A 72089-nucleotide genomic window follows, 5' to 3' on the forward strand; every position below is an offset into this window, starting at 1 on the left:
AGCTGGTGAATTGGTGTAACTGGTGGAGACTGACAGTCCAGAGGCGATCATGATGTCGATGGTCTAGGCTGAAGTTGTGGTGATAATGACATCTGAGGTGGTTGTGACTGCTCAGGCCAAGATGATTGTGATGGTTTTGGCTGTGCTGTAGATGTAAGCTCCATCCTGATGCTTTCAACATTCCTGTGGAAAAAACGAAACATAGATATTGTGTGTGAAGATTTCAAGGGAAAAACAAACCTGATAGATAGGATAAGCATAAATAGTTTTTGGTGCTTGCATAGGCAACCGTCTGCATCAGTGTCAATCCATACAGATTTCATGTCTACATCATCAGGCACATTTCCCAATAATTAAATCATACCTTCATCACCATCAACCTCTAGCTGAGCAGTACCATAGGTTATGTTGTTATACAACAGACCTACTAACTAGAAAAATATCTGATAAACATTGTATGCAAGTGTAGGTTATAATATTTTGGAAAGACTTTTCATAAATTATCACTTACATAGATGTTAATCCACAATTGTTGTCCAGCTCTGTGTTATAACGGCTGAGAATGACATCTATAATGTATCACCAAATACCTGTGTACATGAAGGCTTACTTCAAGGTCATCATAGGGGACCTGGCTAGCCCTCATATCATGTCATGTGCCAATTACATACCGAGAGAACCATGTTACTTACATATGTCGCCATCAGCAGGAGTTGGATTGGTCTCATCTGAGATTGTCACAGTGCTATAATGCACATCTATCAGAATAACAACGTTCAAAAACCCTGGGAAAACAATAAAAGATCAGATAACCATTGTGTGGAAAAGTAAATTATTTTTCAACATATGAATACCGAGTGCTACTTACAAGTACTTACAAATGCAGTCATCATTGATTAGTGGAGGTGGTTCTCTATAGCAAACCACCACCTACCTCCACAACACGTATTATCTCCACCAGGAGGATTAGCATAACATCACCCATCAGTGGTGAAGTTATGCTGTCAACTGTAACATCAAAAAAATTCCTTACATCATACCTATAAATGAACAAACACACTGACACACATGCATATAATGGTTAGATACATAGCTGCAATTCATCATTCAGACAAGGATGCCCACAGTCTATCCATCATCTCCAGAGCGGTCTTCAGACATATGTTTCTTGGCGGATAGTCAGACTGATATGGCTACGAGAGAAGGATATGCTCGCATCTACCTTGTGTTGGCAGAGCTACATCCTTGTGCATCCATCCAACAGCTTAATAACCCACGTTTTTCCAGTCATTAGAAGAAGAGACCTAGAGAAGTGGGGGAGAATGATGTTCCTTGCACTCTATACGTACACGATGTTTGCTAGACAATTCAAATTTCACCGATGTCTAGTATGTATTATTCAATGTATCTTCCAGCGCTTGAGAGATAACATTGGCTTGTACCATTCGGTTGTTGCTTTACAATTGTGAGTCCATGCCTATTCCTGCATCACGGCTTCAGCTAACACAGTGGTAAGTTGCATTGTGATACATCTAAGTGAGCAGCAGTAATATAAAATAAATACTGCGCTAGGTGAATAAATACGATCTGTGCAAGGAAATGACACAGATTACGAGCTAGAACCACAGTCGCACAATGAGGCAGTTTTCTGCGAAAATATTTAGTGGTTGAAGAAGCAGTTGGCTGGGATCTGATGCAGCTGAGCTGTTTAATGCTTCGAGTGGGTTATTATTGTGAGGTAACACTTGTACATGTCAAAAGAGTGATATAATGAAAATTTATTTTATTGTTGTTTAATCAAACTGTGCAGCAGCTCATAAAGTCTAAGTTTTTTATTGTTATTTGACGAAACTAAGATTAAACTGTAATTTGGTCATGCATGTTTACCTAGGTAACATAAAGAGAATTATTCTTTATACATGTACGGACTGTGTCACATACCCACTTGTGTTATAAAAATGGCATGCCTGCTGGATGCTTAATGTGTTAGAGGTGTGGAATGCATCCACTGTCTGGAGGCTGGACAGACACATTACAGTGTCTATTTATTTAGGTGGTCAACAGGGCTGCGCCACATTTTTGTGAAGTTCCCTTAATGTGGTGGAGATATAACATACAGCCATGTCTGAAGGTTACACAGACACATTATAGAGCCTACCTATTCTTGTGGACAAGTCTGCACCCAACTGTATGTGTGTGTGTATGTGTGTGTGTGAGAGAGAGAGAGAGAGAGGGAGAGAGAGAGACAGAGTGAGAGAGAGAGAGTATGTATAATAATATGACCTATTTATCATAATGTAAATACATGTATAAAAATATGTGTTTGCTTGTACTCCATACTGTGTATGTGTCCAAGTTGATTGCAGACTATGTGTGTATACTGTCCTGTTTCATTAGTTATTTTTTCCTGTAGCTATAGTTTAGTGACATAAATGCACTTTGTTTCACATGCAGAAAATCTCTTGCAAGAGCTGTATTAAAAAAAAACGAATCAGAACTCTAAAATTCTAACAATGTATCCTTTAAAAGCTTCCATTGGGAACATATTGTACAAAATATATTATACTGAACTGTTATATACTACTGTTATAAACTGTGTGTGTGTGTGTGTGTGTATGTGTGTGTGTGTGTGTGTGTGTGTGTGTACATATTAAGTTGCCTCTGGTAAGCATAAAAAGAGCAGTATATTTATAAGAAACAGAAATCCCTTAGTATAAAAAAGGGTCTGACATAAATTTGCTGGGAGAGGGGGATGGGAACAGTATGGGGTGACCTTGAAAATGACAGGTTGGGGACAGAGGTCATTCATTATTGCACTTGAACTGATAAAGCTGACGTACACTTGTGACCTGCTCGTGTCAAGCAAACCATTTAGTTGTAATAAAGAAGGCGCCCTGAATTTACACTTTCGTCGCAGGCCTCCTGTGCGACTTTATATTGCAGCTTTTGTTAAAACAAAAACGTGATGCTGGTTACCGCTGATTATCAATGATCAGTTTTAGAAGCTACGAGGGATGTTCACCAGATATTCATAGGAGCTTCCATAAAGTCTACAGGGACCTGGCAGTGAACACAAAATCACGGTGAGACGCTGGATGAGGCGTCTGTCATCACCGCAACAAGGCCGCATAGACCTCTCCGATCTCCCAAGTGCCGGCCAGTTGCACAAAGCTGTGACTCCTGCAATGTTGGAACGTGCGAACACTCTAATTCGATGTGGCTTACGAATAACAATCAAACACTTCTCTGCACAACTGGACATCTCCGTTGGTAGTGCTGCCACACTCCTTCACCAGTTGTGGTACTCAACGGTGTGTGGCCACTGGGTCTCGTCGCCTAATAGAAAATCATTAAGGGCAACAAAGGACCATCTGTGAGGAATTGCTTGCGCATTACGAGGCTGATCGTGACAGTTTGTTGTCGAACATCGTCGCGGGCGATGAAACGTGGGTTCATCAGTTTGAACCAAAAACAAAACGGCAATCCATGGAATGGCTGCACACTACCTCTCCTCCAAAGAAAAAGTTGAAAGCCGATAAGGTCATAGCGACGGTGTACGCGAACTCTGAAGGTGTTATTCCGTCTGGTGTCCTCCCTCATGGCGTAGCGATCAACTCGGAAGTGTATTGTGCTTCCCCCAGGAAACTGAAGAAACGACTTCAGCGTGTTCGTTGCCATAAAGGTGCAAACGAACTTCTGCTTTTCCTTGACAACGCAAGGCCTCATGCAAGTCTGTGAACCCTAGAGGAGCTCACGAAATTTCATTGGACTGTCCTTCCTCATCCACTCTGCTCCCTGGATCTCGCATATTTCGACTTTATATGTTGGCCCAATGGAGGACGAACACCGCTAGAAGCAGTACTTGGATTATGGGAAGATTATTGCTGCAGCAAGTCGCTATAGAGTGGTACTATACGCGCGTACAGGCCCTCCCAGTAAGGTGGCGTAAAAAGAAGGTCGTCCAATAGAACGGGGATTATGTTGAAAACTAGGGTTCTGTAGTCAAAAAAGTGGGGAATCATACAGTGTGAATAAAACCAACCTGCTTTCAAAAAAAAAGTTTTACATTACTTATTGAAAGCCCTCGTGTTATTCCAATCTGTTGGCGACTAGAGAAATACGATCAACTGTGTATTTCTTCTCGTGATTTTTATCAGTATACTTTCATTTTCTGTCAACCCAGAGCGAGATTTCTGAAGGGAACCATTCCAGACGAAATTATTTTATTTTATAATCGGCTGTAAGTGTATTGGAAGCTCCTGGCGAAAGGGCTAGACAAAGATATATGCAGGAAACCGTAAGAGGATATATTATAAATGTACAAATGTAGAATCCCTGCGTTGAAGATATTGTTGGAAACAACAGAAGAATATTTGAGGGCAGTCCCAAGGAAGAACTGTAATTCACTCTAAGACAAATAAAGGCGCACCGTGAAGGAATTATCTGAAAGGCGTGGAAATCGGTAAATGTGACCTACATGTCCAGACAAAAAAGTTTACAATTTCAAAAAAATTTGGTGATTTCTTTACGAAAAAAGGCTTCAGAAACAGAGAAAGGCAATAACGCGTTGGTCCACGTCTGGCCATTATGTAAGGCGTTATCCAGCTAGGCATTGATTGACAGAGGTGTTGAATGTCCTTCTGAGGGATACCGTGCCAAACTCTGTCCAATTGGAGCGTTAGATCGTAAAAATCCAGTGCTGATTGGAGGGCACTGCTGTTATGTTTCAAACGTTCTCAATAGGGGAGAGATCTGGTGGCCTTACTGAAGAAGGTAGGGTTGGTAAGCACGAAGACAAGCAGCAGAAACTCTCGTCGTGCGCACACGGTCATTATCTTCTGAAATGTAGGCCCAGGATGGTTTGCCATGAAGGGCAATAAAACGTAGCATATAATATCGTCGAGGTGCCGCTGAGCTGTAAGGATACCGCCGATGACAACCAAAGGGTTCAAAAATGGCTCTAAGCTATATGGGACTTAACATCTGACGTCATAAGTCCCCTAGACTTAGAACTACTTAAACCTAACTAACCTAAGGACATCACACACACCCACGCCCGAGGCAGGATTCGAACCTGCGACCGCAGCAGAGCGCGGTTCCGGACTGAGGCGCCTAGAGCCTCTCGGTCACAGCGGCCGCCCAACCAAAGGGATCCTCCTATGAAAAGAAGTGCCACCCCAAACTCCTGGTATGGCGGTGACAATCAGACTGGTATCCCATCAATATCTGGGACGTTTCCAGACACGTCTTCGGTCTGGAATCTCTTTGATCGGAGTAGAATTGTCTTCAGTGATGAGTCTGGTTTCGAACTAAGCCCCTGTGACCAGCAAAGACGTGTGTGGAGACGTCTCAGACAGTGGTGGCATACCAACATGAATATCGCCTCTGTACGGCCCGATACCCAGAAGTGATGGTCTGGGGTGTCATTTCTTTTCATAGTAGGACTTCTTTAGTTGTCAACTGCAGCACCTTATAGCACAGCAGTACGTCGATAATTTTATACACACCAGTTGGACAGAATTTATCACGATAGCCCTCGGGAGGATATCCCACGCCTCTATCAACCAAGGCAAAGCCCAATAAGTGCTTGCATAAGGGTCAGAGGTAGACCGACGCATTATTGACTTCCTGTATTTGTGAATTTGCTTGACCTGTCAGGGTAGCCGAGAGCGGTAACGTGCTGCTTCCTGGACTCGTGTAGGCTCGCCGGCCCCGTATCGAATCCGCCCGGCGGATTAACGACAAGGGCTAGTGTGCTGGCCAGCTTGGATGTGGTTTTTAAGCGGTTTTCCACATCCCGCTAGGTGAATACCGGGCTGGTCTCACGTTACGCCTCAGTTACACGTGTCGCAGGCATTTGCAACACGTTCGCACTATTTCACGATTTACACTAGATGCAGACAGGTAGGGTACACTGATTTCCTCCCTGGGGGTACGGGGTGGCGGCAGGAAGTACATCCGGCTACCCCTAACACTAAAGCCAGCCGAAGTGGCCGTGCGATTAATGGCGCTGCAGTCTGGAACCGCAAGACCGCTACGGTCGCAGGTTCGAATCCTGCCTCGGGCATGGATGTTTGTGATGTCCTTAGGTTAGTTAGGTTTAACTAGTTCTAAGTTCTAGGGGACTAATGACCTCAGCAGTTGAGTCCCATAGTGCTCAGAGCCATTTGAACCATTTGAACCCTAACACTAACCTTGCCAAATCCGTTGTAACCACGCCGACCCTGCGATGGCTGCGGGGCTATGGCGTAAGCGAAAGAAAGAAAGAAATTTGTGAATCCGCTTCTCTTGAATAAACATTCCATGTTTTCTGAAATTGTAATCATTTGTTTGCCAGCATATAATGGTCACATCTACCGATTTCCGTTCCATTTGGATAATTCCTTCGTGGTGCATCACCTTTTTGTTCTTTTTTTTCACATGGCTAAAGGAGAGCTTGAAGTATTGCGCCGATGAAACCGACCCTTGATTTACGTTATGTGTAGTTGTGTATAAAAAGTACCAATGTAAGAAAAGCAACGTTTCACAGATATAAACTCCATCTCTTCCCGAGGGCAGAAGCTTCGCAGTTTGCCCTCGTGTGCTGCCGTAGCATGTGCGTGTCCCAGAGTCACCAACGAGGTTTCAGTGACCTTGAAAGCGCGACCGAGGAAAGAAAGGTATAAGTTAGCGAGTAAGAAATCAGCGAAGAGATGCAAGGAGCCGGGCAGTAAATCTGGGAGACAGGAGAGAAGTGAATGCGAGTTGTGCCGCAGTGCGGCGTGGCGTGCGCTCCTTGAAGACGAACGAGGCGCCCGCCGCCAGGTCGATATGTAAAACTATTGCCATTACCGCGGACAGCGGACGACACACGCGCCGCCATCGATATTTCACCAGCCTACTTGCCGTTATTACAGCTCCCGTGTAATCGAACCGCAACTCTCTTTGCAGGCCGCTTCTGGGAAACATGAATCATGCAGCCAAATAATAGACACCGTGTTCCCCGGCGAGCAGTTCAAACGCAGCGCTGCTACGAGACGCTTGCGTAACGGACTGTCCCTTCCGCTATGTAAACAATGGACAAGCCATTGGCGGCTTCAATCTGGCACACGCGGGCCAAACAGCTGCCGTGTTTCGTGCCGCGAGGACTGCATGTAACTTTAATGAAACCTTGCCGCATGTGAGAGTCGCATGACAGCTAACACTGTGTTCTCTGCTCCTTCTTTGTCCCTCAATAAGAACTTTGCTAGACAGCTCATTTTCATGATCATTAACCTCCGTTACAATCCAAGGGTCTTTTTTTCTAAGAAATGATCCAAATGCTTTCTCGCATATTCCTTGGTTTTGTATTTGTAATGTAAATGATAATGAGCAAAGAATAAAATATGTACTGAGTGCACACACACACACACACAATGACAAATGCCTCTGTTGAACAATGTACAAAAGTTCGTAGTTTTCATTAATTTTCCATATACTTGCTTCCATAGTTGACCCACTTATCGAATGTGGAATAAGCTTCTGTGAATCCTTATTGCCTAAATTCGGTGCTCGTCTTGATGCTCATGGTATGGTACGAGCCTTCTGACTATATCTGTTAGATGTAATTGATAGTGATGAGTTCTACTGACGAGTTTCTGTTGTTGATGATCGTGGAACAGAAGATCAAACCGGATATCCCACACGCTGACTGCTTCACAGTACTAGAACCGTGCAAGCTGCCATCTGATTGGCGGATCACTGTGAAGATCCGTCATATGCTTCCACGTCACGAAAAACTGCAGAGAAGACTGGAATTTAATACCAGATCCTGATACGTAGTGTGGTGTTCAGCATCTCTACTTCTCCTGATGGCCGAAAATCGATAATGTACATTACATTCAACACCTCCAACTGGAATGTAACCGCCGACCCCTGTGACCGAGCGGTTCTAGGCGCTTCAGTCTGGAACCGCGCTGCTGCTACTGTCACAGGTTCGAATCCTGCCTCGGGCATGGATGTGTGTGATGTCCTTAGGTTAGCTAGGTTTATGTAGTTCTGAGTCTAGGGGACTGATGACCTCAGATGTTAAGTCCAATAGTGCTTTGAGCCATTTGGAATGTCACCGCTGGAGTTCTGTGATGAAGGTGATAATGATATTGAATTCACAGTTTCATCCTGAAGCAACTGTAGTTTCTACTCTTTCTAATCGCCATATCAACCCTCTCCATTAATTTCTTAGTTGTTCCTCTTGAATATTCTGACATTCTGAAGGGATCTTTCGAATAGGAATCAGGATCTTTCCGCCTCGGTAGCTGCAGGGTCAACGCAGCAGATAGTTGACCGAAGGGGCCCGGGTTCGATTCCCGGAAGAGTTACTCCTCTCGGGGACTGGATGTTGCTTTGTTCTTAGGTTCGTATTGTCGTAACAGACAAAAACCTCGAATGCAATACACTGTCGTACCGTATTTCCATTACTGAGATGGCTGAATGGGCACGAACCGAAAGCCAATAAATTAAAATAAATAAAAAACACGCGTTGGCTTAACGATGTCTTCATGATTACTATTAGGAGCTGTCAAATTTCACACATTCAAATAACAAATCATTAAGCACATCTCACTGGCAGGGACTGCTTCATTTCCGTTCATCTCAACGACAAAAATGTCACCTCTCAGACAAATGGTTCAAATGGCTCTGAGCACTATGGGACTTAACTTCTGAGGTCATCAGTCCCCTAGAACTTAGAACTACTTAAACCTAACTAACCTAAGGACATCACACACATCCATGCCCGAGGCAGGCTTCGAACCTCCGACCGTAGTAGTCGTGCGGTTCCAGACTGTAGCGCCTAGAACCGCTCGTCCACCCCGGCCGGCTACCTCGCAGACATTTCGTAATCAAATACATACGTCACACAAACACAAGCCTTTTGGTGATCCTCATCTGCAGTGATGCCAGAATTATTCCACGAATCTCACTTCTCTTATGACTTGTCATGTGTAATTTTCAAATCTAAACACGATTCGCATGATTTTAACCTGACATATTCCGCGGTAGTGTTCCTGTAGATAATGCGTCTTTTAAACTACTTTTATAACTAAGTCTCATGAACACTTTGCGCGGTGTGCAGGGCATTGCCTCACTTTGGGAGACTCTCGTTTTGTTATTATATTTACCGTTAAATCTACCCTTTCTCCGAAAACCAGGACAGTCTTCTTTTCATAGCACTAGAAGCGACTATATCTTGTGCTTTAATTTGATGACTTGCAATAAGTCAATCCGCTTATTTTTTTTGTGGTGCTTTGGCTGCTGGAGATAGATTGTCAACAGTCTAGGGACCGATAAGAGCATCTCGGTCTCAAAGTTCTTTCAAAGCTCACTGGTGTTTTAGAGTTTCTTTGTACTTTATTTGTTGCGTAGTTCATCATTTAGGTAGGTCTGGTTAGCAGCAATGTTTTAATTGTGTCTCCACAATCCATATGTAATCCTGTATTTACGTTTAACGTTTTACGGTATGAAGAATTCCTTATAAGGACCAGGATGAAGAAAGAAATCAGCAGGGGTCCTGCTTTAGGAAACATCCACCAGTTACCTTAACAGATTTTACACACTCTACCTACTGGATCGAATACACTCTCTCCCTAATATTGCGATTTAACAAGACATTCTGCACTAAACTGACATGCGTCCAACGATATCTGAACCACATTTTTAAGAATGAAAGAAAAAATACATAGTCAAACATGTTTCCATTGCAAAAGCGTGTGCCGCGTCTAATTTTGGAAAGTAATGCGGATCTACTGCAAAAAGTAGTGAGGTGTAATTACAGAGAGTTTGCAGCCCTGAGAGCGAACTCCGACGTCACTGGATCTCGCTCACTAACATGTGAACCAAATGCTGAAACCATATGATGGTTGGTTGCTAGGCTACGCTCACAGTCCGAACATAATGCTTTTCGATTAAAAAAATTCTGTAATCCCTACTTGAAAGAAAACAGAGGTGCAATGCTCTCAGCTATACATAACCTTTCCATGTAAATTACAAATAACAACCACGTTAATATTATACGGACACCGACCAGCTTCTGGACAAGTGGTAGGGTCTTATTAGGCAGTGGTGGAACTGTAACAGCTAACAGTTACAGAGCAGTTATCGTCAACATAATGAAAACTTTTTTGTTTGCGACGAATGCTAAGGCGGAATCCATTACAATACGTATAGTTGTGTGTTCGTGAATCATTAATGACAGCAACTCAAACCAAGTTTAACTTAATGATCAGCCATCAGACACTGTCATTTTGTTAGATTTCCCGAATGTAATAGCACATTGTTGCGATGCATGTCTTCCATCTGATGGCTAGAGGCCGCTGGCGGGCAACACGCCTCTCACTTATTCTCAGAAGTTGCCATTTATTTTCTCCGCCCAGCCAGAGATATGATCAATTTACTTACGGAGTATGCTGTGAGCTCTGATACCTCTCTTTTCCTCTTGTATCACTTCATCCATTTTGTTATGGCACGCACCAACAGGGATGAAATACACACACACACACACACACACACACACACACACACACACAAACACACACACGCACACACACACACTCATGTCGCGCCCAAACACAAGGGGTTTGTTCTCGCAATAATTTAACAAACGTCCCCAATATCCACAGCTTCGTACATGTTCAGTCATAAAATAGCTACAATGCATGAATTTCAGCAGCTTCAACTTCAAGATTCCCTTCCGGTTTATTACTTTCGTGCGAGATTGGAATAAATAAGCAAATATGAAATGTGAGATTACTCGCTGACCTGTCTCGTAATCAAATTTACTGCGGTGCTGGACGCTAGAGACTGCTAAAATGAAATAAAATGACGGTTGCAATTAAGGCAAAAATCTATTGTCTGACTTCCAAGAACATGGTATCTCAGAGAAATTAACAATTCATGTTTGTGAGACAGTACTTATATAGCAAAAAAGTCCTATAGATTAAACAGAAGGAAGTTAGCGGAGAGGTAATTGTTGTTGCTGTTGTAGTTATCAGCTCCCGAGAGCGGTCTACTTTATGTAACCATACCTGCTTAACTATTGAACCCTACAACCATTTGAATCTGCTTCTTCTATTCAACCATTGGTCTCCCTCTATAATTTTTACTCACCCCTCTACACTTCTTTCTATTACCAAATTATCAGTTTCTTGATGTCCCACGATGCCTGCAGTCATTCTAATCTTTCTGTAGCAGAGATGTTCCACAAGGTACTCGTCTCCCCAGTTCGATTAATTACCTCTTCATTAGTTACACGATCTAACAATGTAATCTTCTGTTTTCTTTGTAGGACCACATTTCAAAAGCTTCTGTTGTCTTTTGGCGGTATCGTTTATCGGCAACACATCATTTCCACTACGCTCCAAGCAGATACTTTTAGAAAAGCGTTCTTTACATTTAAATTTATGTTAGATGTAAATGTTTTTCTCTTTTTCAGATATGCTTTTGTTGCTGTTACCAGTTTGTGCTCTGTATGCTCCTTACTTCTGCCATCGTCCGGTATTTTGCTGCCCAAACAGCATAATGAATGCTGGTGAACAATATGCTTCAAATATTTTCTTGAGGTTGAAGCTCACTCTTGCGTCCGTGTTTGCTTGCAAACAAATTTGCTGTTTCTCACTGAAGTTACAACACGATCAGAGGTTTTTTTTATCTTCTTTCTTGTTGCCAAATGCTGTAGTTTTCGTGGGACTGTGAAAGAAAAATAGCTATGACACAAAGTTCAGAAAAACACAAAAACGACAGCATGCGCCAACAACAAATAAAATTATAAAAAACAGTGATGGCGCTATAACCTTAGCGAAGCATGTTGCCTAAAAAGAAGAAAACGTTGTGTCTGCTCAAGGCGAAATTCATTCAAAAACGTATTTAAATGCATCAAATATATTATTATAAAGCTTGTAGAGTAAGCTTTATGTAAACCTTGCGGTTTAGAATGTCACTAACTGGATGGTTAATTTAATCCATTTTGGAACATGGTGACTGTTAGTTTATAGAAATGCAGAAAGAAATAAAATTCACAACTTCTTTATTTACTGCGCATTACAGAGTTTGAGCCGTATACGTACGTCTTTAAACGGCTGAGCTATTTTCACGTTAGCTGGGATTGTTGCCGTTGTGGTATTCAGTCTGAACACTGGTTTAATGCTCTTATCCACGCTAGTCTATCCTGTGCACGCCTCTTCATCTCCGAATAACTACTCCAACGTACATGCATTTGAACGTAGTGGTCTCTTAGTGTCTCTCCACAATTTTTACGTCCATTTCCACACCCACTACTCTCAAACCTGCCTTTACCACTACGTTCATGGTTCCTTGATGTCTCAGATTGTTACATGAATTGATAGCTTCTTTTAGCCAAGCTGCGCCTCCAATTTCTTTTCTCTCCAGTTCTGTCCAGTACCTGCTCATTAGGTACACCAACTGCCAATCACATTTTATATGCAGCTGTTACATGTATTTCAAAGTGATTTTCTAATAGTGCAAGACAAAAACTAGGAAATGGCAAAACTGACATATTTATGGGAAGTTGGCGGTGACCGCATGTTGTCTGAATTTTACATCATTATCAAAAATGGCTCTGAGCATTTAACATTTTTTAAATGTTCGGATAATATATTGCCGTCTCTTTGGCCTGATCTTTGAGTTCCTTGGTCTTCGCCTCTATCCGCTGCTCTAATTCGGAAAAACTGGCTTGTAACTGCTGCTTAATCTCAGTCTGGACTAATTTCATCTCTTCTTGAGTTTGAGTGACTGTCACTAATTGTGCTTTAATATCGGTTTTCAGATTTTCCTGACCTTCAGTAACTGAGGCTAATTTCGCGTTAATGTCGGTTTTCAGATTTTCCTGCCCTTCAGTAACTGAGGCTAATTTCGTATTCAGATCATTTTGCCCTTCAGTAACTGAGGCAAATTTCGCGTTAATGTCGGTTTCCAAAGTATTCATGCTCTCGGTTATCATCTGCATCTGTCTCATGATAATTACCACTGGATCTAATCCCTGATGCGTACTTGCTGTTACACCTCCAGCCGTGTCTACAGGGCGTTCTATTGCGCTATCTGTAGCCATCGGTCCTACAACACTTCTTACTGCTTCATTATTATCAGTGCTAACAGCTGAAGGCTGATGCGTGCTGCTTTGCTCTGCTTGACTCATCCTAAACATTGCCCTAGTTAAAACAATATAAATGTTCTACTGTCACTGTATATATAAATAACTCCCTTCTACTGTCACTATATGTAACTCCGTTCACACAAGAGTACTTACGTGTCTACTTACTTAATGTACATATACAGACAAATGCCACTGGGACAGGTCAATCAAAACACTTCCTATATCTAACATGAACACAATTAATCAATGTTCAAATATCAGATAACACTAAACACAAAAGCATATACTTCAACTGTTCTAGCAAGCTTTAATAATAAAAATATAAATCTGGCCTTTTAACTGCGCCCAGTGTGCTGTCTTTCGGCTTTATTTGTAGATCCAATTATATCACCTGCGAGTCTTTCCTCTCTTTTTCCAAGCGTCAGTTGCTCGTAGTAGTTGACATGAAACAGAGAACAAAATTATTTTAGCAAGGTCCAAAAACGTGTCCTTCACGGATTGGCCATTTTAACATTTTTAAATGTTCGGTAATAAGTTGCCGTCTCTTTATCTAAGAACAGATGATGAATGCAGCTAGCCGCTATCTTTGTGTAATGTCTAGTCTGTACAGACGTGTACCTGTTGCCTTTAAGATCCCTTCACCTTCACACATAAATCTATACAGTAAAGTAAGGCCCTCCTCGTTCTTGGCTGATCCGTGATAAGACAGGCGAAAGATTAGACTAATGGAGGATTATTAGTATTATCTCTATTTTCATTCGCTCCCTCTCTTTCTCTCCTTTATCTATGTACAGTTTTTAATATAATATTTCATAACGTGAAATCAGCCAAATAGGATCTTTGGTGGAGTCCTTCGTCTTGGTAATCAGCGGCTGGCTTGCTGTAAGAGATCTTTACATTTATTATTACTGTTAAACACTGCAGTCAGTCGGGAGAATCAATCGTTTGGACAATTTGTTCCTTTTACGGAAGATTGCGAATTCCAGACGTGCCCGAAGCCTTTTTGGACGATTTAACACAGACTCAGTGATTGCAGGCTCTCTTCGAACAGCTGAAACTTCCCCACTAATTACAGGGCCAACATGATCATCAAATGATTCAGAAAAAAACTCATTCGTTCATTCACTCCAGAACAAAAAAGTCACAAACCTTATTTATGGAGGAAATTGTGTATTAAATCCATCTCCATTACATATCCAGATCTCCGGTGATTCCACGCCTTAATTATTTTCCTTTTACAGTCTCTTTCTCCTCAAACAAACCGCTAGCGGCACAAATGTTAATTGGCTCGCTTTAGCGAGAAGAAAAGCAGAATATGCATCTCTCAGAAACACGTCAATCCCTCAACAGATACTCCAGAAGCTGTCCTCCTTACCACTCTTAACAACCATGGAGAATGCATATATGCATCCCTGTATTTCAAAGAATAAACGCACTAGAAAATACTTTGGCGTCGTCGAGCTGTCGCCGCATATATTACGAGAAAATCAGATCAGATAACTTTTCCAAAGTGAATGAATGTGGATGGTTTGATTGAAAATGATTAATTGGTGCGTGGTAGAGGTTATTTTCTGTGGGGACATTAAAGCACTATGGGACTTAACATCTGAGGTCATCAGTCCCCTAGAACGTAGAACTACTTAAACCTAACTAACCTAAGGACATCACACACACACCCATGTCCGAGGCAGGATTCGAACCTGCGACCGTAAGCAGTCTCGCGGTTCCGAACTGAAGCGCCTAGAGCCGCACGGCCACCGCCGCTGGCCCATCATTATCAAACAACGTCATTTTCCGACGAAAAAATAATGGAGTTTGCAAGATAAAAAAACTGGCAATTTCTCACTCCCTGTGTTCTGTAGAAAAAGCCTGAAGTGGAAAAACTCCAAACAGCCAAAATCGCTAGTAAAGTATTAATTTAGGGGATCAATTTCGGTAAGACTATCTTACCATCTCCGAATACACAAGACTAGAGCCAGATTGACAGGGTAATAATTTTACAAAAGGTGTAAGCGAATACATTTGGCATGTCCATACTCATTGGAAAGATACGTACCTTCAACTTTACGGTCCCTACAATCTCCACCGTCTGCGTTTTGTAGTGTGTCATATCACAAACGTATGTGTAAGGACTGTGAAACATACTGCACGTCCGTATGTCATAATTATACTAACTGCACATACAAAACATGATATTAAGGCGCCGACTGCCAGTGTCCATGCTCACACCACAGATGAATACAGACTACGACGTTAAGTAATGGGTCCACAAGATATTTCACTTGAATGATCCTATTAACTTATTACAATTTTCACTGTGTCCATGAAGTTAATGAAAATAGTAAACGCCGTTTTCAGTGTCTAGCCCAAGATAAAAATTAACTTAGACGTCGAGTAACACAGTATAGTAACCCGCCCTGCTAGTCGCGCGGTCAAACGCGCTGCTTCCCCAGCGGGAAGGCGTGCCGGTAACCGGTACGAATCCGCTCAGCGGATCAGTGTCGAGGTCCGGTATGCCGGCCAGCCTGTGGATGGTTTTTAAGGTGGTTTTCCATCTGCCTCGGCGAATGCGGGCTGGTTCTCCTCATTCCGCCTCAGTCTCCACGTACGCGTACACCATAATTACTCTACCCGCAAACATTTGGGGTTACGTTCCCGGAGGGGAGGAGGGGGGGGGGGGTTGGTTTCAGTGTGGGGTGGCGGTGGGGTGGGTGGACTGCTCTGGTCTGTTGTGGGATTGTGAATCACTGAGGGCTACGGCTGGCCGAAGCCTCTCCGTTGTTTCTAGATCAGCGGTTCAATATACAATACAATACAACACAGTATAGTGTATTCAGATACCAGATTTTAATGATAATTGTATAGCAAAATACTTCACAAGTATATAATGCTATCAACAATTGAATTTGTGTAATTAATAAACTTATGTGTGGATGTTCAGTTGCATATAGAACCTTGCAATTAAGGCAGTGTATTTCTAGGCTTGTCACAGAGCTTACAAATGATTACTTGACTGCTTACTATATTGCATCACAGGACAGTTGGATATTCTAGTTGTGTATCATTAAGACTGAAAAATGGAATGATCATATGAAACTGAGGGCCGGGAGTCCCCACCTGGGTATGTTCGACTGCCGAGTTGCAAGTCTTTTCAGTTGACGCCACATTGGGCGACTTGCGTGACGATGATGATGAAATGATGATGACGAACACACAATAAGCAGTCCACAAGCAGAGAATATCTCCGACCCGATCGGGAATCGAACCTCGATGCATAGGAATCAGAAGCGCTGACCACTCAGCTAAGGGGGCGTAGTGTTTTAAGAGTATCCTTTAATATAAGACTAATTTTATACAATTATCTGGTCAATACCACTAAAGATCCTGATCGGATTCGGCGTCGAAAAAGAATGACGACTATGTTGAAAACATTTTTATTGTTATTTTAACCAATTCTTGTTATTGTATAGTCTTTTAATTACTTCGGAAACATTTTTAGTACCATATAATTGTTCCTTGCCTTACGTTATTTTAATTATGACATGCTGACATCCAGCGTGTTCGACGATCCTAACACATATATTTGTGATGCGACACGATACATAAGCGGAGATGTAGAATATTATAGGAATTGTAACATAACTGTCCGTATGTACGGACATAGCAACTGTATTCGGTTACACCTTTTGTAAAATTATTACCCTGTCAATCTGGTTCTTCCCTTGCATTTCTGGAGATGGTAACATTGTCCTACCGAAACTGGGCACCTAAATAAATACTTTATCATCTTCTTGTCTGTTTGGAGTTTTTCCGGAGTTCATTATGTTACAGATCGCCCCGCCGGCCGTTGTGGCCGAGCGGTTCTAGGCACTTCAGCCCAGAACCGCGCTGCTGCTACTGTCGCAGGTTCGAATCCTGCCTCGGACATGGATGTGTGTGATTTTCTTAGGTCAGTTAGGTTCAAATGGTTCAAATGGCACTGAGCACTATGCGACTTCTGAGGTCATCAGTCGCCTAGAACTTAGAACTAATTAAACCTAACTAACCTACGGACATCACACACATCCATGCCCGAGGCAGGATTCGAACCTGCGACCGTAGCGGTCACGCGGTTCCAGACTGAAGCGCCTTTAACCACACGGCCACAACGGCCGGCAGGTCAGTTAGGTTTAAGTAGTTCTAAGTCTAGGGGACTGATGACCTCAGATGTTAAGTCACATAGTGTTTAGAGCCATTTGAACCATTTTTGGACAGATCGCTCCGAATCTGCAAATGTCATGAACATATATGACAACATGGTACTAAGAATTATTTGCTAAGTACAGGGTTATTACAAATGATTGAAGCGATTTCAGAGCTCTACAATAACTTTATTATTTGAGATATTTTCACAATGCTTTGCACACACATACAAAAACTCAAAAAGTTTTTTTAGGCATTCACAAATGTTCGATATGCGCCCCTTTAGTGATTCGGCAGACATCAAGCCGATAATCAAGTTCCTCCCACAGTCGGCGCAGCATGTCCCCATCAATGAGTTCGAAAGCATCGTTGATGCGAGCTCACAGTTCCGGCACGTTTCTTGGTAGAGGAGGTTTAAACACTGAATCTTTCACATAGCCCCACAGAAAGAAATCGCATGGGGTTAAGTCGGGAGAGCGTGGAGGCCATGACATGAATTGCTGATCATGATCTCCACCACGACCGATCCATCGGTTTTCCAATCTCCTGTTTAAGAAATGCCGCACATCATGATGGAAGTGCGGTGGAGCACCATCCTGTTGAAAGATGAAGTCGGCGCTGTCGGTCTCCAGTTGTGGCATGAGCCAATTTTCCAGCATGTCCAGATACACGTGTCCTGTAACGTTTTTTTCGCAGAAGAAAAAGGGGCCGTAAACTTTAAACCGTGAGATTGCACAAAACACGTTAACTTTTGGTGAACTGCGAATTTGCTGCACGAATGTGTGAGGATTCTCTACCGCCCAGATTCGCACATTGTGTCTGTTCACTTCACCATTAAGAAAAAATGTTGCTTCATCACTGAAAACAAGTTTCGCACTGAACGCATCCTCTTCCATGAGCTGTTGCAACCGCGCCGAAAATTCAAAGCGTTTGACTTTGTCATCGGGTGTCAGGGCTTGTAGCAATTGTAAACGGTAAGGATTCTGCTTTAGCCTTTTCCGTAAGATTTTCCAAACCGTCGGCTGTGGTACGTTTAGCTCCCTGCTTGCTTTATGCGTCGACTTCCGCGGGCTACGCGTGAAATTTGCCCGCACGCGTTCAACCGTTCCTTCGCTCACTGCAGTCCGACCCGTTGATTTCCCCTTACAGAGGCATCCAGAAGCTTTAAACTGCGCATACCATCGCCGTATGGAGTTAGCAGTTGGTGGATCTGTGTTGAACTTCGTCCTGAACTGTCGTTGCACCGTTATGACTGACTGATGTGAGTGCATTTCAAGCACGACATACGCTTTCTCGGCTCCTGTCGCCATTTTGTCTCACTGCGCTCTCGAGCGCTCTGGCGGCAGAAACCTGAAGTGCGGCTTCAGCCGAACAAAACTTTATGAGTTTTTCTACGTATCTGTAGTGTGTCGTGACCATATGTCAATGAATGAAGCTACAGTGAATTTATGAAATCGCTTCAATCATTTGTAATAGCCCTGTATAGATGTAAACTGTGAGCTTATCCGCTTCTCCCACTACATTATTAATTTCAGATTTCCACAGGTCCTCCGTGATACTCATATACAGAGTGAATAAATTATTCCCATGAACTTCTTTCTTTAAAAAATAATGTGGATAAATGAGAGCAAGATTTTAGTTTACCGTCCCGCCCATATCGCGCTGCTTGGGAAGAAAAATGTTGTAACGAAGACAAGAAACAAAATTCCCTTCGACAACAAAGTAATCTGAGACGAAACTCACGCTCTTGTTGGGGGGAAGGACAGGGAGGGAATTTGACCGTGCCTTTTGTAAGAACCATCTTAGAATCCGCCCTAGATGATTTATGCAAATCGTGGCAAACTTGTATTCGTGTTGGGACGGAAATTTGAACTGACGTTCTCACGGATACGAGTTCAGTGACATAACGCTACATTACCTCGCACGGAGAAGGTCGCTGGAAATGGGACACTATCTCGTACAGCACAAGCATGGCGGTTGGACCCAACCAGTTATTCGCTTTAAGCTAACAAAGGAAACTACTTAAAATGTAAATCCCTTGGTTAGGTGACGGGCCGGCCGGGGTGGCCAAGCGGTTCTAGGCGCTACAGTCCGGAACCACGCGACCGCTACGGTTGCAGGTTCGAATCCTGCCTCAGGCATGGATGTGGGTGATGTCCTTAGGTTAGTTAGCTTTAAGTAGTTCTAAGTTCTAGGAGACTGATGACCTCAGAAGTTAAGTCCCATAGTGCTCAGAGCCATTTGAACCATTTTTTTAGGTGACGATTACAAACCCTCTACTTCCGATTACAAGTCTACTACCGATTTCGATTAAATAAGTCACCACTGTATGGGTACTAGTCAGTATCACGTACCGAAAAAAACCTAGGGAAGATCTAAGACGATCTCATTACAGTTCTCATCACACCTCGTCTACCCTTTCCTGCCTGTCGAAGGCGTACCTATTGTCCGTTGTAAATTTCCTAGCGGTGCTCTACATCAGTAGTAAGCTATCTACACGACGCCTCCTCTCTGCCTCTCTGCATACTCTGACACTTCACAAGCTTCTGCAGTCACAAAACTTGCGACGTAGCCAACCACAGCTTCAATGGTGTCACTTATTTGCGATTTATTGTATCTAATCTGGCGTTGAACGATGTTTGCTTCATTATCTCGGCCTTCATTTAGTAATATGTTAAGCAAGCTTCATGCAGTTACACTGTTATAGAATTATGATGCAACAAAATGGCTCTAAGCACTATGGGACTTAACATCTGAGGTCATCAGTCCTCTAGACTTGTTGTTGTTGTTGTGGTCATCAGTCCTGAGACTCGTTTGATGCAGCTCTCCATGCTGCTCTATCCTGTGCAAGCTGCTTCATCTCCCAGTACCTACTGCAACCTACATCCTTCTGAATCTAACCTAAGGACACCACACACATCCATGCCTGAGGCAGGATTCGAACCTGGGACCGTAGCAGCAGCGCGGTTCCTGACTGAAGCACCTAGAATCGCTCTGCCACAGCCGCCGGCTATGATGCAACACATTCGAATACCAAACAACAATGTGTTTACAACTAAAACATAATTACGCCCTGCTCCCGCCCTCCCCTCAATGCTTTTCATGTAGTGAGATGAGTAACTAAGTGTTTCATACATTGTTGGTGATCCGATAACAGTCAGGGTGCCATCAGCAGTTGCGCACCACTTCAACAATGACACTGACTTGGTATAACAACGGGAATAAAAATATAACCCTTGATTTTCTAAAGTATTAGCCAACAAATGAGGAGCGAAGCTACAAGAAGTGTCACGGACATAAATTTATACTGATATGCAAATTTTCGATTTAATTTTAAAAGTAATAACGGATTTTTAAAAATGCTTTGTATTATGGGTAATATTGCAGAAGCCTTATTTCCACTGCAATTGCCTTCAATATTTTGCGTAGCCTCGTGAATGTGCCCAGCTGCAGACAAAAATAAAGTTTTTATACAAAAGAATACAAAATTCTTCAAAGCAGCAAGACTGTAAAAAAACTTCTCTAAAATACGTTTTTATTTCACCAGCATTTCTACTTTAGATATTTCGCTACCACTAAAATAGATCACTCGGCCCATTCAACAGTGACATTTCGCCAGATCCCTCAAATAACACCAGAACTGCGGATCAAAGGTGCGGTCAGCGGACTTATTCCTGGCCACACCTTTTCAACAACACTTAATTTAGTCTTCTGCGTGGCCACGCCAGCGTTGCCATTCCGTCCTTAGTGGACATCCACTTTCAAAACGTAGTCTCCCGACTAAGGAGAACTCTCGGTTTACTACATTCTTGCAGCTACTTTTCCCGGATCGTTGTTGAGCAACGCCAACTTTGCGTTTTGTGGTAACCTTCTTGGCTTATGCGTATCCACTTGCATATTCTGGTCTGGAACGTGGTGCTCAGCCAGTATGTTTATTACTCAACCAATTGTTTTGGGAAGTCGTGACTTCCAGTAATTTCAACTGTTTATTTGATTCGTTAGCCGCCTCATCGTATAGCTTGATGAAGTATTGCAACAGAGGCATCTTGAGTCACAATATTTCATTTCCTCTTTAGTCGACCTACAATCCCATTTTCAAAGACTTTGGTAGTTATATCTGCATAAGATTATCACCTAGCAGCAAGTGAACGGCATAGTTATTATTTTGAAGCGAATGAATATATCAGGCGAAATTAACTACACAAATAAAGTGATTTTATTAACGACTAGCTTCATTTTGGCACGAAATGTCCTTCTTCTTCACGAGTGAGTAACTCCTATATTTGTGCTTTCTCTTCAATTGACGTTGTATTTTTACGACTATTCCACATCATTCAAATGACACACTTTAATTGGTGATCTAGGAAGTATCAAACACGCAAAGGTAATATCATTATCGTTTAGTAACAGATGAAATAAAATAAAATGACTGCACTGTTTTGAATAATTTTATTTCAGATATGAGCGGCACGCCATGAATTAGACGGAATGAAGTACTGAGAAGCACTTGCATGGTACTTAACGATCTGAATGTGAAGTCTAGAATCGCTACTTTGGCAGCTGGTATACGGAGCTACCGCTAAGAAATGGCGTGCAAAGTTGCAACTGCAGTTGGCGTTTTATTTATTTTCCTTAGTCACGAGACAGAGACAATGGACAGCTGAAGCTTAAGAATAGCGATGGGGCTCTCTTCTAGACATAGCCACTGAATACGAACGCCCCAATGGAACATGAGGGTCGCATGAAGAACTACTAATAAATGCTAGTCATCGCAGGAAATGGTGTCTCTGTCAGAAGGAAATTGTTAAGACAGCAGGAAAACACGCTTGTCTTCGTTTTAAATGGTTCAAATGGCTCTGAGCACTATGGGACTTAACTTCTGAGGTCATCAGTCCCCTAGAACTTAGAACTACTTAAACGTAACTAACCTAAGGACATCACACACATCCATGCCCGAGGCAGGATTCGAACCTGCGACCGTAGCGGTCTCGCGGTTCCAGACTGTAGCGCCTAAAACCGTTCGGCCATTCCGGCCGGCATTTCATTACCGTACGTTAATTGTTTTGTGGTGCTGCAACTTTTTTCCATGAGGATAGATGCTACAGTACCCACATGTGGAAGGACAAACTGTTCTCTACGAAACATTAATTTAACATTACGCCAGTGCTTATCAGAACCTGACAGTAGACACGTAAAATAAAAATATATTTTTAGATATTTTACAAAAACTTACTTACTCGGTGATTATAATTAAACTGATGGTGTTCCGAGTGCTGCAGTGTGGGCTATGTACATTGTGGGTGTGTTCATTAATCGATTAGCTCACGAAGTATGTTGAAAATAGTATTAGTTCCACTTTCTGTCACCAGCTGAAAATGTGATGCTACAAGCAGTCAGAATGCAAAATGTTTCACGTTTCGACTTTCTTATGCTGTTTGTCGCTTCGTGCCGCGTTTTGATTACCTTTGTGGAGTGACTGTCGGCGTAAACGGTTAAGAAAGTCCAAGTTTTCCATGCGAAACGCAATGGCCATTGCAGGTAAAGTTGTTTTATCAGTACGGCAGAAATAGTTGCTCTACGTTGAGAGAACATCGCCGACAGAAACAGCTGCGAATAGGTCCCATGTCGATATATGGTCTACAGATTATGATCAAGAAGTTTGAAGAAACACATGAATTAGGTGGAGCAGCACGCAGATGAAGGCGGCCCATTCCCAAGGCACTTGTTGATGAAGTTGCTGTAGCTACAGTATAGCCGACCGTATTGCATGCAGCACATGCCTCAAGTTCTGCAACCAAGGCTTGAACTGTGCTACAGGTGCTGTGTCTCCCCTCGTGAACAGTTAAAAATATTTTGCGGCACATTTTACACTGACATCTGCAGAAGATTCAGAATGTGCACCAAATAACATGGCCATCACATGTCGCTTGTCAGTGTTGCAGATGTAGCATGTTGCTGAGATGTAAGGCCATATTGAACACATATTGTAACTTGTGATCATGTAGTAATAAACGTGCTAGAATCACGGTTATCACTCCTCCTCTTTTCCTGCATACCACATTCTGACTGATTACAGCGCCGTATTTTCACCTGGTGGTCGAAAGTTGAACTATTAGTTTTTTCAGCATATTCCGCGAGCACACCGATTAATGAACATACCTACAATGTTTCAGCGTACTGCGATGTATACAGCCCGCGCTGCAGCACTAGAACACCTACAGTTTAATTGTAACCACCTCGTATAGAAGTTTCAAAGAAGAACATTATTTGGCACCAGTTTGTTAAGTTAGTATGGGTTGTTGTTGTTGTTGTTGTGGTCTTCAGTCCTGAGACTGGTTTGATGCAGCTCTCCATGCTACTCTATCCTGTGCAAGCTTCTTCATCTCCCAATACCTACTGCAACCTTCATCCTTCTGAATCTGCTTAGTGTATTCATCTCTTGGTCTCCCCCTACGATTTTTACCCTCCACGCTGCCCTCCAGTACTAAATTGGTGATCCCTTGATGCCTCAGAACATGTCCTATCAACCGATCCCTTCTTCTGGTCAAGTTGGGCCACAAACTTCTCTTCTCCCCAATCCTATACAATACACCCTCATTAGTTATGTGATCCACCCATCTAATCTTCAGCATTCTTCTGTAGCACCACATTTCGAAAGCTTCTATTCTCTTCTTGTCCAAACTATTTACCGTCCATGTTTCACTTCCATACATGGCTACACTCCATACAAATACTTTCAGAACTGACTTCCTGACACTTAAATCTATACTCGATGTTAACAAATTTCTCTTCTTCAAAAACGCTTTCCTTGCCATTACCAGTCTACATTTTATATCCTCTCTACTTCGACCATCATCAGTTATTTTGCTCCCCAAATAGCAAAATTCCTTTACTACTTTAAGTGTCTCATTTCCTAATCTAATACCCTCAACATCACCCGACTTAATTCGACTACATTCCATTATCCTCGTTTTGCTTTTGTTGATGTTCATCTTATATCCTCCCTTCAAGACACCATCCATTCCGTTCAACTGCTCTTCCAAGTCCTTTGCTGTCTCTGACAGAATTACAATGTCATCGGCGAACCTCAAAGTTTTTATTTCTTCTCCATGGATTTTAATACCTATTCCGAATTTTTCTTTTGTTTCCTTTACTGCTTGCTCAATATACAGATTGAATATCATCGGGGAGAGGCTACAACCCTGTCTTACTCCCTTCCCAACCGCTGCTTCCCTTTCATGTCCCTCGACTCTTATAACTGCCATCTGGTTTCTGTACAAATTGTAAATAGCCTTTCGCTCCCTGTATTTTACCCCTGCCACCTTTAGAATTTGAAAGAAAGTATTCCAGTCAACATTGTCAAAAGCTTTCTCTAAGTCTACAAATGCTAGAAACGTAGGTTTGCCTTTCCTTAATCTTTCTTCTAAGATAAGTCGTAAGGTCAGTATTGCCTCACGTGTTCCAGTATTTCTACGGAATCCAAACTGATTTTCGCCGAGGTCGGCTTTCCATTCATCTGTAAAGAATTCGTGTTATTATTTTGCAGCCGTGGCTTATTAAACTGATTGTTCGATAATTTTCACATCTGTCAACACCTGCTTTCTTTGGGATTGGAATGATTATATTCTTCTTGAAGTCTGAGGGTATTTCGCCTGTTTCATACATCTTGCTCACCATATGGTAGAGTTTTGTCAGGACTGGCTCTCCCAAGGCCGTCAGTAGTTCTAATGGAATGTTGTCTACTCCGGGGGCCTTGTTTCGACTCAGGTCTTTCAGTACTCTGTCAAACTCTTCACGCAGTATCGTATCTCCCATTTCATCTTCATCTACATCCTCTTCCATTTCCACAATATTGTCCTCAAGTACATCGCCCTTGTATATACCCTCTATATACTCCTTCTTTGCTTAGAACTGGGTTTCCATCTGAGCTCTTGATGTTCATACAAGTGGTTCTCTTATCTCCAAAGGTCTCTTTAATTTTCCTGTAGGCAGTATCTATCTTACCTCTAGTGAGATAAGCCTCTACATCCTTACATTTGTCCTCTAGCCATCCCTGCTTAGCCATTTTGCACTCCCTGTCGATCTCATTTTTGAGACGTTTGTATTCCTTTTTGCCTGCTTCATTTACTGAATTTTTATATTTTCTCCTTTCATCAATTAAATTCAATATTTCTTCTGTTACCCAAGGATTTCTACTAGCCCTCATCTTTTTACCTACTTGATCCTCTGCTGCCTTCACTACTTCATCCCTCAAAGCTACCCATTCTTCTTCTACTGTATTTCTTTGCCACATTCCTGTCAATTGTTCCCTTATGCTCTCCCTGAAACTCTGTACAACCTCTGGTTCTTTCAGTTTATCCAGGTCCAATCTCCTTAAATTCCCACCTTTTTGCAGTTTCTTCAGTTTTAATCTACAGGTCATAACCAATAGATTGTGGTCAGAGTCCACATCTGCCCCTGGAAGTGTCTTACAATTTAAAACCTGGTTCCTAACTCTCTGTCTTACCATTATATAATCTACTGTATCTGATACCTATTAGTATCTCCAGGGTTCTTCCATGTATACAACCTTCTATTATGATTCTTAAACCAAGTGTTAGCTATGATTAAGTTGGGCTCTGTGCAAAATTCTACCAGACGTCTTCCTCTTTCATTTCTTAGCCCCAATCCATATTCACCTACTACGTTTCCTTCTCTCCCTTTTCCTACACTCGAATTTCAGTCACCCATGACTATTAAATTTTGGTCTCTCTTCACTATCTGAATAATTTCTTTTATTTCATCATACATTTCTTCAATTTCTTCGTCATCTGCAGAGCTAGTTGGCATACAAACTTGTACTACTGTAGCAGGTGTGGGCTTCGTATCTATCTTGGCCGCAATAATGCGTTCACTATGCTGTTTGTAGTAGCTTACCCGCATTCCTATTTTCCTATTCATTATTAAACCTACTCCTGTATTACCCCTATTTGACTTTGTATTTATAACTCTGTATTCGCCTGACCAAAAGTCTTGTTCCTCCTGCCACCGAACTTCACTAATTCCCACTATATCTAACTTTAACCTATCCATTTACCTTTTTAAATTTTCTAACCTACCTGCCCGATTAAGTGATCTGACATTCCACGCTCCGATCCGTAGAACGCCAGTTTTCTTTCTCCTGATAACGACATCCTCTTGAGTAGTCCCCGCCCGGAGATCCGAATAGGGGACTATTTTACCTCCGGAATATTTTACGCAAGAGGACGCCATCATCATTTAATCATACAGTAAAGCTGCATGCCCTCGGGAAAAATTACGGCCGTAGTTTCCCCTTGCTTTCAGCCGTTCGCAGTACCAGCACAGCAAGGCCGTTTTGGTTATTGTTACAAGGCCAGATCAGTCAATCATCCAGACTGTTGCCCTTGCAACTACTGAAAAGGCTGCTGCCCCTCTTCAGGAACTACACGTTTGTCTGGCCTCTCAACAGATACCCCTCCGTTGTGGTTGCACCTACGGTACAGCTATCTGTATCGCTGAGGCACACAAGCCTCCCCACCAACGGCAAGGTCCATGGTTCATGGGGGGGGGGGGGGGGGGGGAGGTTAGTATGGGTAATACGTGTATATTTCTACTGTCTATTGTCAAACCACAATTTATGAAAGATGTTTATATTTTATTAATAGGATTAAGTAGGAATAATTAATATTTGTCATGTTGGAAATAAATGTGATAGCAGGGAATGTCTGCACCAAAGTATTGTTGGCAAAAGAGACCGCACATTTATATAATTTTAAAAACGGCGGGAGAGACAGCGTATGGATACATTTTAAGAAAAGAGCGGGAAAGACCGCGCATTCATACATTTTGTAATGGTAGCAGGGGTTGTCTGCACCAGAAAGCATTGTTGGCAGGAGAGACCGCACTTTAGCGTTCGTAGGAAAGCAGTAGTAAGAGAGATGTGAAGCGAGTTGGTAGCAGGTCTGAAGCGAGAGGTTGAGAGGAGCGGTGTGCCTGCCAGCCACCAGCTAATATTTACAAGAGATTATTAACGGATGTACAGAGACATCAGCTAACTATTATCATAAGAGGAACTAATATTATTGAATTATTTTCTTTGTGAAACTCAATACTAGTGAAGGTATGTTTGCGCAATTCTAGTTGTAAGATTATTGTAAAAAGTAAGTCCCATTTGAACGTTTGTAAAATCATTTCATTACCAGCAGTAAATATGCGAAGAAACGTTTTCAGAATATAATTAATTTTTGCCAGCAATGTTGCATTAGTGATTATAATCCATCCCAAAAACCATCAACGTAAAACTTTGCAAAAATTTTATTGTTGTCAAGAAAAAGTGTAACTTCAGTCAAATTAATTAAAGAATAACGTCAGCTTTGCTATTAAAGAATAACGTCAGCTTTGGTAATAAGTACAGCCACTTATTACGACAGCCCACCAGCAGTTAATAGAGTATAGTAAAGCAGAGTAAGTATATTCATGTGGCAGTTCGCTGTAGCAGTCAGATGGCGATCCAGTAACAGTAAAAAAGGTAAGGAACAGTTTTGGGTTATTGCTGATAACGACTGAGGGCCACGACGACGACACGTTCTATGTTTCGCGGAAATAATCAGAAAATCACTTTTAATAAGCAGCAATTAAATTTGTATGCGAAGATTGAGAAAGAGAATAAATTTCAAAGGGAAGATTTCATTTGTTATTATTAAGCAAGAGACAGAAATCCTAAGGAAAGGTTTCACAGGTTACTGTAGAAGGGAACAAAAGAGATATAGAGGAGACGGGATGGTTTCATGGGAACTTCACGAAAATGCTCAACGAACTGCAGTTGGATGCGTTACTTGAGATAAAAGGGGCATGGCAGACATCTCCAGTTACAGAATTTCGAGATTCCAAGTTCAAAAAGGGGTCAGGAAACATACTACTATTACCGGTATAAGTCTAGCGTAACGGCTAGGAACGTAAAATTTTAGGAATTCGGACTCATGTTGAGAGCAATGGCCAGTCTTTCTCCCTGATCTCCATCTGTGAATGGAACAGACTGTGAGAAGGAGGGGGAGATTGAGACAGGTACACCGCCCCCACACCCTCCCCCTCCTCCGTACAAACTGCCTGGTGAGTTGCGGAGTGCAGATACAAATGTAGATGGAGATCCTACACGTCAGTTGAACTTTTCTGCCAGGCAAATGACAGACACAAGTAAAGAAATGTTGAGCGTAAGTTGTTTAATTTAATAGGCTTTTAGTGAGAGTATTTGGCCTTTGGTTTTCCGTGAAGTTTGTGCTGACAAAACGAGCGCGTATTAAGCGTTATTGAGCACGTCAATAATCTTCCCCACCCCCCTCCCTGTGTGTGTATGTGTGTGTGTGTGCTCGCGCGTGCTCCCGCTTTTCACTGCGTCGACTTACTTTGCGACGTGTCCTATCAGTAAGATTAAAAGCGTAATATAAAAGCACTCTACGCTTGTTTCATTATTAAAGAAAGCCAAATTTGTCAAAAGGCGACGCCTACTGCTACCGCCGCTGAAATAACGGTATAATGTTAAAGCTTCGTGCGAATAATGTTTGAAGACCTGGAACAGATCACTTGAGCGGAACAGCCTTAGACTGAAAGAGCGCAGGAGCGCTCTTAGCAGATGGAGTTTGTGTAATGAATTAGCACTGCTCTTTTCCATATCGGTTTGCTAGTTAACCTCTTTTCGGGTAGCTTACTCCTCGTACCAAAAGCTCTCTTGGCCCATTTATTCTGTTTTACATTGCTTTTACCGATGTTAACACACCGGAATCAATTACAGCTTTGCCGTCCTGAGTGTAGCTCACAAGGTTTTTCCGAGTAGCAATATACTGTCGAAACAGAAAAGCACCTGGGTGTCCCATGCCCTCATATACGGATATTCAAAGAACCACTCTGCACTATGAACCTGACTGACCATCGGCAAGTGATGTCAAAGGAAAATTCTCAGAAGATATATGAAGACTCGTAAGCACAATTACTTTACTTGATTAAAACTAAACCTCTGCTTAACTCATAAATGTTCGAATTTGCAGTTTAAAGACAAATAATGAATAGTTCATAATCAAAGCACCATGGTCCACAATAAGACCAAAGGAAAAGGACTGCAACTGACGGATTGTTGTGAAGTTTACTGTATACACTACACGTAAATATGAAATAAAATTAACGGCAATGCCGAGGAATGACATCCAAATTACAAGTACTTTTCTTTATGCCGAACAACAATTTCATTTGATCAAGTCGACTTTCGGTTTCCTATGGTGTAAATAGACAGTGACAACCAGCGATGAAATAAGCGTAGAACAGACAAAGGTGTCATACAACGACATAAATAATCGTTTCAAAAACTATATTGATATCCTGTACCGAATACTAGAAATGAATAAGTATATCGAACACAGTTGGCTAAATTGAAAGTATGTAAGTTATAAACATCTTTCTTTCACGACATCACTTAAAATATGTCATTTCTTCAATTCACATAATCGTTTTACACATAATCATAGCACATAATTTATAGTATTTAACTTTCTGTTAATACCATCACTAAGGTATCAGATACATGAAATAATATGTGGCATCAGTCGCCTTATTTACAGGTATAGTGTGAGAAATTATGGAGGGAGAGGAGGTAAATTAGGTTGTACCGTACCGTCGACGATGAGGTCATTAGAGACAGTTTATACTTGTAAGTTCATATAGGGCGATAATGAAGGATATCGGCCGTACCTGTAACCAATCCTCATTCGTCTTAAACGAGGTAGGAAAATAACGGAACTTAAAAGATCAGGGATTTGATCTACACTCATCCCGAACGCGTGTGCGGTGTGTAACTTTCCTCCGTGTGATAAAACAGAAGTGTAGCTAGAAGCATTACTTTCTTTTCAAATGGAAGTAATTTCTGCAATTATTTAACGTCTCTAACTACTTTATGGTCGAAATGATGTGTCGGCATCTGATATTGACCAAGTAGTCAAAGGCTGCCTTTTGATGATGTATCAGGCCATTATACTCGTAATTAAACTGATAGTGGTCTGAGTGTTGCAGTGCGGGCTGTATACATTGCAGGACGCGACGTCCACTTAAAGCCGAAGCAATGGCGACACGATTGTGTGGCTTATGTACGCTATTCCTCGTAACTCCCTACGCGCAGCCATTGTGCTACTAGTACTGTCGATAGTACTTTGGAACTAACGAATGATTCCTGCTACTAACTTCAAGCGATTCCTCACAGCCACACTTGTGAAATGCTCGATGGTACTTGTACGTCCTTAGGTTAGTTAGGTTTAAGTAGTTCTAAGTTCTAGGGGACTGATGACCATAGATGTTAAATCTCATAGTGCTCAGAGCCATTTGAACCATTTGAACTTGTACGTCAATACATGAGGTCTGCCTGGTAGAGGTTTACTTGTGCTAGTTCCTTCGCGTTTTCATTTCACAATCACAAAATCAACAGTCGAGTTGAGTAGCTGTAGAAGGGATGAATGTTCCCCATTGATCTGTTACTCAGGTGACTCCGATGTCCAGTCCTCGTTAGAGGTTTCTGAACTCTCCTGACCAACCTATTCGGCTGTCGCTGCTTCTCTACTTACAACACATCTCCCACCTCTTGGTGGCCGCCTGTCGTGACATCTGGTGGTCAGTGCCGCACTGGTTAGGTGTGTCAATATACTTCAGATCAGAAAATGTATACGCTAGAAGGCAAAGGGTGACTGTTCTGCAGTTCTAGAATAACAAGCTTGCGTTTTATTTCTCATGCAATTGTTATTTTGTCCTTGTCAGTGGCGAGAAAACCGTTGTTACGTGAACATCCATTGTTACTACTGTTCCACAGGTAATCTTCGTAGGGTTTCTGGACTCTCTTACGGTAAGTTTAGCACACTGATTCAATTGTAGAGGAACTGAGAGTATGACAGTGTTCCTTTCTTAACGAAATTACCTATATTTGTGTATCAGTAAGTCTTTTTGAACATGTCGTGTTGGCTACAGTCTCGCATACGACTTTGGTGCTGAACTCCGGAAGGAGAAACAGTTCTGCGACGGGCGTTTTGTAAGTAATACAACACTTTTTTTTCTGAAAGTGGGTTGGTTTTATTTAGGATAACAATAAATCATATTACTCCCCCTCTTTTGGCTACAAAACCGTATTTTTCAACCGAATCTCCGTCCAATGCGGCAGCCTTACGCCACCTTAATGTGAGGATTTGTACGCCCGCATGGTTACCGCTCTACTTGTCGACATCGACATCAACATCTTGCTGCGTTAATACACTACTGGCCATTAAAATTTCTACACCACGAATATGACGTGCTACAGACGCGAAATTTAACCGACAGGAAGAAGATGCTGTGATATGTAAATGATTAGCTTTTCAGAGCATTCACACAAGGCTGGCGCCGGTGGCGACACCTACGGCATGCTGACATGAGGAAAGTTTCCAACCGACTTCTCATACACAAAAAGCAGTTAACCGGCGTTGCCTGGTGAAACGTTGTTGTGATGCCTCGTGTAAGGAGGACAAATGCGTACCATAACGTTTCCGACTTTGATAAAAAAAATCGGATTGTAGCCTACCGCGATTGCGGTTCATCGTATCGCGACGTTCCTGCTCGTGTTGGTCGAGATACAATGACTGTTAGCAGAATGTGGAATCGGTGGGTTCAGGTGGGTAATACAGAACGCCGTGCTAGATCCCAACGGCCTCGTATCACTAGCAGTCGAGATGACAGGCATCTTATCCGCATGGCTGTAACGGATCGTGCAGCCACGTCTCGATCCCTGAGTCAACAGATGGGGACGTTTGTAAGACAACAACCATCTGCATGAACAGTTCGACGACGTTTGGAGCAGCATGGACTATCAGCTCGGAGACCATAGCTGCGGTTACCCTTGACGCTGCATTACAGGCAGGAGCGCCTGGGATGGTGTACTCAACGACGAATCTGGCTGCACGAATGGCAAAACGTCATTTTTTCGGATGAATCCAGGTTCTGTTTACAGCATCGTGATGGTCGCATCCGTGTTTGGTGACATCGTGGTGAACGAACATTGGAAGCGTGTATTCGTCATCGCCATACTGGTGTATCACCCGGCGTGATGGTATGAGGTGCCATTGGTTACACGTCTCGATCACTTCTTGTTCGCATTGACGGCACTTTGAATAGTGGACGTTACATTTCAGATGTGTTACGACCCGTGGTTCTACCCTTCATTCGATCTCTGAGAAACCCTACATTTCAGCAGGATAATGCACGACCGCATGTCGCAGGTCCTGTATGGGCCTTTCTGGACATAGAAAATGTTGGACTGCTGCCCTGGCCAGCACATTCTCCAGATCTCTCACCATTTGAAAACGTCTGGTCAATGGTGGCCGAGCAACTGGCTCGTCACAATACGCCAGTCACTACTCTTGATGAACTGTAGTATCGTGTTGAAGTTGCATGGGCAGCTGTACCTGTACGCGCCATCCAAGCACTGTTTGACTCAATGCCCAGGCGTGTCAACAAGGCCGTTATGACGGTCAAAGGTGGTTGTTCTGGGTACTGATTTCTCAGGATCTATGCACCGAAATTGCGTGAAAATGTAATCACATGTCAGTTCTTGTATAATATATTTGTCCAATGAATACCCGTTTATCTTCTGCATTTCTTCTTGGTGTAGCAATTTTAATGGTCAGTAGTGTACTTCTGATCAAAAAATGTATATGCTAAAAGGCAAAGGATGACTGTTCTGCAGCTGTAGAATAACAAGTTTGCGTGTTATTTCTCATGCAATTGTCATTTTGTCCTTGTCAATGGCGAGAAAACCGTTGTTACGTGAACATCCACTGTTACTACTGTTCCACAGGTAATCTTCGTGGGGTTTCTGGACTCTCTTACGGAGCGTTCCTTTCTTAACGAAATTACCTATATTGGCTATCAGTAAGTGTTTTTTGAACATGTCGTGTTGGCTACAGTCTCGGATACGACTTTTGTGCCGAACTCCGGAAGGAGAAACAGTTCTGCGACGGGCGTTTTGCAAGTAATACAACACTTTTTTTCTGAAAGTGGGTTGGTTTTATTTAGGATAACAATAAATCATATTACTCCCCCTCCTTTGGCTACAAAACCGTATTTTTCAACCGAATCTCCGTTCAATGCGACAGCCTTATGCCACCTTAATGTGACGGTTTGTATGCCCGCATGGTTACCGCTCTGCTTGTCGACGTCGACGTCAACATCTTGCTGCATCAATACCTTCCCCGGCATCCACATACTGCTTCCCGCAGAGTGCGTCCTTCATTGGGCGAAACAGGAGGAAGTGGGAAGAGCGAGATCCGGGAAGTAGGGTGGATGACGCACAAAAGTCCACGAAAGTATTTTTATTTTTTTAATTTTTGCGGCGAGCACGCAGAAGTCGTTTCTTCAGTTTGCTGGGGCTAGGACAGTAGACAGTACACCTCAGAGTTGATCGTTGCACCACGAGAGAGGACATCAAACAGAACAGCCCCTTCAGAGTCCCAGAAAACCGTCGCTGTGACTTCACCGGCTGAGGGTGCGGCTTTGAACTTTTTCTTCGGAGAAGAGGTGGCGTGGTGCCACTCCATGGATTTCCGTTTGCTTCCGGTTTGAAGTGATGTATCCGTGTTTCATCGTCAGTAACGATGTTCGACAACAAACTGTCGCGATCAGTCGGGTAACGCGGAAACAATTCTGCAGAGATGGTCCTTCCTTTCTCTATATTGTCCTCTGTTAAGTGGACACCCGGCGCACACCTTTGATTACCCCAACTGGTGGACGAATGTGTCGGCACTACCAACAGAGACGTCCAGTTGTGCAGCGAGGTGTTTGGCTGTTATCTGTCGATCACCTCGAATGGGAGTGTCCGCACTGTCCAGCGCTCCAGGAGTCGCTGCTGTATGCGGCGGCTGCTGCAAGCGGGAGACCGGACAGACTTGAGCGACGTTGTTGCGATGACGATAACAGTCTCGCCCAATGACTCAGTGTCTCCGTAGACATTCTGCAAGAGCCTATGAATATCTGAGGTGCTCTGGATTTCCACCAAAAGAAACTCAGTAGCAGCTCTCTGCTTGAAACGCACCACCATTGCAGACGACGTTATGAAGGCTACACGTATCACACCGCCATCTATCGAAACTTCACAAACTTTAGGCGTTGGAGCGGGAATATTCCACGATGTCTCACAACAAATTCCGCATTTTTTCAACCGAAACTGGTGGAGAAAATTTTTTTTTGCGTTTCTTATTGAATGCCCCTCGAACAGACAAACATATTGAAGTTGTCTTTCATATTTCTAACTCTTTTGGTAGAAAGGTAGTTTCAAAGATATCGAAATTAGATACGGAGAACTTCAAAAAGCTGTCAATGAAATATTGGCCAGAAAATTCAGCATTAGGCAAGCAGTAAGGCATTTTTCTGTTCGTAAGAGCTCATTAGGGCAACGTATTCCTGACCTTAAAAGAAAAGAAAGTACGACAATAGTACCTTCTTGGAGTAGATTTGAAAACAGTTTGTGGTACAGCGAAGCACTTGAAGTCGTCACATCAATTCTATAAGAAGTAGAGAACCACAGGCAATCAGTTTTTCCGGGTTTCGTGAGGCGTCGTTCCGAATTTTGCTTCAGTTGTGCCCACTTCATTGGCATTCAAAGGGCACAAGCTTTCAACATACAGTCTAAAACAATACTGATATTTCTGATCTATTTAGTTTTATTTTCATATTCACGTTTGCAATATTTTGTTTCTCATACAGTGAATCAAGCATTGAGAACAGTTACGTGAAGTACATAATTTTAAGCATATTTGGTTAATGACGTTAAAATGCAATAGATTCATTTATTTTTGTGATTTTTTATTACTAATTCTCTTCGTGAAACAGTTTGATTGCTACTGGTTCAAACGAGTCGTATAAAAGTGAATCAAGACTTACGTACCCGCTACTGAAGCAATCTCCCTGAGAAGAACTGATCGAACGAATGCATCAGCATTTCCCATGGGTAAAAAAATGGAACTCTTAGGTTCGAGGGAATGCTAAAAAGTAATGTCTCCGAATTTTTTATGTGAAAGTTCTTAGAGTTTATTAAATAAAACATACGTTGTTAACAGTCTAAATTTTTATTCTTCATGTCTACATATTTGCATCACTTGCCGCTAGAGGACTCCGAATTGAAGCGTTTAACAAGGCGGCGTGTACCGTAATTATGACCGAGCGAGGTGGCGCAGTGGCTAGCACACTGGACTCGCATTCGGGAGGACGATGGTGCAATCCCACGTTCGGCCATCCTGATTTAGGTTTTCCGTGATTTCCCTAAATCGCTCCAAGAAAATGCCAGGACGGTTCCTCTGAAAGGGCACGGGCGATTTCCTTCCCCGTCCTTCCCTAGACCGATTAGCCCGATGACCTCGCAGTCTAATTTCCTCCCGCATACAACCCAAGCCGTAAATATGTCTGTGCGTGAGAAACAGCGTGCTGTAATCGAGTTTCCAACAATAGAAAACTTTGTCAACACACGGATCTCTTTCTTCTTCAGCATGAAAATAGCAGACCACACACGAGCGCTGCATCTGCAACAATCCGATGCCTTGGGTTCACTGTCATCGATCATCCTCCATACAGCCCCGACTCGGCCCCAACCGATTTTCATCTCTTTCCAAAACTTAAAACAACACCTTTGAGGACTTCACTTTGATAGTTACGAAGTGGTGCAAAAAGAGGTGAAGTTGTAGTTCCGTCAACAAAGTCAAACATTCTACCGAGACGTTATCAACAAACATGTCTCTCGTTGGGATAAATGTGTTAATCGCTAGGGTGACTATGTTGAGAAATAAACTTGTAAATGAAGATGTATAAATTTTATAACGTTTGCTTTTTTTAAAAAAAATGCTTCAAGAGTTCTCACATCAAAACTTCGGAAATATTACTTTTCAGCATGCCCTAGTGAAATTGTAAAGCCTAATAGCAATCTCTGGATAACACTGAATTTAATTAACGAAAGAAGAAAATATAAACTTGCAGCAAATGAAACAAGCGAAAGGGAATATAGAAGTCTTAAATATGACATTGACAGAAAGCGCAAAATAGGTAAGGAGCAATGGTTTGGCAACAAATGCAAGTCTCTGGAAGCAAGTATAACTAGGGGAAGATAGATACCATCTATGGAAAAATTAAAGAGAACTTTGGAGAAACGAAAAGGAGCCATATGAATATCAAGAGCTCAGTGGGTGAGAGAGTACTAAGCAAAGATGGGGAAGGTTAAAGATGGAAGGAATTAGTAGAAGGCCTATGTAAGGGTAACAAACGCGACGGCACTGTTATGGAAAGAGAAGGAGTGGGTGAAGATGAGACGGGAGGTATGATGCCACGAGTTGTATTCGATAAAGCACTGAATGGAAACAAGGCCCCTGGAATAGACGACATTCGCTCAGAATTATTGAGATCGTTGGCTGAGCCGGACATGACGAAATTATTCCCCCATGTGCAAGATCTATATGAGATTGTTGAAGTACTCTCAGACTTTAGGAAGAATGTAATAATTCGAATTCCAAAGAAGTCTTGTGGGTGCTAACTGGTGTTAAGATTATAGAACCATCAGTTTAGTAAGTGGTGGTTGCGAAACATTGACACTAATTACACTCCTGGAAATGGAAAAAAGAACGCATTGACACCGGTGTGTCAGACCCACCATACCATACATTTGCATCACTTGCCGCTAGAGGACTCCGAATTGAAGCGTTTAACAAGGCGGCGTGTACCGTAATTATGACCGAGCGAGGTGGCGAGGACACTGCGAGAGGGCTGTACAAGCAATGATCACACGCACGGCACAGCGGACACACCAGGAACCGCGGTGTTGGCCGTCGAATGGCGCTAGCTGCGCAGCATTTGTGCACCGCCGCCGTCAGTGTCAGCCAGTTTGCCGTGGCATACGGAGCTCCATCGCAGTCTTTAACACTGGTAGCATGCCGCGACAGCGTGGAGGTGAACCGTATGTGCAGTTGACGGACTTTGAGCGAGGGCGTATAGTGGGCATGCGGGAGGCCGGGTGGACGTACAGCCGAATTGCTCAACACGTGGGGCGTGAGGTCTCCACAGTACATCGATGTTGTCGCCAGTGGTCGGCGGAAGGTGCACGTGCCCGTCGACCTGGGACCGGACCGCAGCGACGCACGGATGCACGCCAAGACCGTAGGATCCTACGCAGTGCCGTAGGGGACCGCACCGCCACTTCCCAGCAAATTAGGGACACTGTTGCTCCTGGGGTATCGGCGAGGACCATTCGCAACCGTCTCCATGAAGCTGGGCTACGGTCCCGCACACCGTTAGGCCGTCTTCCGCTCACGCCCCAACATCGTGCAGCCCGCCTCCAGTGGTGTCGCGACAGGCGTGAATGGAGGGACGAATGGAGACGTGTCGTCTTCAGCGATGAGATTCGCTTCTGCCTTGGTGCCAATGATGGTCGTATGCGTGTTTGGCGCCGTGCAGGTGAGCGCCACAATCAGGACTGCATACGACCGAGGCACACAGGGCCAACACCCGGCATCATGGTGTGGGGAGCGATCTCCTACACTGGCCGTACACCACTGGTGATCGTCGAGGGGACACTGAATAGTGCACGGTACATCCAAACCGTCATCGAACTCATCGTGCTACCATTCCTAGACCGGCAAGGGAACTTGCTGTTCCAACAGGACAATGCACGTCCGCATGTATCCCGTGCCACCCAACGTGCTCTAGAAGGTGTAAGTCAACTACCCTGGCCAGCAAGATCTCCGGATCTGTCCCCCATTGAGCATGTTTGGGACTGGATGAAGCGTCGTCTCACGCGGTCTGCACGTCCAGCACGAACGCTGGTCCAACTGAGGCGCCAGGTGGAAATGGCATGGCAAGCCGTTCCACAGGACTACATTCAGCATCTCTACGATCGTCTCCATGGGAGAATAGCAGCCTGCATTGCTGCGAAAGGTGGATATACACTGTACTAGTGCCGACATTGTGCATGCTCTGTTGCCTGTGCCTATGTGGCTGTGGTTCTTTCAGTGTGATCATGTGATGTATCTGACCCCAGGAATGTGTCAATAAAGTTTCCCCTTCCTGGGACAATGAAATCACGGTGTTCTTACTTCAATTTCCAGGAGTGTATTTACAGAAAAATGCGGAAACTGCTGGAAGCCTACCTCGCTCAAGATCAGTTTGTGCTCTGGAGAAATATATAAACGCACGTCACCATACTGAACCTACGACTTATCCTATAAGATATGAAACGTCCCCTTAGAAAAATTATACATGACTGTGCTTAAACTGAGACAATATTTTTTAGCGCAACGCAATCTGACGTTCAATAATCCCTACAAGAGAATGTCCCTGACTAAATTAACCTATACGTTTCACAAATCACTTACCTCATAAAAATCTTCGTTACTCGAACTACTGCAATACAGCGAGCGCCACTACTGCCAGCTAAATAAAAGATTCAAACTACTGAAGGCACTAACTACTGATAGGCATAGTTAGCAAATGAAAGATTTTGATAGAGAACAAACAATGTATTTACCTTAATAGTGTTCAAAAGTCATAATATATATAGCAGTTCATGACACCCAGTCTTACAAATGTACTGTCTATGATCGACACATGTCCAGATCATCCGCTCTCAAAAATCCGCCATCTCACTTCCTCATATCCACCATTGCTGGAGGCTCACCTCCAACTGCGCAACGCTACGCGCTGTTCACATCCAGCTGCCCAACACTACAACGGCGAATATTCCAACAACAATGCCAACCAGCCACAGACTGCAACCTAAACAGCCTACTCACAGATAGGTTGAAGAAAGTCAGATCTACGTTTATAGCGTTTTTAGATCTAAAGAAAGCTTTTGACAGGGTTGACTGGACTAACTCTATGAATTTCTGAGGGTAGCGGGGGTAAAATACAGGAAGCGAAACTGTATTTACAACTTGTTCAGAAACCAGACAGCAATCAATTGAGTATGAGAGGAAAGAGAATCTGCAGTTGAGATGGAGTGTCAAAGATTTGTAACCTATCCCCCACGTTATTCAATCGGTAGACTGAGCAAGCTGTGATGGAAACCAAGAAGAAATTTGAAAAGGGAATTATAGCTAAGAGAGCAGAAATAAAAATTTTGCAGTTCGCCGATGACATCGTAATTTTGTCAGAGATGGCAAAGGAATAATTGATAGAGTCGTCAAAATAGGTCAATAGATGAACATCAACAAAAGTAAAAGAGAGTAAAGGAGTGTTATGGAATTAAGTCAGACGATATGAGGGAATTAGTCTACGAAATGAGAAACTAATAATATTAGAAGTGTTTTGCTGTTTTGGCAGAAAAACAGCTGATGGTGGCTGAAGTATAGAGGATATAAAATGCAGACTGGCTATAGCAAGAAACTCATTACTGAGAAAGAGGAATTTGTTGCCATCTAATATCAATTTATGTGTTGACAAGTCTTTTCTGAAGTTATTTGTCTGGAGTTTAGCCTTGTATGGAAGTGAAACGTGGCAGATAAAGCAGTTCAGACAATACGAGAATAGAGGCTTTTGAAATACGATGCTGTGGAAGAATGCTGAAAATTAGATGGGTAGATCGAATAACAGATGAGGAAGGTTCAAATGAATATAGGTTGTGGTAGCTATGCAAAGAAGAAGAAGCCTTCTAAGAACAGACTGGCATGCAGACCTGCATCAAACCAGTCTTCGCACGAAGACCACAACAGCAACAACAAACTTATGCGGTCGTTCTACGTTAAATCGCTCCGAACAGAAGCTCCTAGGAACTTGGAGACTGATTCCAGTGATTGATCACCAACCGCATAGTCATACAAAGTCGGAGCTTTTCGTCTGTTTGTGTGCACTTCATTGCATTTATTTATATGTAGAGTCAGCTGCAGATTTTTTCACCAGGCGCTGATCACCTGTAATCTCTCTACATTTCGTAACAAGTTTTATAACGGTGTCACCTACCTATACATAACTGAGACGTCTACGAGCTTTAGTTACGTAGCACATTACTTCTGCTTCTGACGATGTCTCCCTGTTAAGAGCGAAGTTATATGAGCTCTGTCTGACTTTCTACTGTGTCATCAAAATACTGAAATATTTAAAGGCCTCTTGGATTTTATACGAGATAGTACCATATGTTTATGAAATTTTATGTACTATAAGCGATTACATAACAGTATAATCTCCAGGTGTAAGTACTTCAAAATCTGTTAAGTTCTTTTAATAGTCTACGTTGTGTACAGCTGACATCATGTCAAGATCCTGCAGCTAGAAGTATTATTTCAATGTGGATACTATAAAATAATCTTAAATTGTTGTTCAAACTCTATATATTGTGAGCTCCCTGTACTCTGCAAATGATTCTTAAATTCCTGGCGGAGGGTTCATCGAACCACCGTTACAATAATTCTCTATTATTCCAATCTCGAACAACAAGCAGAAAAGAACGAACACCCATATCTTTTCGTGCGAGCTCTGATTTCCCTCGTTTTATTATGATGATCGTTTCTCTCTATTAGGTCGGCGCCAACAAAAATGTCAGGTGTGCCGCAGGGGAGTGTCATAGGACCGTTGCTATTCACAATATACATAAATGACCTGGTGGATGACATCGGAAGTTCACTGAGGCTTTTTGCAGATGATGCTGTGGTGTATCGAGAGGTTGTAACAATGGAAAATTGTACTGAAATGCAGGAGGATCTGCAGCGAATTGACGCATGGTGCAGGGAATGGCAACTGAATCTCAATGTAGACAAGTGTAATGTGCTGCGAATACACAGAAAGATAGATCCTTTATCATTTAGCTACAAAATAGCAGGTCAGCAACTGGAAGCAGTTAATACCATAAATTATCTGGGAGTACGCATTAGGAGTGATTTAAAATGGAATGATCATATAATGTTGATTGTCGGTAAAGCAGATGCCAGACTGAGATTCATTGGAAGAATCCTAAGGAAATGCAATCCGAAAACAAAGGAAGTAGGTTACAGTACGCTTGTTCGCCCACTGCTTGAATACTGCTCAGCAGTGTGGGATCCGTACCAGATAGGGTTGATACAAGACATAGAGAAGATCCAACGGAGAGCAGCGCGCTTCGTTACAGGATCATTTAGTAATCGCGAAAGCGTTACGGAGATGATAGATAAACTCCAGTGGAAGACTCTGCAGGAGAGACGCTCAGTAGCTCGGTACGGGCTTTTGTCAAAGTTTCGAGAACATACCTTCACCGAAGAGTCAAGCAGTATATTGCTCCCTCCTACGTATATCTCGCGAAGAGACCATGAGGATAAAATCAGAGAGATTAGAGCCCACACAGAGGCATACCGACAATCCTTCTTTCCACGAACAATACGAGACTGGAATAGAAGGGAGAACCGATAGAGGTACTGAAGGTACCCTCCGCCACACACCGTCAGGTGGCTTGCGGAGTATGGATGTAGATGTAGAATGTAGTCCACCCTAAACCCTGTTTCATGTCAGTGACATTCTCTCCCCTATTTCGAAATTATACAAAACGTGCTGCTCTCCTTTGAACTTTCTCAATGCACTCCGTTATTCCTATCTGGTTAGGATCCCAGACCGCGCAGCAGTACTTCAAAAGCCGACAAACAAGCGTAATGTAGGCAGTCTCTTTAGTAGATCTCTTACATTTTCTAAGTGTTCTGCCAACAAAACGCAGTCTTCGGTTCTTCTTCCCCACAACATTTTCTACATGTTCTTTCCAATTTAAGTTTTTTGTAATTTCTAGGTACTTAGTTGAATTTACGGTCTTTAGATTTCAATGATTATCTAGAAACCAAAGTTTAACGGATTCTTTTTAATACTCATGTGGTTGACCTCAAAGTTTCATTATTTAGGATCAGTTGCAAATTTCGTACCGTACGGATACCGGCTGTAAATTGTTTTGCAGTGGGTTTTGACCTTCTGATGACTTTACTCGACGATAAACGACAGTATCATCTGCAAACAACCTAAGACAGCTGCTCAGATTGGCTCCTAAATCGTATATATAATTAAGGAACTGCACAGCGCTTATACACTACATCGACAGCAATTGGAAGATTTATACCAAACGGATTAAGAAGCTACAGAGCTGAACCTTCTTGGTACATAAAACAGGTCAGAACATTGTTGCAAAAACGAGGAAAAAGCATGCCACATCTAAACGAACGCAAAATCTCAAATATTGGCGATCTTTTACAGAATTCAATGCGAGATGACTATATTAGTTGCTACAGCGAAACTTTCTCTCGAAACCTGTCTGGAAATCCAAAGCGATTCTGGTCGTATGTAAAGTATGCTCGCGGCAAGACACAATCAATATGCCTTCTCTGCCCGATAGCAATGCAAATATTATCGGCGACAGTGCTGCCAAAGCAGAATTACTAAACACAGCCTTCCGAAATTCCGTCGCCAAAGGAGACATGTCATCGCTCCCAAGCGGCTTAGGGATGAAAGTCAGCGGTGTCTCTTCAAAGGAACCATCTCGGCATTTGTCTGAAGCGATTTAGGGAAATCATGGAAAACCTAGATCAGAATGGCCGGACGCGGGTTCGAACCATCGTCCTCCCGGATGCGAGTCCAGTGTGCTGACCACTGCGCCACCTCGCAAACTAGCTATTGGAAATAATTTTCAGAGAATGGGTTAGCACAATTTCGGATGTTTTTTATGGATACCTGCGCATTTATACGTGTATTTTCGCCAACATAACAAGGGTAAATTAAAGTCAGCACCAACTGTAATTATATAAGCCGAATATGTGTTTGAAACTAAACACAAGTTTTCTTTGAACCTTTCAGCAATTGTATCATCTCAGTTGGGAGGTTGGTAAAAGGATCTATTATTATTTTATTCCGGTTGCCAAATGACCTCTACTCATACTAATTCATAGGAACTATCTACTTCAATTTCGCTACAGGATAAACTACTTATAACAGCAAAAAACACGCCACCGCCAATTGTGTTTAGCGTATCCTTTCTAAACACCGGTAGGTTCGTCGCAAAAATTTCGCCTGAACTCATTCCCGGCTTTAGCCAGCTTTAAAAAGCATCAGTGCTTGCTATTAGTGCTTGGAGCTCCGGTACTTTCCCAACACAGCGACGACTATTTACAACTGTTTTTCCGATGCTTCCTGAATCTACGCTCTTCCTGTGTTCGACCTGCGCCCTTCGAGAGCCTTCGGTGTGCTGACAACATGGCCCTCCGTACCCGAATCCAGTGACGTCTGTGGGCTGAAAATGACACGGCGGCCGGTCGGTACTGTTGGGCCTTCATGGCCTGTTTAGGAGGAGTTTAGTTTTCAGTCCCCGCCACACAGCTCCTGCTACCCGTGTAGCCGCCTAATGAGTGTAGTGAACTCCAGATCTATTCAACGGAATATCAAACTGTTCGCAGTATGAGTCACTAAAACCACATAAAAATTGTATCTGCGAGGAAGTCTCCAATCCAGTCATACATATGTTCGGACATTTCATACCTACATCTTTTGTTTACTAAGCGATGGTAGCGAATCTAGCAGGAGGTCTTCTGAAAATCAAATAACAAGCGTCAACCGGAACTCTGCTTCCTTCTGGGCGTCGTGAACGAACAGCAGCCACTAAGCGACACTCAGAAAAATGGTTCAAATGGCTCTAAGGACTATGGGACTTGACATCTCAGGATATCAGTCCCCTAGAACTACTTAAACTTAACTAACCTATGGACATCAAACACATCCGTGCCCGAGGCAGGATTCGAACTTGCGACCCTAGCAGCAGCACGGCTCCGGACTGAAGCGCCTAGAACCACTCGGACAGCGGCCAGCCTAGCGACACTCGATGCGTGTTCAGGATAAGTAAGGCTCAAATATTTTACTGTACTTTAAACTCTAAATCATAGTTCCTCATACTGACACTGAATTCAATATTTACACAGCGTGGCTGGTGAGAGGGAATACCTATTACATCAATTAACACTCTGATGCTGGGACCCCTAAACTCATACGGATGCTGGCGCCGGATTGAGTCCCATTCACTCAGATTAACAATACATTAAAAATATCACAAATGGATGAGCTCCAGGATCGTGTAAGGTACTATATTTATTTTTAATAATTGTATTACAGAATTATTTCATAAACATACCAAGATAGAAATAAGAAACTACGCTTGGAAAATATAATGTTCAGGAAATGTTTTATATGGTATGTACGACATACAAAGTCCTCAAAAGTAACTTTCAACTAAAATATAACAAATAAGAGACGTTTTCATGTTTCTTCTGGAGGAGCACCCAAGTCACATCCTTCACAGCAAACAAAATCGCAGCGTTCAAGACATAGATACTGTCCGCACGATTTACACGAGTATTTCGTCATTCGTCTTGTACTGGTTGTGAGGCAGGGTTTGTAACGCTTCCTTCTTCCTTGATTGGTGTCGGCATTGTCGGCTCTCTCACCAATATGACGTAAAGGTCGGCGACTTCGCAACAGAATTTCAATAATGCGCCTAGTCAGGGCCCGAGGTAGATTAGAAAGCAGGCTTCGTTTTACCAATTGATCTTAAAAGAGTTACCATAAGAGCTGCCGAAGAAACAACCGTCGGCGGAGACTTCCGTTGCTATTTCCCACATAAATTATCTGGGAATTTATACCAGCAACATTCAGTACCGAATAAAATACGACCATAGGCCATCGTCGTGTACCCCTCTGAATCTTGTAGGCAGAGCACAATTCGTCAACCATATCAACTACAATTTTGTGTGTAGTATAATAAGTTATCATAATAGGTTATCTCCTATGGTTTCGTCAATTTCAGCGTCAAATGCATACTTGAGATCAATAAAACATTGTTTTTATTATTTTTATTTGTGGGTCGTAATAAACGATCTTCCCTTCTTTTCTGAAAGCAAATATGCTAAAATTAGCAGCCCTGTTTTTCATTTCTTTCAGGATCTGCCATTTATTTATTTATTTCAGGGATCCAACATTTGACAGCTGGTGCTTCTCTGACAAATCACCGAGCAGATTTACATCAAATGGTTCAAATGGCTCTGAGCACAACGGGACTCAACTTCTGATGTCATAAGTCCCCTAGAACTTAGAACTACTTAAACCTAACTAACCTAAAGACATCACACACATCCATGCCCGAGGCAGGATTCGAACCTGCGACCGTAGCAGCAGCGCGGCTCTGGACTGGAGCGCCTAGAACGGCACAGCCACCACGGCCGGCAGATTTACATCGCTGAACCAGTTGTCAGCACAGACATTGCGTCCTGAATTAGTGAGAGGTACCACCAAACGTTCAAACAAGTCACTACTTTTATTACTAACAAGGGAACCTCCCCATCGCACCCCCCTCAGATTTAATTCTAAGTTGGCGGTGGATAGACCTTGAAAAACTGAACACAGATGAATCAAGAAAACAGGAAGAAATTGTCTGGAACTATGAAAAAATAAGCAAAATACACAAACTGAGTAGTCCATGTGCAATATAAGCAACATCTAGGAGAAGGTGACCTCAGGAGTGCCGTGGTCGTGTGGTTAGCGTGAGCAGATGCGGAATGAGAGGTACTTGGTTCAAGTCTTCCCTCGAATGGGAATTTTAATTTTTTGTTTTCAGTTTATGTCACATCACTTTTTTGGGAGTGATTATCACATCCACAAGAAAACCTAAATCGGGAAAGGTAGAAGAATCTTTTTACCCATTCGCCAAGTGTACAAGTTAGGTGGGTCGACAACATATTCCTGTCATGCGACGCACATGCCGTCACCAGTGTCGTATAGAATATACAGGCGTGTTTTCCTGTGGAGGAATCGGTTGACCTGTGACCTTGCGATCAAATGTTTTCGGTTCCCATTGAAGAGGCACGTCCTTTCGTCGACTAATCGCACGGTTTTGCGGTGGGGTCGCAAAACACAGACACTAAACTTACTACAGTGAGCAGAGACGTCTATGAACGAACGGACAGATCAAAACTTTACGAAAATAAATTTATCACTCGAGGGAAGACTTAAACCAAAGACCTCTCGTTCTGCAGCTGCTCACGCTAACCACGAGACCACGACCCACCTATGCTTACATTATCCTTGATGTTGCCTATCTTGCGCATGGACTACTCAGTTTGTATATTTTGCCTATTTTTTCATACTTCCACACAACTTCTTCCTGTTTTCTCGATTGATCTGTGTTCAGTTTTTCAAGGCCTATCCACTGTGCCAACTTATAACTAAATCTGAGGGGGGTGCGATGGGGAGGTTCCCTTGTAAGTTTAAAAGGGCCATCTGGTTGTCTGCCAGCATAGATCTCCATGTTGCAGGTGTAAAACAGTTTGGAATCAACTGTAGAAAATATATTTATTTCACATTTTGCCGGCTTCGACGGTACATATATTGGATAGAATAGCAACGTCCTCTGAAGGCCTCGAGTTTCTCGACAAAGGTGAGGTTTTGGCCTACCACGTAACAAGATTGGCAGTTCTTCACAAACTTTTGAAACAAATCCGAATTGGCGCCAGGCGGTCCACTACTCTGCATTAAACTACGTGATAGTCTACCATCAAATCGCAGAGCTTGTAACAGAAAACGAAACTTGTAATCACTCATAGTCAACAGAAATATCTCGATTCCGAACCCCTTGGAGTCCCACAAATCTTGAAGACTTTTCCTTCCCGCCTTGTGCGTTCCAGATATGTACAGAAGTCCACTGAAGGATTTTATCTCGACTATGTCCATTGGGTGAGCGTATCGTTCTCGCTGGTAATTGCTTCGAATAATTTCAATGTAATGGTTCGTGTACTTTACAATGATTTCCTGCATTTCCTGGTCAAATAAGCATTCCCATGTTTTTGAAATCCCTTCAATATTTTTTTGTTTTTCCAGTGAAATCAGGAAGCATTATGCGGTGAATGATGTGTTTTTGGGTTTTCCTGCGGTTAGTGTATGGTGTCTTTCTCCAATCGAATGATTCGATTATTTTCTTTCCTCTATTCCTATAACAACGATACACATCGCCTTCTTCCTCACCTGAACTTACGTCTGTGTCACTCTGTCCGGTCCATGAATCGTCTCTTTCTTCTATGCTTTCTGAGGCATCAGTATCGATCTCTTCGTCTCACAGATCGAGAATAGGAGCCCTGTGTGCAGCATGTTCGCCCTCCTCATCGCCGTCATCAAACAAAATTTGTTGAAAATCTGTAACTTATGGATTGTGTGTATCCCGAATTCCATTAGAGCATGTCCAGACAAACAACAGACCTGTGAACAATGTTGTGCGGCTGGTCCTGGTGGACGTTCGAGTCCTACCTCGGGCATGGGTGTGTGTGATTGTCCTCAGGGCAATTTAGGTTAAGTAGTGTGTAAGCTTAGGGACTGATGACCTTAGCAGCTAAGTCCCTTAAGATTTCACACACATTTGAACATTTGAAACAATGTTAACATTCTATAGTTGCAAAACAAAATAAAAATAAAAGTTGTAGTTGATACCATTATAAAGCAACAAGAAAGGCTAGAACGTAAATGCTGGCACTAGACCGAAGAGATCCGGTACCAATTTCCGTTATATAAGTGCACGATAGTTCAAATGGTTCAAATGGCTCTGAGCACTATGGGACGCAACTGCTGTGGTCATCAATCCCCTAGAACTTAGAACTACTTAAACCTAACTCACCTAAGGACATCACATACACCCATGCCCGAGGCAGGATTCGAACCTGCGACCGTAGCAACAGCGCGGCACCGGACTGGAGCGCCTAGAACCGCACGGCCACCGCGGCCGGCTTGCATGATAGTAATTTCCACTTCACATACAGAATGCTTGAATGTAAAACACAAAGAGACTTTACATTGAGGAAAATTCAGTGAATCAAGAATGCTTACGGGGATGCTGGCGTGGTATCTCTGCAGTCCGTCGCTCCTCTGCAGCTACGGTGTTGCTCTTGCAGAAGTAAACACACCACTGCCTGTTGTGAATGCCCGAGTCAGGGCGATATACGACAGGGGTTAAATAACACCGCAGGCGTTGAGACGTAGGCACAGGAACACTACCTAGTGGATCTGCGCTATCGAGCGCCAGCATCGGAGTGTTAATTTTCGCGATGTGTCGGCTTAGTACGCGACGAGGTGGTTTGAGCGAGGATGAGTCTGAGAACGCCTTGGCGTCTACCGGAGGCAAGGGGTCTATGAGTGCCCTTATTAATTACACTGTAGCAGTAACACTCCGCTCTGCCGTATGAAAAGTTGCAAAGTTTTCGAACGCCACATGCTAGCAAGAAAAAGCCGCGGAGTATTTGGCGCTCAAAGCAACTCCTTCCACGCAATGCCTGCGAGCTGGTGGCGTAATGGAGCCTCAGGCCCACTTTGCACTCGAACGATCCAAGAGCGCGAATTCTGTGCGAAACAGAGTCCTCTATTAGCGAAGTTTGAACGAGCGCCACAGTAATAGTCTAGGCACTGGTCAGAACAACTTCACCTTTGCAAGAGGTAGGGAATGTTAATAGCATCTCGAGCTCGCTCACTTCGTGAAGCAACGGCTAACGAAGAAGGTGTTTGCCCGTAGACACTGATGTTACAGTTTGTGGTGGCAATTGTAATACAGTATCGTTGCACAACAGAATTGCTTACTGCCTCAATGCGTATAGCTAGGGAAGCGATATCTTTATTTGATCTGCGAGTTGATGCTCTATTCAGCCATATAAAACACATGTTTACATTGTATCATCAACGGTACAGAGACAATATATAAATGCCTATTTACAGAACTGAAAGCTGAAGCTATCACATTTTTTTCAACTGCAAAGTTTTATCAAAAAGCATTTTAAGCAAATAAGACATTTCGGTGTAATCAATTCACACTATTTATTATATTTAATCATAGGCGATATAGAATGATGAAAATATGAATACTATTAAAATCTAAAGGTATTTTCCTATACACCTGCCGAAATTAGCAATTACTTTATACAGTCGAATGTCTTTAGGGAACAAAATGCGGTAGCGTTCTCGCTTCCCACGCTCGGGTTCCCGGGTTCGATTCCCGGCGGGGTCAGGGATTTTCTCTGCCTCGTGATGGCTGGGTGTTGTGTGCTGTCCTTAGGTTAGTTATGTTTAAGTAGTTCTAAGTTCTGGGGGGCTTATGACCACAGCAGTTGAGTCCCATAGTGCTCAGAGCCATTTTTTTTTTTTGAACAAAATAGGTGAACCTGATTACGGGAGGTGGCTTCAAGAATTCCGGTCTTTTACAATCAAATTTGGAATACAAATCAAGAAGTGATTTACATCAGCTTCTGATTCTGAATTACACTCACATTCAAGAGAATTGCAATTCTTGATTCTGCAGTAATATAGAGGAAAAGGGGCATGGCTAAAACAGAGTCGAATCATGGTGGAAATTGTTTTCCGCTACAAATTAATCCTTGTAAATCACAACCTTGTAGAATTTTGACATCGTAATGCCGCATAATATTCACCAATCATTTTTGGGACACAGTCCACATCTCTTGCCAATGCTGATATCTGTTGCTCTTGGCCTCATGGAAGTAGTCCGTACTCGGTAATTTCAAATCAAGAACAGTTCCTGATTCAGCTTGCTTCGCTAAGACGTCAAATTTCTCATTATAGCGAACTCAAGCGTAGGAATGTATCCACATTGGAATATTTATCTGCCCCCTCTGTTTTCTGCGAACATATTCCAGTACCGCTTCCAATATACTCTGATGAGCCAACACATTATGACCACCAGCTTAATAACTCGTTTGTCCATCTTGGGAAAACGTGTCTTGTAATATGGGGTGGAGCGCCATCCTGCATAAACATCGTACGTTCCAGCAGGTGTTTATCAGCCAGGCTGGGGATGATGCGATTCTGTAACATGTCGGCGTACCTCTCACCCGTCACGGTAGCAGTTACAAAACCAGAATCACGAATTTCTCGAAGAGAAAAGGCCCGAAAACGGTAGATGTGGTAAATCCAACCCATACCGTGACTTTGTCGTCGTGCAATGGAGTTCCCGCGACAGTTCTAGGATTTTCGGTAGCCCAAATTCTGCAGTTGCGGGCGTTGACAGACCGTCGGAGCGTGAAATGAGCTTCATCGGTCCACAACACGTTACTCAACCAATTGTCATCTTCCGCCGTCTTTTGAAACGCCCACACCGCAAATGCCCTCCGCTTCACTAAATCGCCAGGTAACAGTTCATGATGCCGATGGATTTTGTACGGATAGAATCGGAGGGAACGCCTCAGTGCCAACCAAACAGTAGTGTATGGAATGCCGGTGAGACGTGCGACTGCACGAGCGCTGACTTCCCCGTGCATAGACGAACCCGCTACAGTCTCCATTTCTTCCTGAACCGTCTCAGCAGCATTACGCCTTGTGCTCGGTCGGCCACTACGGGGTCTATCGTCTAAACAACCCGTGGCTTCGAACTTCGAAATCATTCTCGCCACAGCTGCATTTGTCAACGGACCTTTACCCGTTCGAATCCCCTTCCTATGGCGATAGGATCGTAACGCTGAACTAGCACATTCCCCATTCTGATAATACAGCTTCGCTAAAGCACCTTTTCAGGTAACGTCAACATGCTGCGACTGCTGGCGCATCTGATTCTTTCTCTCGTTACAGCTCCTTTTATACACGATTGTCACGCGCAGTCACTGAAGTTTTGCTGTCCAGCCCCATCTGTCGGACATATTGTGAACTTTTTTTTTGTTCTCTTAAAACCCCATGTCATTCCAAGCATGTATGTCAATTTTTAGCTCTCTATCTCTCATTATCCCGTGGGTTATTAAGTTTTCAAATTTATGCAGACTTTTTGGTCACCCGGTATATAAAACAAGATCAATGTTAAGAAATGAGTGTTAATTGCAAAATGGGGATCGATATTTTCTAGGAATATAAATCTTATTTTGTTTAATTGGGACTTCTTTCTTTGATATTTAATCTTGTACAGCCGCCCATATACACGTCTCAGCACGTGACGAGGCTAGCTTAAGTTGTAGTATCATTTGATGGTGACCGTTTAGAGCTGTTCAATGTAAATGGATTTGGTATTTGGGTGATTGCTTTCATTTCATCGTGTCACAAAGGCGGAAACAAAGTGAGAGATCCAAGAAGAAGTACGTGAGGTAGAGTAGCTGGAGCTGCAAACTACCAACACCTCACACACAAACGATTTGCACCCACGCAATAGTCATGGTACCAAAATACTACCGACAGGTCGTAACAACCATTCGTCATCGTGTAACTTCTGTAGAGAAGCCAAATAGAGGTGTACGAGGTATTATGTAGGCGATCACCGATTAGAGAGAGAGTAATTGGCACGTGCTGCGAGCTGCCGACAGCGCGAGGCTGTTGAACGCTGCAGGCGGCGCAGAGGCCCGGTTTTCGAACAGTGCGGCGGCTGCCACCTGTCGCGCTGGTGTCCGCGGGGCGGCGTTATCGCCCGCCCAACGCCACCCCCGCCCCCACCCCTTTTTTACCCCCCACCCCTTTCCCTCTCGCCCCCTCCTCCGCCACGCTCGACTGACCGCCGACCCGCCGGTCTATCTGCCCGCCGCACACCGCGTCCAGTTTTCAATATTTGTCACCGCACTCGTAAATAGCTTTATCTCGCCTGTTATTTTATTTTCGCCCCTCTGTTCGAGGCTGTCAATATTTGGCCCGGCCAGTTTACTACGCATCCCTCTATCTGCCCGATTTATGGCACTTTTAACGAGTTATTGATCCGGCTGCAACCTTACAATTGTCAAAGGGTTCACGCGCGCACAGGTTCCACTCCGAGGGGTAAACAGAAAGCAGGCACTTGGGGAAGAGTCGCCACCAACTGAACTACAGCTAGAACCTACGAGTGTGAAACACATGTAAACTTGTGTATTGTCCCAAACCGGTATAAGTCTACACCAGCGGAAAAATTCTCCTACCGGAGCACAAAAAAGCGAATATGTTCCTGTTTGTTCAAAAGAATCTGACTCAAAAGTGGGATACCAGCTGCCTCATTCTACTTTCCTCAGCAACTCTAAAAATTTTTTGAAAAAATTTGACACGCGAACATTCTCGCACTTTTTTCAACGTGCAACTCATCTCAAACTGCCACAAACTGCTCTAACTGTAACCCGTTAGTCCATCGCTGTAAGTCGCTCATATCCATCCACTCCTAGCTGACCTTTCTCACTCACTCATTCAGCCCAATTTATTGTCATATCTTTGTGTCTCTCTGTAATTATCTTCTGTGTCATAGCTACAGTCCCCTTTGCGCTCACCTACTACTACAGTTTCCTCCCACTGTCTGTCTGTCTGTCTCTCTCTCTCTCTCTGTCTTTCTCTCTCTCTCCCTCTTTCTCTTTCTTACTGCTATTATCTCATCCCTTCCTTCAAACCGCTGCTGTCTCTTCTCACTGTCACTGCCTCTCACTTTCTCTTTGTCATTGCCATAGACTCTGTCTCTCAGTGTCACTAGATCTCACTCACTTCCACTTTCTCCTTCTCATCATTTCTCTTTCACTAGCGCTGTCTCCTTCACTCTTTTCCTGGCACTGTTCTGTCACTGTCAACTATGTTCCACTGTCACTGTGTCCCTCTCTTCCTCTCACACTATAAGACAACCACTGTCTGTCTTCCAGGGTTTTTTAGTTTCCCATCTCTTTGCCATTGCCACTACCGCTGTCTTCTTCTCTCTCAGCGTGAAAAAGCGTCATTATGTTCGTATGCCAAAATTTTTGGGAGAATTATTAAAGGTGTTGAAACAGGTAGAATTAAGCAACTGCTACCCTACTTTTGAGACAGTCTTTCAAATATTTTGTGCTATGATGGGAGCAGTTTTCCACTGGTACACTTCTTTTCCCTGTTGCAGCAGGGAGTGTAACTTACATGAAAAGAACTTTATGGATCTGTAAACTAACTTCACATCACAAACCGGATTTTACGTACACAAACATTTTTGATGTGCTTCAGTACCACAACATGGTGATTCCAAAGCCGTTCAGATGATAATGGAGACACTTCCCAGCATATTTTTTAGTCGTCCGTCACTCTGCAAACTACGTTTTCGCTTCGCGTCGGATTTTACTTGTACAAGCAGGGTAACTTTGAACTTCCGTATCCCGTAAACAGATAAAGATAACAAGAAAATTTGCAAGGTTGTTCGATATAGGAATCTTAGGAATACGTCGTAAAAATTACAGTTATTTTCTGTGCATAACCATCTTGGAATCTGTGCCTGGATTTTAGTACCCAAAAAAAAAAGTTTTCGGGTTGTTTCTCAACAGCGGATAAAGATTTTTGAAAACAGGGAGATGACCCTTCTAGAATAATACTTAGACAATATACCATTAAAATCTGATCCATTTCCTCCGGTATTTTTTATTATTTAGATTTCGCGGTATACAGGATTTCACGTTTAGAAGTACGGTAGCTTTGAACCTCTGTATCTTGGAAAAAGATAGAGATATCAAGAAAATTGTCAAGTTTGTTCGAGATCGAAATCTTAGGAATACATCAGAAAATTTTTATCCGTTTGCTGTGCATAGCCGCCTTGAAATCCTTGCCTGGGTTTTGGTCCGCTAGTGACGTCGAAAATATAGTGAAAAAATTCTTTTTGCAGGGTTTCCGAGGAACCGCCCATGAACTAATGATGCCTCCAAAAGTGATTTGCTCCATTTGCCAAACAAGAGGAAGTGTGTACTCTTCCTACATTGACTCTGTACTGTAGGATAGTACCACTAAGACGATCCTTTTATTGAATATACAAATGGTCGCTAGCCCAAGGGCTACCCAAAATAGTTGACCCTACCTATTTATCACCAATAGAAACCGAGGTAAAAGCACGGGAAAATTCCGTTTTTATACGCAGCGTTTTGGAACGTATTAAGTACGTATGCTGTTGCACGCATACCGATAGTTTAGCAACACAGTGTCCTACAGGTTCAGCGTAAGGCCATCTGGCACTTTCAACAGCTCTAATAACGGTACCAGAGTTGTCTTACCATCGTAGTTATTGAAACGCAAGATGACTGTTCTGGAAAATACCATTCTCCGCCTAAGAAATATTATAGCCTTTTTGGTACAATGTATTATGTGGGTATCCTTAAGTGCCTGTATGTAGCCTTAATACGTGTATAACACCACCATCGATGTTTGCCATCGTGATGGATGAGAAACACCAGTGAAAGAGGAATGTGCTGATGATTTCAGTGGTTGATCGAACAGTCCAAGGATGTTCTGCAAGCTCATAGCGTCCAAGGGGCACAATACTTCGGCGATCAGAGAGTTGGAGAACACTATAAACAAATAAAGGTAGTGGTAGTGGGCAGCCCACTCTCGCCTGCGGTTGTCAGTTTGTATATGGAGCGCTTCGAGGAGGAAGTGCTGAAGTCATCCCAATGGAAATCTTCACAATACGATGTACTTCATACACGCATTCATGTCTGAAGGAACAGACACTGTCACTGACGATTACAGCTGTTGTAAACATGACGAAATAGGTTCGCATTCTTTGACTTTATACTGACGTCAGCTGTTTGCGACACATGAAAATTTGTGCTGGACCAAGACTCGCTTATCGTGAGTTGTTTCATAATTCGGCTCTCCTAGCACGCCTCCAGGACTAATCCAAACTTCCACACGTCACGTAATCACAACCCTCATGCTCGCACACTTTGTGATTTCCGCATGCATTTCTGCAGGACATTGTATGGTGAAGATACAGATACTGTACGAGTATAAAGACAGACATCATAACCATCAATCACGTATCCAAGCCTCGACGGGCTAAAATGGCGTTGTGTGTGCGTGTGGGGAATCACGAATCGTGGAAGCATAAGAGTTGTGATTACGTGATAGATGGAAGTTTGGATCAGTCCTTGAAGCGTGGTCGGATAGCCGAAGTGTTTAAGGCGACTGCTCGTGATAGGCGGGAAATCGGTGCTCATGTCTGGATCCGGAGTACATTTTCGTATGTCGCAAACAGCTGACTACAATGCATAGTCGCTGAATGCGAATTTCGTACGGAGCAACTACATCCACTCCACTGGAACCGGGTCGCTGAGCCAGAAGTCGCTGGTCAAAGACGCTCTCGCCATCGCATCTGTGCCCAGAGGACGCCAACATCCAGTCAGCAGTACACCTGTGGTCCCTCTCTTTTTTTTTTGTGAAAGTCAATCAGACTCCATCCCACGTGTGCACCTTGGGAGGTAAGGCATTCTGTTCGGTAATTTCTCTTTCGCGGCTTCGTTGCCAGTCTTCGAATTCCATGTGCAACACGTTTACATCTCAGCAGCCAGTTAGCGTTGTATCCATCCCACGTACAACTAGAAAGTTGGAAAATGCGTTTCGTCCATATTAACTAGATATTAAGAAACAAGAGTATGTTAAGAGGCGAGATCGCAATAATATTTGTTTATTTACCGGTTTCGGCTTATGTTGCCGGTAAATAAACAAATATTATTTCGATCTCGACTGTTGATTGTATCCTAAATATCGCACCAGGCCGTTGCACTCCATATACAACGTTGTCTAAATTTGTGAGCTTATGTATGAGATGACAATGTGTTCTAATTCGTGAGTGAGGTTTAAATTCTCTTCATTTCACTTCATTAACAATCACTAGTACACTTGTAATAAATTGTGTAACATTATCTGAAGACCAAGTTTGAGTTTTCTAAATCGGATGAAGGTGATCTGCACTGAAATCACTCTGATTAAAAGCTTTTCAGTCCATTTATGCAGTTCGATTAGAAAGTTGATAATTCGTTCTTCAGTCATTTCATTTCATAATACACCCGTTGATTGCTCAAAAAGTAGTAAAAGAGCATTGAACTTACACGGCAAGCTGTTCACTAGTGTTGTTATAGCGTTAGCGCAAATGAATTCTGCTGTCATTTACTGACGTCAGTACATTTTGCGTTATTCGGAAAAGGACTGGCAACGTACAGGACAAGGACAGGGCATTCTACATTACACTGCAAAATTAATATTTTCCGATAACTCAACATCGAATATTGACTTTTCTGCGTAAGTAACTACGTTACTCCTGAGAGAGTAGCGGGAATACTTAAAGAGGCCTCTCCAAACTAAGCCGCGACTTATTTTCCAAGAATTTATTTCAAGAAACAAGTATCAGCTGAACCGACAGCGTCGGCTCATTAATGTGAAGTGTAAAAGCTTCACTATAAATACCTTAGTGGGAACTGGCCAAAATCACCAAGAAAAGAAAAACAGTAATGGAATACTGTACGTACATAATACACAGGACGCAAGATGCAGGAACATTACTTATGTGGAGATTATTTCCAACGAAGAACACTTTCATAATGAAACAAAACCGAGTTGTAATTTCTTTTTACAGAAGTTCGGCAAGGACACCGAATATGATGTTGGCGTTCCACTATTCACTCACATTGTTTGCGTATTATGCATCAAACTGAATGTCATCTTCTATCTTGCTCCGTTTTGCGTTGGTTCTTAGCATACTGCGAGTGTCCAGCACCAGGTCTCTGAAATGTTCCGTAATTGCACCCACCGACCTCGTTCTTGGACATCGTGTTGTGTCCTTTCCGCCTCCTTCGATACTTCATATCTTTTGAGGAATATCAAGCTGCTATACCAAGTTCTACATATCCTAGGTATTCTTCCCTTACTGTTCGTATCAGTTTCATTACATTCCTCTCAAATACTCTTTTAAAAAGTTTGCACTTTATAGTAATACGTCAACCGAATCCTGGTAACGCCTGCTTCCACTGCGTTACCACTACTGCTGCGTAAAGCATTTTGCCTAAAAGTTCTAAGGTGGGAACCTCTTAACGGACAAAAAAATTGGTCTATGTGAAGAAAAAACGTTAATTCGGCCGAGATTAAAATTAATAACGGATTTATTACACGTTTAGATACACTATACAGACCAATACATACGTGGATTTCAGAATTATTTAGTGCATTTTGTAAGCGGTAGAGATTTAAACTTCATATTCGTTTTATGTTCGATAACGACAAAAATACAAAAATACACTGGTTCCCGAAACTCACACGCAGCAAAGGCTTCGCGATACACAACTGTGGGTGAATTCGTGGCCGAGCGAGGTATTTAAGTAATCAGCGGGAGTATTTCAGTGAGTTTTCAAGACATTTTGTCATACGCTCGAAACTGTTACCGGACGGGAGAATTTCACCAAAAAAGTAACATAATTTCAGCGTTACTAAAAATTAAGAACAGCCGTTTTTGCACGCCTAGGGATACTACAGAGATCGATACTAGACTTGCATTCCAAGTTTATGTGATTTTTTTGTGAGGAACAGAAATATTAATGCGATTTTCTGTCGTCGGACAGCGCGGACCTATGTGCCGGCAGCAGTTGCCAAACGAATTAAAGCCAGCCACAGTTGTGCCTCATCTTTCTGAAGCATAAGGAGTTAAAGTGCTAGCACTAGTATTAGACAGTATCATTTTTTTTCCTTTTTACTATATTCCTTGGTGTAAAATATTCTTCACTTTCCTCTTCAGACTGTGTCACAAAATGCCTAACTGGATCTTTTCTCCGCAGCTTTGTTGAACCAGCTTTAGCTATTCCAGTGGCGTCTCATTTTCTCAGCATTTTCGTTCCCTCTATGTGCTTATCAATATTCGATACCCTTGAGACCACAAGAAATGGGCGGAATCTAAATCTGTGCTTCTCGAGAAGTTAGCGGAGGATCGGTGTTTGTACCACTGCTCATAAACCTTCAGAACACCTGCTTGGCACACAGAAAAAACACCCACTAGGAAACATACGTCGTCTAATTTTAAGTCCTCCTATCATATATCTGCGTCTACATCCACGTGATTACTCTGCAATGTACTGTTCAGTGCCTGTCAGAGGGCCTAGCGAATTGCCTTTAAGCTACTTCTCTACCGTTCCACTCTCGAACATCGCCTGGGAAAAACGAACACTTAAATCTTTCAGTACGAGCTCTGATTTCTCTTGTTTTATGATGACGATCATTTCTCTCTATTTAGGTGCGCACCAACAAAATATTTTCGAATGAGGAGGAGAAAGTTGGAAACTGAAATCTCATGAGAGGATCCTCTCACAACGAAGAACACCTTTGTTTTAATAATTTCCACCCCAGTTCGTGTATCATGTCCACAGTATTCTCTCCCCTATGTTCCGATAGTACAAAACGAGCCGGGGAAGGCGTTAGCCGTGCTGTCGTCTAGTTAAAGAACAAACGATGGACAGTGATATCTTGCTGTGACGAAACCGGCATAATGTTTATGTAGGTTACCCAATTTGCTTTTCATCTTCAGTACGGGAGGGGGCGCTTGTTCGGCACTCTTGAGTCCCTCGGCTGTAGCTTCGAAGCGAAGCGACTGGAATGTACAGGTTGAACCCAAAGCCCACTGATACCATTTCTGAGGTTGTCAGTGGATGTTTCCTCTGTATTTTTGGCATAAGAAACCCATGGTCTCTAGTGACTCATTACAGAAAGATTGCATTTTGTTACATCCCCCCCCCCCCCACGCCTTAAACTTTGTATTTCAATGAAAATATCTACACAACAATGCGAGTCTCGAAAGCATGCATAGTTGTTTCAGCGTACGTGAGAAGGAAACATGAGAATTACTGCCAGCTACGCAACTTTCCATTGAGAACTTTAAAGCGAAGGAGCCAAAAAAACCTAAATAAGTTTAGAAGAGGTACGAGGAAAAATACCTACAAGGAACGGTGGCTCCGAAGCAGAAATAATTAAGAACTTCTGCAAAAGTAAATACAAAGTGTGGGAGGGAAACAACACGACTGGCCAGTAAAACCGTAACCTCAGGAAGGTTAGCGTTACGACTGGCCAGTAAAACTGTAACCTCAGGAAGGTTAGCGTTACAGAGTAACTGCTGAAAGTATGTGGAGTAATGCCATCTGCACTTACTATACATTAATCGAACAGATGTATCGGAATGCATGCGACAGCATACGCTACCAACAAGTTCCAAATGTCGCGCATAGAAACAGTATTTCCGGGGTTCATACTCCGGGTTCTAGTGGATAGAGAGAGGGGAGATGAGGAGAAGGACTGAGAGACGGGTGATGAGGAGATGGACGGAAAGAGAGCGGGCAGGAGGAGATGAACAGAGAGAGGAGGGAGAAGGAGATGGATTAAAAGAAAATTGGAATAAATACCCGGTCAACGTCAGGTTTCTCAGACAGTTCTATACATAATGAAAAATTTCGCATTGGGTTTCTTATTCAGAAATTGCTTTTTAATGTTACTACCCTGTTAGTAGATTGAGTCATGTCTTGTGCAAGGAGGAGAAGCGTGTAGCAGCACGTGCCGGAATCCAACATTGGCTGCATCTTAACTTTTCAACACCGCGATTCGTCGTACAGCTATGTTGCTGCTCACGTTGGTCGGGATCCCACGACTGTCAGGCAAATATAGGGTAGACAGATTCAAGGCGGCTACACCCAACGCCATGGACGCTCTCAATAGTCCCACGCGAGTATGGTGTGTACTATGGAGGAGTGCCATACACGGCTACACCTTGCTCCCGCGCATGGGACAGCGGCACACGCCACGTACACGCACTTGGACCTGTCCACTGACTCCACCGTCTCCGTAAATACTGCGGCACCTCACATATCCGACACTTGGCCCTTGTCGCTTTTCTCTGAAGCCTTCGATACGCACCACTGATAGCAGAGTGATGGGCCTTGTCGGTGTTTACGTTTTTCGATTCGGATCTTTCCCCGAACTGTCAGTGCAGAGTTAATGACGACTTTTGTTACGCTCTGGGCTTTGATTTTGGCTAGCTATTCACTTTTTGATATCCACTATTGACCACAGAAATCAAGTGTTTGTTCCCTGTCTCTGGGCCACTACCATTGTGAGTGATCGTAAACCGTGTCCTACTTACACCTGGTACGTCAGAAAAAAACAGCCTCCGAAATTATAACTGTGGAGTTTAGGTTTATTTTCTATTTGTTGGAAACAGTAATGGCTCAATAATCCTTCTTTGGTGAATTCCCGAAATTTTTTTTACCTCTATCAGTTTTTCCTTGCTCATGTTGTCAATACAACACTGTGAAATAAAATTAAAGGATCACTTCTTCGGAACCGGCAAATTGCCTCCCATTGTAACGAATAAGTTTTAAATTTGACTCAAAGGTGTGCGACCGAACCGCTGAATCTTTCCATCAGTAAATGGGGTATGTTCTCCACTGACTCGGTTGTTTTAACCCCCTCCACTGACGGAATGACCCACTTCCCAATTCCGTATGTATAAAACCAATACGGACTTATAGCTGTCACGCCTTTGCGCTTACTGCTACGTATTTTAACTGTAAATAGCTCAGTCCCAATGGTAAGAGGCAGTAGTGAATTCACGTAGTTAATATTTGAATCCAGCACAGCCGCCACAAGCTCAGCTCACTTTTACTCCACTCCTACCCTCGCCATTGCACCACATTAACTAGGTGCTACGTGGACCTTGCTAAATTCTCTTGCGTATACATTTTTGACCGTTACTCGCCAGTATTTACCTAATGAATAGTACACTCCTAACCGGACTATTTCCCTAAGAGCTGTGATGATTGAATGGGTTCGATCCATGGCCTACAGTGCCCTACAGTTCACACAGTAACACTGCCTACCTGACCCACTTAACTTGGTAGTGAGCTTATGTATCCAATCACCACTGCTAGCAGCAGTGGATAATCCTATCAGCACGACGAGAGCAGCAGACTTACCGTCGAATCCTCCTGAAAATACTTATAACTACGGTCGCCAGCTCTGAAGGAGCAAAAGAATAAATCAAATTTTGGGCTCGTTTCAAAGTGAAATGGCTTGAGTTGAATTTAAACTTAATTCTGAATATTACTATTTCTGATCATTCTAGATGATTCTACAAAGCAAATACTCTCTCAATTTCTGTGAGTTGGCTTGGTAATTACTACCAAGACAGTTTATGCAACTTCGGTTAACAAAATTCTATCCTTCAACTTATTTAATGATTTTGGATATTACTCTTTGGACCATTGATACAGAATTAGTTAAGTGACTTTACTTGAAAGGTTGCTCAGAAAAATGTAAGTGACTATAAATAGGCGACTCATTCTGGTGTGACCATTGCTCTTTTCAACATTCTTATACGCTAAAGTAGTCTACAACCAGAAGAATTGTAAATGAAAGAGGCGATGGTGGCCTCAGTCTGATTTCACTATACTATGTTTGAGGTTACTACACATTACAATGAACAACATGCTTCGTAATTTTACTCATTACTATATTCTGTCCTCTGCACTTGCATAAAAGAAAACTGGTATTCTCCTTTTACATGTATACAAAGTTCGACTTAACAATTGCAAGCAGTCTTGCCTTGGGTAGACGTGTTGGTGCTGGTGGTGAGATGCATGTGGCTAACGCAGCTCTTCACGCTTCATGCCCTTAATGGCGGCTGGAACTACGAGCTGTAGCACTCGTATAAGCTACTGCACGTCCGCCATAAAATCTGGGCACAGGAACTCTTACAATCAGCCCCAGTGGCATAGAGGCGGCTTCAACAACCATCCGTCGCGTTTTACTCCAAAAACGGCGACGAATTCGCCTCTTCGCTGTTGCACAATCACTTTTGCGTGAGCACAGTTACGCACATCCGATCACGTCAACACTCCCCAGGCCATTCCATTGTTCAGTCCCTGTGTCTCCAGCTACCCCTAGCTATGCTCGTATCACCAAGAGTGGGGGCGTTCCCCTACCACCTTTTTACCGAAATCATTTAGTATTTAAGAATATTTATATTTACTACCCTGGAGTCCATACCAGTCATAATAATTTACTACTAGCGCTTTACAACATTAAATTATACAGTAATAACTTATAATTACCAAGAAAAAGAATACATTTGACTCTGAGAGCTTAGTGCATTGTCTGACAGGCAGCGCTATTCCCAGTTTCGCCAATAGATGGCATCAGGGTGCACTCCCTGGCAGTCTCACACAAGCGCGCCCGTTTCAGACGCGCGGGCTCCAAATTACTGTCAGCCCATCATTCCGTGTTCCGTTACAGGTGCCTACAATTTTCCTCTCCAGTGGTGCAAAAGCATGGCGCCCTGCAAGTTCACCCCCGGGTTTAGCGACGCTTCAGCCAGCAAAGTGTCGATACATGAGAAAAAAAAAAAACCACAGCTCAGAAGTTCACGTGAACTGGAAGATGGGTCAGTGATCTTACTACATTGGCACCAAATTTCACCACAATTCTTTTCAACGTCACTGTGGACGTGTCACCCGATGGGAAGATCGTCACACCTCTTCTTACTCATGTTTCACCCCTTCTTTTGACTCCCCTGCGATGGAGGTCAGAAACGCGACGTACAATGTTGAAATCACACTGCTTTCTTGCGTATGACGAAGAAAACGTTTCAGACAAACCGCCGCTCAGAATCTAAACGAAGAAGTCTCCGGGGGTGGCATAAATGGTGTAAATGAAAGCACCCTTTTCCTTGGGGTGTTGATTACTTACATATCGCTGTTGTAAAGGATAGTTGGCAGAGGGATGAGTAACGGGACGACGATCTCGACAAATATGGCTACTGTTGCCACCCCCTGGGCATTTCACTCCTACCATATGGATGCTGCAGGGCTGCAACCCCACTGCGGGAGGATAGCGTGACAGCCATTTTTGCTGTACCATATAAGGTGGAACCACTAGAGACCGTCCAAAATCATTAGACGAAATTTGCACGTGATCAGAAGCAAAAAAAAAGTTTATGTGCTTCTTCATCCCTCCTTTCCTGTTCCCACTTGCGGCGCGATCACAGGAAGGTTCGGCACTAACACATGAGTGAATAAAATGAGAAAGTGTCCCTCTAAGACCACCCCCTTTGGCAACACCATCTGTGCTACCCATGCAACTTTGTTGGGCGTGTTACAAATGTACCTGGCAGAAACTTCGACACCAGTTCACTCTAGAGGCTGTTCTAGGGCCGCGAAGTAGGCAAACTCCACCTACTAGTGTCGAAGGGGTTGTCTGGCCGTCAGGCGCCAGAGCGCAGCACTTGGCCGAATTGGTTCCAAGTTTGTGACAGGTATATTTTTAACGTGCTCAAGAAAGGTACGTGGATGGTACCGTGGGTGTTGCCGAATGGGGTGACTTTAGAAGGACATTTTTCGATTTAAACTACGCATGTCTCAATTTCGCATCCCTCCCCCCCGATCATGCCACAGGAGGACAGAAAGTAGGAGAAGTGAAAAAGCATAATCACCTTTTTCTGATTCGCATAAAGTTAAAATGTCCTCGAATGGTTTAGAGCTGTTCCTGACCATTCCAACGATGACGTTCATGGGATACAGCCCCAATGTGTCCTTAGTGAAGATTTGAAACGCCAGAGCGTGCCATCAACGTCAAAAGTTGCGAAGAACGTTTTCCTGCTGCTCATCGCACTGCGAACTGTCGTTTTCGACATTTGAGGGAATCAACGCCCCAGGAAAATGGGTGGCTTCATTGACATGCTTTATCCCACGTCCTGCTGTCTTTTCTCGCCGATTCTGAGCGACGGTGTGTCTGCAATGTTTACCTCGGCCATTCATAATAAAACTGCGTAATTTCAACACTGTGTGTCCCGGTTCTGATCTCCACCGCAGAGGCGTCAAAGGAAGGCGTGAAATAAAGGTAAGAGTTGTGTGACGACCTTTCTATCGTGCGACACGTCCTCAGTGGCATTGCGAAGAACTCTGGTGAAATTTGCTATCAATGTAACATCGTTAACCGACCTTACAAGTCACATCAATTTCTTTTCGCATGTGTCGTCACCTCGCTCTCTGAAGCTTCGTGGACACCGAGGGTGACGTTGCAGAGCGCCACACCTTTGCACCATTACAGAGGAACGTTGTAGGCAGCTGTGAACCAAATTTCAATTTTACGCGTTACAGTGGGAGAGAATTATAGTGCTTCGAAAAAGTGATCATTTAATTTTGTTGCGCAGTGTAGTTGCCATTTGGGCAGTTTTTGACGGTTTGTACCGTAATGGATAAATAGAGTGAAGCGCAGAGAAACTGGTGTATGCATGCGTTTTCACATACAGAGGTACGTGAACAGGCAGAAAACGACGCTGCGGTCGGCAACGGCTATATCAGACAGCAAGTGTCTGGCGTAGTTGTTAGACGGGTTACAGCTACGGTCGCAGGTTCGAATCCTGCCTCGGGCATGGATATGTGTGATGTCCTTAGGTTAGTTAGGTTTAAGTAGTTCTAAGTTCTAGGGGACTGATGACCGCAGCTGTTGAGTCCCATAGTGCTCAGAGCCATTTGAACCAATTTTGAGACCGGTTACAGCCGCTACAATGGCAGGTTATCGAGATTTGAGTTTGAACAGGGTGTTACAGTCGGCGCACGAGCAATGGGATGCAGCATTTCCAAGGTAGCGATGAAGTGGAGATTTTCCCGGATTCTCGAGTGTACCGTGAATATCAGGCATCCGGTAAAACATCGAATGTCCGACATCGCTGCGTCCGGAAAAAGATCCTGCAAGTAAGGGACCAACGACGACTGAAGAGATTCGTTCAACGTGACACAAATGCAACCCTTCCGAAAATTGCTGCAGATTTCAATGCTGGGCCTTCAACAAGGGTCGGCGTGCGAACCATTCAACGAAACATCATCAATATGGGTTTCGTAGCAGCAGACCTACTCGTGTATCCTTGATGACTGCACGACACGAAGCTTTACGCCTCGTCTGGGCCCATCAACACCGACACTGGGCTGATGATGACTGAAACATGTTGCCTGGTGGGACGATTCTCGTTTCAACCTGTATCGAACGGATGGGCGTGTACGGGTATGGAGACAGCCTCATGAGTCCATGGACCCTGCATGTCAGCAGGGGACTCTTCAATCTGGTAGAGGCTCTATAATGGTGTGAGGCGTGTGCAGTTTGGGTGATATGGGACCCCTGATACGTCTAGTATAACTCTAACAGGTGACACGTACGTAAGCATCCTGTCTGATCACCTACATGCCAGAAAAAAGTCCTGCAAGAACGGGACCCTCGACGACCGAAGAGAATCGCTCAACGTGACAGAAGTGTAAAACTTCCCCAAATTGCTGCAGATTTCAGTGCTGGACCAACAACAAGTGTCAGCGTGTTCAGCGAAACATCATCGATACGGGTTTTCGGAGATGATGGCTCTCTCGTGTACCCTTGATGACTGCTTTAAACCACGCCTGGGCCCATCAACACCGACACTGGACTGTTGAAGACTGAAAAGATGTTTCCTGGTCAGACGAGTCTCGTTTCAAATAGTATCGAGCGGATGGACGTGTACAGGTATGGAGACAACCTCATGAGTCCATGGAACCTGCATGTCAGCAGGGGATTGTTCAAGCTGGTGGAGGCTCTGTAGTGGTGTGGGGCGGCTGCAGTTGAAGTAATGTGGGACCCCTGATGCGTCTAGATACGACTCTAGCAGCTGACACGTACGTAAGCATCCTGTCTGATCAGCTGCGACCATTGATGTCCATCATGCATTTCGACGGATTTGGGCAGTTACAGCGGGATAATGCGATACCCCACACGTCCAGATTTGCTACAGAGTGGGTCCAGGAACACTCTTCTGATTTTAAACACCAAACTCTACAGACGTGAACGTTATTGAGCATATCTGGAATGCCATGCAACGTGCTGTTGAGAAGAGATCTCCGCTCCCTCGTACTCTTACGGATTTGTGGGCAGCCCTGCAGGAGTCATTGTGTCAATTCCCTCCTGCTCTAGTTCAGACATCAGTCGAGTCCATGCCACGTCGTTTTGCGGCACTCCTGCGTATTCGCGAGGGCCCTACACGATATTAGACAGGTGTACCAGTCTCTTTGGCTCTTCAGTGTATCTGTTTAACACATTGGCGTGGTAGTATTTGGTGTTCAAAGCTGCGTTGCCTTATACGTCAACGTTGAGCAAACATTCGTGGCCAAATTCAGGATCTGTGTTCCAGTTTGTAGCACGAAACGTTATTGTTGTCGACAGTGGTCGGTGGGAAAGGTTCAAAGAGTACTCTCCGCAAATATGAGGCCGCGAAACCACACGCGTGTGACGTGGCGCGGCCGCGAGGGCGAAAGCAGTGTGGCGCCTGTGAAGCCGAGCGTGCGACAGCGCGCGGCGGCGAGCGGCGAACCAGCTGACTGGCGCCGCGCCGCGCCGCGCAGGGCCGCCCAAATGAAAGGAAAGGCACGGCCCTCCCGCCTCCTGCGCGCACAAACAAACACGCCGGGCCGGCTCCAAGTTAAAAACCATTAACCATGTAAATTGCGATGAACCTTTAATCGACGGGAATTGGCTTTTGTCGCAGCACAAAGGAAATAATTGAGTGAAAAACTTGTGCATGACAAATTCTTTGTCATTTTCCACTTCCCTCCCTTTCAGCAGTCACATAGCGAGGGCACCCTTCTGTCTGTATATGTGCGCCGGGAAAGCCCGCGTGCGCGTTTGTGTGTGTGTGTGTGTGTGTGTGTGTGTGTGTGTGTGTGTGTGTCTGACTGCCAGTGCGCGAATGACCGTGTCCGTGCGAGCGTGCGTGCTCGCAAAAAAAAAAGAGAGGATATGGCCAATATTTTCTTCCTTTTTATTTGCTCTTTTGCCTCCAGCTTTCACGGTCACGTCGCCCTTTGTCTGCTTATTGGGGAGAGCGATGAGACCCTCTCTGGCGGCCAAGTTTGCTCCCATCGATGCGCCGACTCGCTAGCGCGTCATTCTTTTAGGAGCCTGTGGAATATTTTATCCCGGGCGCCCGCCGCCGGCGCCAGCGCTCCGAATCCGCGCCCCGCCGCGTCGCCGTGTTACGTAAATTAGCCTCGTTACGACCACCGTAAACCGATCGCCGGCTCGCTATTAACAGTCAAACTACAGGTTCGTTTTCGCCAGTAACTCTCATGCCCGACCCTCTGACTTACAACAGCTGTTTAGGCAGCAATTTTCAGTTATTTTACTGCGACTCCGGTCGATGAACAGAAATTGTACTCTGTGCTGCAACTTCTTCCGCCCATGCGTTTTATCACTACTGCCATCAATTCTTTGACTTTAAAGCTGTTCGCAACCTGAAAGTTTATGGCGACAGTGATAAAATAGGGTCTGTCTCTAACGGCTATTGAATTATGTCAGTTTCGATACATAGTATTTCGTGTGAAGACAGCTCACGCGTCGTTACCGGTGTATCGCATATACGCTGCTATGCGTCAGTATGGAATTTACTGAACTGAAATCTGACCTATCCTAGATATGTCATTGAAAAATTATCTACTCTAGTGATAGCGAACGACAGCTGTTACGTCGCTGAAATCGTCTGTTTTACCTTAGACTGACAATAAAACTTTGACAACACCCTCCTTCCTGTAGCAGGCAAGACCAGTGGAAAACTCTCCTGTTTCACTGTCCTAATTTCCATTAGTAGCTGCCTCTGTACCAGAAGTCACTAACGCATGTTGGTGTGGTGGTGTGGAAGCGTTCTGTAGGTGATTTGAATCCTAATGGTACAGAAATTTTCATAATTAATATTTGCTGTTCAAGGGAAGTAGAAGAAGTATCTTATTACTAGGATGTGCGCCAGTTTCCTAGGTTAAATTCGTACTGTTTCATGGAATACTGGCATCCGCACTGCTGATGTGATCCGATCTTTTGGATGTGTGTTTCCGCACTATGCTCTCTCTATGCCGAAACAACAAGGCGGTTTTTCAATACGTCACCTTATCACTCATACCGAGCGAGGTGGAGCAGTGGTTAGCACACTGGACTCGTCTTCGGGAGGACGGCGGTTCAAGTCCGCGTCCTGCCATCCACGTTTAGATTTGCCAAATTGTTCCATGCAAACGCCGGGATGGTTCCTTTGAAAGGACAGGGCCGAATTCCTTCCCCATTCGTGAAACATTCCAAGCTTGTGCTCCGTCTGGAACGGGACGTTAAATTCTAATCTTTCTTCCTTCCTTTTCGAACACCCGTGAAGATGCCTAGTAATTAAATTTCTTTCACAGTTTTTTCAATCTTGTGTTGTCAGGAGAACCTCAGTGATACCATTAATACTAAACAAATATAAGGTCTGATCAAAAAGTTTCCGTTCGAAGGCCTTACATTCCAGAATTGGTGTGCCGGTGTGTCAATCAGTCAAAACTGCTGTGACCATTGAGACAATTATCCCTCCGACGCGCCAAGTTGAAGATACCTGCTTGATAAAACACTATGTCCTGCTGCGTGAAACAGTTCGAAACTGCCTGCTACTCCTCCTCGTCCGTCAGAAATGGGTGGTTAGGTAGCAACAAATTGGTTTCATTAATTTCAGTCCATAATTTGTTACTATAAATCACCCAATACATTGCAGTACAACGGATTTGTAGAGACCATGACGTGACAAAATGTTGTTCTTTGCATGTCATGAGTGACCGGTACGCTAATGTGAGAGCACTCATAATGTTCAGGCTTATCAATACGGGGAAACAATCTTGAAAATGCCCACAATGTGTAACAACTGAGGATGCGTACTTCGTACTCTTATGCTTTCCAGTAGAGCGTCTGTGGAAATGTTTTCCTAGTTGGTGAGCGCTGAGGAAGCAGCGCGTGTGTTGAAATTAACTCTGAGTTAATTTTAGTTTTGTTTCTTCCATAAAACTTCAGTTTAGCATCTGTTGGGCCTTGAGATCGAGTGATTAGGCGAGTGCATGGAAGGCTGAAGGTCATGGGATCGAATTCCGGTCAGATAACGAAACTTTTCAGTGTGCATTTAATCTAACGATGGGAGAACTAGTCAATAATGTTCAGGCTGATCAATACGGGGAAATAATATTGAAAGTGCCTAGAATATGCAACAACTGAGGATGCGTATTCCGTACTCTCTAATGCTTTCTACTAGAGCGTCTGTGGGAATGTTTTTCCAGTTGATGTGCACTGAGGAAGCAACGCGTGTGTTGAAATGAACACTGAGTTAATTTTAGTTTTGTTTCTTCCATAAAACTTCAGTTTAGCATCTGTTGGGCCTGGAAATCGAGTGATTAGGCGAGTGCATGGAAGCCTGAAGGTCATGGGATCGAATTCCGGTCAGATAACGAAACTTTTCAGTCTGCATTTAATCTAACGATGGGAGAACTAGTCAAGAACGACCCGCTGTTCAATTATTAAACCTAAAATTGATAAAATACGTCGACTCAGCGCATTACGACAGCGGGCGGGAAACGTTTACTCCGAGAAATTGAGTTGCCCCGTGGCGCGCGGTCGGGTATAGAAAAAATTTTTACGTTCGGAAAAAAGACTCGCCATAGAGAAGTGTTAATGTATGGACCTATGGGACTCACAAGCGTATAATTGTCAACTGTTGAGCACCATTTTGAAAAAAATGAAAAAATGAACTGGTGCAGAGTTGAGTAAGGAAAAAAAGAGAGATCTGAGATTTTATCATTGTAAATCTATGCGAGAATATACCTGTATGGATATTCTATAACAGGTAATTCAATCAATGTCAATTGTTTTAAGAAGTAAATTTTGAGAAAGTAAATTGTGCTAAGCTTCTATAGAAACTTCGGTCGTTTGGTTGATGATGTTTGCTGGTCAAGGCAATTTAAAACAGAGATTCCTGTTATTAATAGAAATCTGCGAACGACTACGCACCATATAACCAAATATGGACTGAGTCGTACAGAATCAGTATCCGAGGACCCTATATAAGATCCTATTTCTGATCAGTAAAAGTTTTACAGATAGGTGACCATCCAGGCCGCCATGCGCTGTTGCCAATTTTCGGGGTGCACTCAGCCTCGTGATGCCCACTGAGGAGCTACTCGACCGAATAGTAGCGGCTTCGGTCAAGAATACCATCATAACGACCGGGCGATTGGTATGCTGACCCCACGCCCCTCCTATGCGCAACCTCCTGTGAGGATGACACGGCGGTCGGATGGTCCCGGTAGGCCACTCGTGGCCTGAAGACGGAGTGCTTAAAAGTTTTACAGGCGACTTGAAGATACCGACCTTCGCTTCTGCTCTACGATTTCAGCGAGATTTCACCAATACAGGTTTAATATTATTTCCAGGTTAATATCTTAATGCCGGGTATTTTTTTTGACGAAGGCTGAATAATATATGCTACTGTGCTGTAAGACTGTGGAGATACAATAAGAACAGTAATCCGAACTCTCGTCATTGAGGCTTTCAAGCATTAGAAAGAGAGTGTTCGCTGCTTCACGACACAAACTATCTCAGTGTAGAGCAGTAGACACAGATTTAGACGCTGCTGCATCTCTATTAGCTTCCAGGTATAATTACTTCAAGTTTAACTGCGTTCTTTTCGCGATTAATTGTACCTTTAGTACAATATACCCACACAGACATACAACAATATGTTGTTGTGGTCTTCAATCCTGAGACTGTTCTGATGCAGCTCTCCATGCTACTCTACCCTGTGCAAGCCTCTTCATCTCCCAGTACTACTGCAACCTACATCCTTCTGAACTGCTTAGTGTATTCATCTCTTGGTCTTCCTCTACGATTTTTACCCTCCATGCTGCCCTCCAGTGCTAAATTGGTGATCCCTTGATGCCTCAGAAGATGTCCTACCAACCGATCCCTTCTTCTAGTCAAGTTGTGCCACAAACTCTTCTTCTCCCCAATTCGATTCAATACCTTCTCATTAGTTATGTGATCTACTCATCTAATCTTCAGCATTCTTCTGTAGCACCACATTTCGAAAGCTTCTATTCTCTTCTTGTGTAAACTATTTATCGTCCATCTTTCACTTCCATACATGGGTACACTCCATACCAATACTTTCAGAAACGACTTCCTGATACTTAAATCTATACTCGATGTTAACAAATTTCTCTTCTTCAGAAACGCTTTCCTTGCCATTGCCAGTCTACATTTTATATCCACTCTACTTCGACCATCATCAGTTATTTTGCTCCCCAAATAGCAAAACTCCTTTACTTTAAGTGTCTCTTTCCTAATCTAATTCCCGCAGCATCACCCGACTTAATTCGGCTATATTCCATTATCTTCGTTTTGCATTTGTTGATGTCCATCTTATACCTTCCTTTTAAAACTCTGTCCATTCCGTTCAACTGCTCTTCCAAGTCCTTTGCTGTCTCTGACAGAATTACAATGTCATCGGCGACCCTCAAAGTTTTTATTTCTTCTCCATGGATTTTAATACCTACTCTGAACTTTTGTTTCGTTTCCTTTACAGCTTGCTCAATATACAGATTGAATAGCATCGGGAAGAGGCTACAACCCTGTCTCACTCCCTTCCCAACCACTGCTTCCCTTTCATGCCGCTCGACTCTTACAACTGCCATCTGGTTTATGTACAAATTGTAAACAGCCTTTCGCCCTGTATTTTACCCCTCTCACCTTCAGAATTTGAAAAAGAGTATTCCAGTCAACATTGTAAAAAGCTTTCTCTAAGTCTACAAATGCTAGAAACGTAGGTTTGCCTTTCCTTAACCTTTCTTCTAAGATAAGTCGTAGGGTCAGTACTGCCTCACGTGTTCCAACATTTCTACGGAATCCAAACTGATCTTCCGCGAGGTCGGCTTCTACCAGTTTTTCCAGTCGTCTATAAATAATTCGCGTTAGTATTTTGCAGCTGTGACTTATTAAACTGATAGTTCGGAACTTTCACATCTGTCAACACCTGCTTTCTTGTTCGGAACTTTCACATCTGTCAACACCTGCTTTCTTTGGGATTGGAATTATTATATTCGACTTGAAGTTTGAGATAATTTCAACTGTCTCATACATCTTGCTCACCAGATGGTAGAGTTTTGTCAGGACTGGCTCTCCCAAGGCCGTCAGT

Source organism: Schistocerca cancellata, chromosome 1 (assembly GCF_023864275.1).
Source record: "Schistocerca cancellata isolate TAMUIC-IGC-003103 chromosome 1, iqSchCanc2.1, whole genome shotgun sequence".
In the NCBI taxonomy this organism is placed as follows: Eukaryota; Metazoa; Arthropoda; class Insecta; order Orthoptera; family Acrididae; genus Schistocerca; species Schistocerca cancellata.